We start from the raw sequence: 72,089 nt of genomic DNA on the forward strand, positions 1-72,089 counted from the left end.
CAGAATGAATTACATCTTACAGCTACAACTTTAGTATTGTCATAGTCTCTTTTGTGACCTCCCACGCTCAACCAGTGGGAAAACTTTTGGCCAATCTCTTCACCTTGATCTGGGATTGTGAAGGCTCTTTTGTGGTTTTGGTAGTGTAGAGTTTAGAGAACTAAAGAAAGAAGTGGAAATGTTTGTCACACACACACGCACACACACACACACACACACACACACACACACACACACAGGTTTTCCATGTTTTATGGGGACTTTCAATAGAGATAATGATTTTTATTCTATACAAACTGTATATTCTGTTTCCTAATCCTAAACCTACCCGTCACAAGTCAAGCCACCTTTATTTATATAGTGCTTTTTACAATTGTTTTAAAGCAGCTTTACAGTGATAACAGGAAAGTAATGGGCTGTTTTTGGGCTGTACAGCAGCTCTAGAAGATGTGCTCTAGAAAGGTGGCATTTTCAAGCTTAAGAAAATTCAGTGTTGATTTATTTCCACTTGATGCAAAAACTTAAGGCAATGAGATCCAGGCAGTCCAGCAATGATTATGTCAGAGATCAAATTTGAATAAGGAATAACAAATTTATTAATTAAAAATTATAGAGACAAGGGAGTCACGTGATGCAGGCTGTGAGGAAAGATGCGTTCTAGTGAGCTCCTCTGACTAGCTATATTATTAAGCAAGAATCCTACTATTAATCTCCCTAGTTTGTAGATTTTCGAGTCCATTAAGGAATTGGATAGGCAATATTACCTGGACTGTTTATCCCTTGTTTGATGATCGTTTGCTGCCTGTCTTGACCATTGCCTGTGATTTGGATTATTCTTCTGCCTTGCCCTTATGTTTCTGTTTGCTGGTGTTTGACCTTTGCCTGTACAACTACACTCATTCTAATAAAGCCTGCGTTTGGACCTACTCCTTGTCGTCACGACTCCAAACGTTACAGATACAGTTGTGGCCAGAATTATTAGCCCCTTCATAAATATGATCAAAGATGACTCTAAAAATAAATCTGCATTGTTTATCCTTTTGATCTTTAATTCATAAAATTAGCAAAAATCTAACCTTTCATTGAAGGAAAAGAATTGAAAGTGGGGGGAAAATAACATTAAGAAATAAATGTTTTTCTCCAAAACACGTTTCCCAAAATTATTAGCACCCCTAGAATTTTTTATGAGTAAAATATCTCTGAAGTATATTCCCTTTCATATTTACATTTTTTTTAGCTCACCAGAGTGATCATGAACATGAAATTGTCCAGCCATGACTTCCTGTTCCACAGGAATATAAACATGAGGAAACACAAAGGCCAAATTCCCTTAATCATTCATCACAATGAGAAAAAACAAATAATATAGTTCTGATGTGTAACAAATGATTGTCGAGCTTCACAAAATAGAAAGTGGCTGTAAGAAAATAGCTGAAGCATTGAAAATATCCATTTCCACTATCAGGGCAATAATTGAGAAGTTCCAATCAACTAAAGATGTTACAAATCTGACTGAAAGAGGACATGTGTCTAAATCATCCTAATGCGCAGTGAGGAGGAATGTTTAAGTGGCCAAAGACTCTCCAAGGATCACAGCTGGAGAATTGCAGAGATTAGTTGAGTCTTGAATCTCAGAAAGCCAAAAAAAATTATCAAAAGCACCTACATCACCACAAGTTGTTCAGGAGGGTTTCAAGAAAAATCCTCCTCACTCATCCAGAAACAATCTCCAGCATATTCAGTTGTCAGACATGATTGGAACTTCAAACGGGACCAGCTTCTATGGTCAGATGAAACTAAAAAAATAGCTTTTTGGTAGCAAACCCACCAGATGGGTTTGGTGCACACATGGATAAAAAGTGCCCCATGCCCACAGTTAAATATACTGCTGGATCTTTAATGTTGTGGGCCTATTTTTGTGCTGGAGGTCCTGGACAACTTGTTCAGATATATTGTATCATGGATTCTATCAAATACCAACAGATAAAAAATCAAAACCTGACCACTTCTGCTAGAAATCTTATAATGGGCTGTGGTTGGATCATCCGTCGGGACAATGATCCAAAACAAACATCAAAACCAGCACAAAAATGTGTCACTGAGCACAAAATGAAGCTTCTGACATGGCCATCCCAGTCCCCTGACCTGAACTCTAAAGACAATGAGTGGAGTGAACTGAAGAGAAGAAGCACCAACATGGAGCTGGAATCTGAAGGATCTGGAGAGATTCTGTATGGAGGAATTGTCTCTGATCTCTTCTCGGGTGTTCTCCAAACTCATCAGGCATTATAGAAGAAGACTCAGAGCTGTTCTTTTGGCAAAAGGAGGTTGCAAAAAGTATTGAATAAAAGGGTGCTAATAATTTTGGGCAACGTGTTTTGGAGAAAAACATTTACTTCATAATGTTATCCCCCCCCCCCACTCTCAATTCTTTTCCTTCAATGAAAGGTTAGATTTTTGCTAATTTTATAAATTAAAGATCAAAAGGATAAACAGTGCAGATTTATTTTTAGAGTCATCTTTGATCATATTTATGAAGGGGGCTAATAATTCTGGACACAACTGTATGTTCTCTCTAAATTGCTCCCAAACATAAGATTGTTGTCTATCATAACAGTATAAAAGTACTTCTTAGTTCTAAAATACTTACATTATAAATAATTAAGTTGGCTTAAAAAAGCCAACATATTGTTATGCTATTTTTTTCTGAGACTAAAATTTCTGACTCTAAGTCCTCCTAGAGCTTTAACTCTACAAACTCCAAACTCAGGTCAGACCTTCAGACTGTTCTGACTAGGGTTGCTATATCTTTTCTAACTGATCCGACTTACGGTTTTCCTAAGAATGACTATTAAAGGTCCCATTCTTCGTGATCCCATGTTTCAAACTTTAGTTAGTGTGTAATGTTGTTGTTAGAGTATAAATAAAATCTGTAAAATTTTAAAGCTCAAAGTTCAATGCCAAGCAAGATATTTTATTTAACAGAAGTCGCCTACATCGAACGGCCAATTTGGACTACATCCCTCTACTTCCTTCTTTAATGACGTCACTAAAACAGTTTTTTGACTAACCTCCGCCCACAGGAATACACAAGAGTTGCGTTTGTAGAGTGTGTTTGTCGCCATGTCGTCGAAACGCTGTTATTTTCATCCCGCAGTCCAATCACCGGGTCTGATTCCGGCTCAAATTGATAGGGTAAAATTAAAGACATGTTTACAATAACACTGAGCGCATGCATCTCCAAGTTATGGTAAGAGGCGTGACTTTTCCGGGCACGGTGCGCTCAGAGCTGTCGAATCACAACACAGGAGCCGCTGGCACAATCAGAACTCGTTACGTATTTCTGAAGGAGGGACTTCATAGAACAAGGAAGTCATCAGCCCGTTTTTATGACAGTGGAAACAGCGGTATACAGATAAGTAAAGTATACTTATCTGTATGCCGCTTAATACTTATACTTAAACACAAAAATACTGTGTTTTTTTACACGCGAAACATGAACACATGTTATATTGCACACTATAAACACAATCAAAGCTTAAAAAAAAACACAAAAAACGGGACCTTTAAAGCTCGGAAAAATCCCATTGACTTTCATTGACGGAATGTTCAAATGAGCCAAGAGCTGTGTCCGAAACCGCTCACTCGTTCACTGAGTCACTAATCCCTATATAGTGTATGGCATTTGAGTGCACTATATCTGTATGGAGTGAACGAAATGAAGTAAGTGAATTCGGACGCTGACGTATACACTATGCATCGGAGATATCTATCTCAGAAACGGCTCGACGCGCGATAAAACTATTTTATCCTACATGTTATTTACATTATGAAACAATGTTAATAACGATAACAATCATAATGACTTCATTTTGTAATCATACATGCCTCTGTGCCAGCTTTGTAGTTTAATCGATTGTATAATTTTTGTCATGCTTAATGTGTTCATAATTATTTAATACTATAAAATACTGCAAACAAAAATAAACACATTAACAAGTGTACACAATTTTAATAATAAAAATAATATTTTTATTAATGTAATTAAATTTTTTAATTCATCTATATAATAATGTCCCCCTACATTTTAGTAGGTTTTATTCAAGTAGTGATAAAAAAAAAAAAAAAGGTTAAAAAAATTGGATTTTGGGAAATAGTGCTTCAGCAAGTGTACATGGAATGTACACTCGAAATCAGAGAGAATTGTGGGTATAAAGTAGTGAACGAATGTAGGGAATGAAGACGTTCACTCAGAATTCGGACACCACTACAAAATGGCCGACACCCGATATAGTGGACTATATAGTGGATAGGGAGCGGTTTCAGACACAGCTAAGGCTGCGTCCGAAATCGCATACTTCCCTACTATACAGTATATAGTATGCTACTATATAGTATGCGAAAAACAGTATGCGAGGCAAGTAGTATGTCCGAATTCATAGTATTCGAAAAACAGTAGGCGAGAAGTACCCGGATGACCTACTGCTTCCGCCCGAATTCTGTAGTAGGCATTTGATGGACGCTGCGCTATCCCGTGATGCCACAGGAGAGGATTCTTCATATTCAAAAATGGCGGAAAGCGGCGATATGCAGCTCATTCAAGTCCTTAAGTACCTCAGGGAAAAACGGTGTTTACTGTGGTTAAATTGCACTTGTTTAACATAATGTAAGTAAACGGTTGACTTATTGAAAGTTTAAACAATGTAATGAGAAGATTAAGAGTTGGCTGTAAAAAGATGTTTAATCATTATTACTGACAGCACATCAAGCTAACGAACAGGTCGAGATAACGTTACATCAGCTTGTTAACACTGTTTTATTTAACGGAGACGTTCGTTGTTAAGCAGTTTAATGAGATTAGAAAACTTAATGGACAGCAACATTCAGGCGGCAGTAGTTTAACTTTATAGAGCTCACAGTTTGTAGTTTGTTCTTTTTAGAATATGTATATTATTATCATTGTATTTATTTGTATATATTGTATATAATATTTAGGCTATGTTGTGTATTTCTCTCGCCCTCTCTTTCTATCTACACATTATTTATTTTTATATAATGTTTTCAAGTTTGTTTACTGATTCATGTCTTTTGTTTCTCGTGTATTTTTATATGCATTCATTTTTAACAATAAATTACTTAATTTCGTTGCTTCAAATCAGCCTCTGTCGTGATATTAACAGATGTATTTTTTTTCTGAGGTAAAATTTGCTAGCTAAATAGGTGATTATACTTTGACATATTTAACAAGCTGTTGAAGAAAGCGTGATCTGCGAGCAGCGGACCGATGCCTCCTTTGAGCTGTTGATTGAATCGACATTAAAATGATGAAAGCAGTAAGCATTAATAAAAAACATTGCTGATGAAAGCGGAGTAGAGCAGGCCCTTTAAATTTTCGCGCTGTTGTGACGACGCATGACACGTGACAACATTAACATGGCGGATGTAGTATGTCTGAATTCCATTCATACTACCCATATTCATACTATATAGAACGTACTGTTTTAACGGTCGGGTAGTACGTTCAAATTCAAATGTTGTACCTACTCGTGTAGTATGCGATTTCGGACGCATCCTAAGACTTTCAAATTCCAACTGTCAAAATTCAAATTAAACTACGGAAGCCCATTAGACTCAAAAACTCAATTAGACTCAAGTGCCATTCTATGTACTATTTCTAATCTATTGAAACTCAATGAAACTCATTAAACTCTATCTATCTATCTATCTATCTATCTATCTATCTATCTATCTATCTATCTATCTATCAAACAAAATCTATCTATCTATCTATCTATCAAACTAAATTTATCTATCTATCTATCTATCTATCTATCAAACTAAATATATCTATCAATCAAACTAAATCTATCTGTCTATCTATCAATCTATCTATCTATTTATCTATCTATCTGTCATATATAGAATATCCTAGCAACCTCATAGCAATACCCTAGCAACCCAAAGCATAGAGGGATATCTTCAAATCTGCATATCATAGAGGCATGGGAGTTGGTTTATATCATTCATACTGGCAAGAAGCCTTTGAAGTATCATCATTGGTAGCTGCCAAGCCACTCCTTAGCAACCAAATAGAGTGCACTAGCAACCGTTTTGCAAGATCTATATCTCTGCATCAGAACATCATAGAGACATGGCGGTTGGCTCTTTTGACTCATGCTAGCAATCTGGACTTCCAACATGCTACACATGCTAGCAGTGAATAGCTACATGCTAATAGTGATTAGCTAAGTGCTAAATTGGGTTAAGAACATGCTAATAACTCTATAAAAACTCCATAGTAACAATGTGTGACAACTACCAACCACCTAGCAACATCATAGCAAACACCCAGGTTACCATAGCAACCGCCTAGCAACCACCCAGAACACCCTAGCAACTGCCTAGCAACACCTTAGCAACCACTCCGTGTACCCTAGCAACCGTATAGCAACCATATAGCAACACCTAGCAACCACCCTGAGTACCCTAGCAACCACATAGCAACAGCCTAGCAACCATCCTAAGTACCTTAGCAACCGCATAGTAAAATCCTAGAAACCACCTATCTATCTATCTATCTATCTATCTATCTATCTATTTATCTATCTATCTATCTATCTATCTACTAAACTAAAACTTAAACTGAAAACTTTTAAAACTACTTCAAACTTTCTGGACCGGCTTTTTCAAGCCAACTTAAAGTTTGTCTTGACAAACTTTTTAATCTAGTTTATTTTTATTCTATCTTTTAAGAACTCTAGTACTGAACCAATAGGGCAGTTGACTGGATCTAACTGTTGCTCTTGACACCAAGAAGTGAAAAGCTTCCACTTCAGGGCATATATTTTCCTTGTGGCCAAACCCACAGGTTGCATATTTCTGGGCGGGGGTGAAATATCATGCCCTCCACCTGAGATAGAAGGTCTCTCCTGATCGGAATCTTCCAAGGTGAGCCATTGAGGAGAGATACAAGGTCCTAGAACCATATCCGAGTCGGCCAGAAAGGCGCTGCTAGCAGTAGACTTATCCCCTCCCGGCAATTTTTCTCCAAAACTGGAGGAAACTCTGGAGGAAATGCGTACAGATGTAGCCTCTGCCACATCTGTACCATGGCATCCAATCCCAGAGGTGCTTGATGTGTGAGGGAGAATCAAAGTGGACAGTGCGTCGTATCCTGAGACGCAAACAGATCCACTTCCGCTTGGCCATAAATCTGCCATATGAGCTTCACCGCCACAGGGTTAAGTCTCCATTCCCCTGGCCTCAGTCCCTGTCTCGACAGGATATCTGCTCCTATATTCTGGGTCCCCGGAATATACATTGCTCTCAAGGAAAGCATCTTCCCCAGGGACCACAAGAGGATCTGGTGCGCCAGTTTGCATAGTGGATGCAAACGCAGGCCCCCCTGTCGATTTATGTAACAGACCACTGATGTGTTGTCTGTGCGGACAAGCACATGATGGCCCCTCAGGTCTGGGAGGAAATACTTCAACGCATTGAAGACTGCCATCATCTCCAGGCAATTTATATGCCATGAGAGATGATAACTCCTCCAAAGACCTTGAGCTGAGCGGCCTTCCATTACCGCTTCCCAGCATGTGAGAGAAGCGTCCGTCGTGAGTATGACTCAACAACATTGAGCTCCCAACAAAGGACCCTGGGGCAGGAATCAGTTTTTCTTCCATATAACCAAGGGGCGGAGACACCGCGGCATGATCTTGATCATACGAAGTGGGTTCCCCCTTGGGGAAAACCCTTTGGTCCTGAGCCACCACTGTAAGGGTCTGATGTACAGCAGGCCAAAAGGTATCACGTTGGACGCTGCTGCCATCAGACCCAATAGTTTCTGAAACTGTTTTACAGTGAGTGACTGGCCTAGTCTCATTTCTTTCATGATTGATAGAATAACAGCGCTATGAGTGGGCGAGAGAATGGCCCGCCTCGTCACTGAATCCCATACCACCCCAAGAAAAGTGGTCCTCTGTACTGGAGAAAGCACACTCTTCTTGGCGTTCAGCCTCAACCCCAGTTTCCGTATGTGTGCGAGAACGACATCTCGATGCCGAACTGCCATCTGTTCTGACTGTGCTAAAATCAACCAGTCGTCGATGTACTTCAGAATGCGTATGCCCTGCAGCCTGAGCGGGGCCAGCGCTGCATCTACGCACTTCGTGAATGTGCAGGATGAAAGACCTAGGCCAAACAGAAGGACCTGAAATTGGTAAGCTTCGCCCCTAAATGCGAACATCAGGAACGGAAGTATGCGTCTTTTAGGTCTATTGTGACAAGCCAGTCCTTGGACCTGATTTGAGTCACGATTTGACTCAACATGTCAACATCTTGAACTTCAATTTTCTGACCAAACGATTTAGATGACGTAGATCTAATATGGGACGCAACCCTCCATCCTTTTTCGGAACTATGAAGTATCGGCTGTATAAACCTGACTGTCTGTTGGTTACAGGGACTCTATAGCCTCCTTTGCAAACAGGGTCTTTACTTCTTGTTCCATAACTGCCCGGGATGCACTAAAGTTAGTCGCACCCCGTTGTATAGAGGTGGAGAAACCGCAAACTGGATTTTGTTCCCTTTTTCTATAACATGCAGGACCCATAGCGACACATTTGGTAGACGTTTCCACTCTGCCAGATAATCTACTAAGGGAACCAGCCTCTTGAGGCTGGCCTCTGGTGTATTGAGAGCAGCCATCTCTGTGACCTGAGACATACTGGCAGGAACCAACCGATTTGACTGCATTTTTAACCTCCTCAGAGGCTGCAAGTGTGATGCAGTGTCTAGTGACACAGTGTCTTATGAGCGCTGAATCGCTGGATACTGCTGGCAGAACGGTCCCCTGAGGGCAACGAGATGGAACGGGCACCGTATCATGAGGTGTTCTCCGCAAGCCGAAGCCTTCTTAGCCTGAAGAATGACCCTCAGATCAGTCTTCGGCTTCGAAGGCTTTGGTTGAGAGTGTCGTTCAGGTCCACTGTATCATTGAGGTGGAGCATGAGATGCAACACTCTCTTTTTGCTGCGCTTGATATGAGGAGCTCTACGGCTGGGGTTGCTCATGCCCAGCAGCCCCAGAGGATGGATGGTGGCGTGGTAGAAATTTTTTAAAAGCCTCCGCTTGCTTCTTGGTCTCTTGAAACCTCTTGACGACTGTATTAACGGAGTCGCCAAAGAGGCCAGAGTGTTCAAGCGGGGCGTTGAGGAGAAAAGGTGTCTTTATCTTTTATATCTGATAAATTGAGCCACAGATGTCTCTCCGTTGCCACCAAGGCTGCCATAGACTGCCCTATTGCTCTGGCAGTCTCCTTGGTGGCCCTAAAAGATAAATCTGTGGCTCAACACAGTTCTCGAACTGCGTCAGGGCCAATCCCCTCCTCGCCATCCAGATCCCTCAGCAGATCGTCTTGATAAGCCTGCAGTAATGACATAGTGTGCAGACATGCACCAGCCTGAACTTCTGCTGTATACGCTTTTCCCACTAACCCAGATGTAGTTTTTAATGATTTTGTGGGAAGCACCAGTGCCTTAAGGCCGCATGGTGAAGGTGTTGTGCTTGGTGTTAAAATGTCTAGTTTGCTTTTTGGACAACTGACAGTTTTCTTGGCTGGCCAATCGATGTTTAACTTTGACACAGTGCGAGTCATCACCTCCACCAGCTCCTCATATGCTGAGGAAAGAGATGGCGAATCATCTTCCCCCATTCTGATGCTCAACACATCCAATTCCTCAGTACTGGAGTGTTGAAACGACAGGCTCTCTCCCTGGGCAGAAGAAGCCGCGACGTGGGCTTCCGCCAGAGATTGAGCCATGGATCCGCCGGGTGAAGGCAAAGAACGCTTGCGCCCATCTCAAACCCCTCCGACAGATCCATTTGTGATCCCCATGATTTCTTTCTCCGTGCTGCCTCAGCAGCAGCAGGTCCAGAAACATGGGGAACGCTAGCCTGATCACTTTTCTCAAAGTGTCAGTCGGGGGCGGAGCGAAGGCTGACAGAGCATGCTCCACTTCACATAACTCGTGTGTATCCCCACCTGTAAGAAAACGAGGGCAGGGAGGAGCACACTGCTTAAATGTTTGTGTCGCCATAATACTGTAAATATTGAGCTGTGCTAAATTGGGACAGACAACAATAAATAGACAAGGACACTTTCACATAGAGCGCTTTGCTGAGGCACAAAAGCTAAAGCCGGTCTTACTGGATGTGTATTTATCCTTTCCTGGTCGTGGCATCACCCGCCCATGACGTTCACTCTCGCCACTGGACTAGTTGACATACATGCATCAGACACTTTCATGCTAAGGGTGTTCCCTATGCGTTCCTGCCAGACGCAGCGTGAGTTCCCTCAAAAGGGAACTGTCATAAAAATTTGAAGCCTGGGAGCACAGACTTAAGTTTGGTCTCATTTTAATGAAGAGCATTGGCAGATTATTGTTGAAATAAAAAAAGTTTAAAAAGTGAAACATAAAGGCCTGGTTTCACAGACAGGGCTTATAATAAGCCAGGATTAGGCCTTAGTTCAATTAGGACATTTAAGTATATTTTATAAATGTACCCTATAAAGTGGTGTGCATCTTGAAACAAAACAATGGCACTAGGGCTGGGTAAAAAAATATTGATTTCTCGATTTTAATCGATTCTCATTTTTACGAAACGATATCGACTCTTAAATCCCAAGAATCGATTAGTCTAGTCTGTTTTCAGTTGATGAATGAACAGAACATGTAGCGCCTCCCATCCAATAAATTGCAATAATCTTTGTACTTTGTTACTTTTGATATAAAGCAAAGTCTCAGATTTCAAATGACGTCCATCTTATTATGAGATTCAAAAAATAAATACCGTTTTGGCGGTGTTTAATGTGATGTGACAGATCTCTTTAACTGAGGCGCTAAAGAGAAGAGGCAGCACGAGCACATGTGAACATCCTCTCCTCCGCTGTAATACCAGTTACAGCGTGAAATAAACATGAATGAACATCTGAAGGTATGTTAAAATATACAGTACAATTTACCGAAATCCGTATCATGTCTTGTGTAATCGCTCAATCAGTGCTTCAACCTCAGAAAGACGTCAATAAAACAGCTTGTACTAAACAATGTCACGTAACGTCACATTACCTCAGAAAAACATATTCAGTGACCATAAACTCATTAGTCAGCTAGAAAAATGAACTCTAGAAAGCATTCTGATAAATATAGCTATGCACCGTTACATATTCATTATATTTTTTAATATTCTTCAATATTTAATGCATGTTTGAATAAATCAGTCGCGAATTAAATGATTTTTTTTAAAAAAACGAATTAAAGTAGAAATATGACTATGTAATTATAAACTTTATTTATAATAAAAACATCATTGAGTGTAATTTAAGTGTTTGTATATAAATAAGTTAATTTAACCTTCAATATTATTATAGTAGTACCAGCTGACTCCCATGTGTAGTTTACAGCATTAGTTGAGAGAATTTTTAGCATTAGTTGAGAGAATTTGCCATGTACTGTAACTGAAATACTACAAACAAATTAATCGATATTGAATCGAATCGAATTGTAATCGAAACGAAAGCATGTGAATAGTAATCGAATCGAATTGTGAAAATTGTGGCAATACCCAGCCCTAAATGGCACTGACAGATTTTAAGATCTGTCAGTACACATTGCTTTCAGTTAAAACAGCTCAAACGTGCATTTTAGTCTGGGACTATCTTATGTCTTGTCTGTGAAACTAGGTGAAAAGTTATAGTGGTTTAAGATTATTAAAATGATTTATGAACATTTTATTTTAAAATACATATTTTATGAAACATGCTGAACTCTAAAAATGCTAGAAAGCCATAAATCTAAATAAGTTGTATTCCAAATTTGAGTTTTTTTTCCCCCCTTACTACTATTTTTTTGGTTGCTTAATGTGTTTTCCTTGTTATAAAAACTGAAAACACTACACTGGTTCCTGTTTCAAACTGATAAAGTCTTCCTTTTAAAGTCTTTCCTTTTTTTTTTTTTTTTTTTTTTTAAACATTGCAATAAATATCGTATCATGGACTTTATATGAATTGAATTTAAAATGTTATTGTTTATCTACAAAGCAATCTTGCTCCTCAATACCTGTCAGAGTTGTTTACTGAGCATAATTCAGTAAGATCACTCAGATCACAGACCAGTCATCTATTACGGGTATCCAGATCTAGACTGCCATGCAGGGGGGACAGAGCCTTGGTAGTCGCTGGCCCAAAGTTGTGGAACAAATTGCCTTTATCTATCAAAACAGAACCCACAGTGTATCTGCGTTTAACGTCTTGTGAATGTCTATTTTTAATTTTTGCTAATGGACATAGGTAACTTTGTACAGCACTTTGGTCAACCAAGGTTGTTTTAAATGTGCTTTATAATATAAATATAATATAAATATAATAAACTTGAAACTTAAACATGTTATTGTATACAGTACTGCACAGTATGAGAGCAAGTGGGGGTGTTAACATTTGTAATGGATGTGCCCTCATACTGATGACGTGTATATGTGCCTGGTTATCTATAAATGGACAGACAAATAAAAAGGTTCTGATTCGTGTGTATTATATATATAATATATATGGGTATTTCAGTTTTTCCCCATTCAAAAAGATATGAATCTACAGGCATGACTGGAAAGTGAGTGTGTTGTCTAAATTATATATGGTTGTGACAATGAGAACACTTTGACTATAATTGATGCTTGCCATGTGATACTTTTATTGAAAGAACATTCATGGAAGAATTCAAGAATAACATTTCTTCCTTCTTTAGTTTCCATGAAGTCACTATACATTTCCAGTTACTGTACGGATCCATTGAATATATGCTGAAATCTTAGTATACACATTAGGAAGTGCAGGTGAATTACAGTGCTGGGCACCGAAAGATGTGATACCAACAGTAGTGTTTCCACAAACCAAAGGACCTCCTGAATCCCCCTGTTAAGAAACACAGATCAACACATCAGTAGTGAAACCAGTTCATACATTACCATAAAGTCTGTGAATCATCTTTTGAACGTACAAAGCAGGATCCACCATGTCCATATACACAGATCATCTGTGAGACCGAGTATAACGCTCCCCATCTATTTCTACATTCTGTGTTATTCATTACGGACACTTTTGCCTCCATTAGAAGATCGCTCCTTGAGCCATCAGTCATCAGTCTTCCCCAGCCGGCAACGCTACAGGCAGTATCAGGTGTGACTTCTCCTTTCTTTGGTAATGGTATCACTCCAACCTTGTTGTTTAGATTGACTTTTTTCTCAAGCTGTAATTAAAAAAACAATTTTTAATAAACAATCTTTTATATGACTGAAATTTGTCAGGTTATACTATTGTTTTTGAGGTTATTACAGAAGCTGAAAAGGCAAAGTGGAGTTTTTTTTTTTCATTTTTTTTTAAATTTGCCTCTTTATTTTATGCTGTGTATAATTTTTCATGTTTTCTGCCTTTTTTGCCCATTTTTGTAATTTTTCAATTAATCAATAATGTAGAAAACAGACTCAAAGAGGCACTTGGCCATTTACAGAGAAATTATTTAAATCCCTTCAGTAATTTTTAAAGCAAGAAAAATTCAAACATAGTGGTTTGTGCTACTGTTTCCTAACTGGATATTATTTTGAAAAACTAAATATATTACAGGTTGTTACCTTCAAAAGCATGATGTCAGCATCATGATGATGAGGTTTATTTGTAGGACTATATTTTGGATGAGGGATGTAGGACTTCACTCTGATGTGATCTGAGCTCTTGCTGTCCCTTAAGTCATGAGCACCAACAACAACCATCAGAATATTACGTCTGTTGAAAGAGCGTATTGGAAATGATCATTTATGTCATAACTGATATGCATGGTACACTTCAGTCATTATCAGTCAAAAGTAATTTTAACTCAACATTGCAGTTCACACTAAACAATCTCTTACCCCTTCCAGCAATGTGCAGCAGTCAGGACAAACTGATCAGAAATGAGGAATCCTCCACAGATATGGTCCCCACACTCCTGAATAGAAACCATGTAAGGTCTGGAGTGGGGTCTGACTTCATTGCCATTCACTATACCCACATTCACATGAGCTGAGAGAGATAGTGCTGTTAGTCAACTTATTCATCACATACCAATTAAACACTTGTAAAAGTCATCGTAATATGCTGTTAAATAATCAGTCTCACCAGTGAAGGTCAGGTGTGGCAGCAGAGAGGCCAACAGGAGCAGAGAGATGATGATGGTCATGATGAAGACGATCAGTGAGCTCTCACTGGCTAAACATGGTATTAATATACTATACATATATAATATACAGAGGTGGGTGGAGTCCCTGAGCTGACTGTTACTTACTTCTTTTTTTTAATATTGTAGTATGATCAACACGATTAGAAATTATTGTTCTTGTTAATCCATGTGGTTTCATTGAAGCCACAGATGGTTTGGATGATAAGAATTAAGAATGTAAGCATATATCATTAACTTATATGTTAGTATACAAACTTATTTGAACTACAAAAAAAAAAAAAAGTGGTAAAATAGAATAAAAAATAGTTTATGCTGCTGTGAGGGTGTTTCTAATACACCATCTATGGGAGTGATGGTATAGTTGACATCTTTCTCTCTTCTGACGTTTGTTATCAGTCTCTCTCTACTTTTCTATTCAACTTCCATTTTTGAGAAACCCAGAAATATGAAAATGGTCTATTGGCTTTCATGAACCACAGCACATAGGCTACATTAAGACAACGTGCCTAATATCGTGTATCCTGACTTCAGCAGCAGATACTTTAACTCCTCCAAGTTATCAGCTGGGGCCTACATGGATTTTTTTTTTTTTTTTTTTTTGGTCCCGCACATTCCAGTTGGATCAAAATCTTGGTAATTTGGAGGCCATGGCAACACATTAATCTCTTTAGTTTCCTCAGACCATTCTTGAACTTTTTTTGCAGTATGGCATGATGCATTATGCTGCTGAAAGAGACCACTGCCATCAAGGAACACTATTGCCATGAAGGGGTGTATGTGGTCTGCAACTATATTTACGTAGTGGTACCTGTCAAAGTAACTGCCCAGAGCATAACACTTATTTTGTTGACTTTGAGTTTGAGCTAAAGAAGCTGAATTTACCATATGTGTCTAATTTTATTCCTAATCTTGACCAACCGTTTTGAAGTTTTCAGTCTTTCAACATTCATATAGATATGAGCCATACTTGCATGAATCAAAATTGGTGTAAAATTGGTGTATTTTGGCCATTTTGGTGTAACAAAAATGGCCAAAATAGTTCACTTGGCCAAAATGGAAATGACTTGTGTGCCCCCATGTATTATTGTAATACAGTGGCGTAACTTTGTTTTAAAAAGTGGGTGGGACAGGAATGCGTATTTGGGGTGTATTGTAATTGTATTATTACAATAATAATAATATGATATTAAAATTAATATGATAGTTTCTTCCTTACATCTGCTATAATACAATATGTCTCGAGAGTATGTATTTTAGTTAATAAATACGTGGATCCGCCAATGAAACTAGATTGTTCTGATGGACTGGAGGCATTATTTTCGTTTAGCATGCAAGAGATTCCGGGTTCGAATCCAACCATGTATGATTTTTTTTTTTCTCATTAAAACCAAAGATGTTCGTCAGTGATTGTATATCAAGAGCAGGGATCACGTTTATGTGTATTTTTTGTTGTTGTGTGATTTCAACGTAACGAATAGACAGTCTCCGCAACAGCGATAGATTGAAGCGCTCGTCCGCGTGAGGACTGCGCAGTGTGCACGAGCGCCAAGAGAACACTGTTGCGCCTCTGATAACAGCGACAACGAGCACTCAACATGATTTCAAAAACAACACATCCCAGCGCCAGATCGCCTATTATTAACACAAACTGATAATCAACTAGAGGTGTTTCTTTTGTATTAGATATCCGCGAGATGTTTCAAAAAGTGGTGGGGACAATATCGACCCTTTCAAAAAGTGGTGGGGACATGTCCCACCCGTCCCACCCGCAAATTACGCCTATGTTGTAATATGGTTTTGACAATGAAGACACTTTGAATGATTAATGCTTGCCATGTGATACTTTACTAAAGGTTATATACTGAAGAATTGAGGAACTTAACTCACTTAACATTTCTAATGCGAGAGAGAAAGAAAGCTTAGTGCTTAATTAAGATTAGTGGTGGGAGAAATTACGCTTTTTTAAAGCTTCGAATCAATTCGCAAAATGATTCAGTTTCGAACTAAGCGTTCCAAACCCAACACGCTGGTGACACCTGCTGGTCAGAACAGTGTAAATGCAACAAAAACTCAGGCCACAGATGGATAAAAACATCTTTTTTAAACTCATTGTAAATTTTATTGAAGGGAAATCTATCAAATGTAATTCACTAATCATCTGATAATATTAAATATCAAATGTCTGTATAATATGTGTTCTTTTATCAATTGTCAGGGTATATATATATATATATATATATATATATATATATATATATATATATATATATATATATATACACACACACACACACACACATACAGGTGCTGGTCATATAATTAGAATATCATGAAAAAGTTAATTTTTTATTGTAAATTATTCTTAAAAATGAAACTTTCATATATTCTAGATTCCCTACATGTAAAGTAAAACATTTCAAAAGTTTTTTTTTTTTTTTTTTTTTTAATTTTGATGATTAGAGTGTACAGCTCATGAAAGTCCAAAATCCAGTATCTCAAAATATTAGAATATTTCCTAAGATCAATCAAAAAATGGATTTTCAAAACAGAAAAGTTCAAGTTCTTTAAAGTATGTTCATTTGTACACTCAATACTTGGTCGGCAGCACATATTACAGCAAATGACTTGCTCCTAGCACAAATCACAGCATAAGTGAAGTGTGGCATGGAAGTGATCCTGTGGCACTGCTGAGGCACTATTGAGCCTTCAGATCATCTATATATTGTTGGATCGACTGTTTCTCATCTTTCTCTTGAAAATATTAGAGCCCTGCATTTCTGCCCGAGCCCTACGGGCCCCGACTTATTTACGGCCCGCGGGCCGGGCTTCGGGCCGATTTTCACGTCATAGCTCAGAGGCGGGCCGGGACTCGGGCCTGTTTTAGGCTTCTCCTCCTTTTAATACTTTGGACATCCATTAATTAAAATAAACCATGAGAAGCTGATGATGGTAAAACAAACACATGCATAGATATAGTGCTGTGCTGGCGGAAACATGATGAGACCATAGCTGCGCGTCTCATTTCTGAGGCTGCGTACGTGCGTCCTCATGTTTAGTTTAGCAGAGAGTGCACCTTCAGCGCAGCAGCTGGAAGAGTGAGAAGTGGATTATTAGAGATGTTCATTTCGGTGTGACCCATTAAAAATACCAAAATGTTATTTTCAAGGCTTTAGTTTTATGCATGTGCAAATACGGCATATAAAACAACAGAATATGAGTAGCTATTCACACGTCACGTACCCGCAGCGCTTGAATGGAGAAATCGCGCCGGCGCCTTGTGCACATACACAACATAGCCTAATCAGTTCTCACATTTTTAACTTGACATCTGTGACGAGCAGGGCGGGCGAGAGCCGTGAGGGAACGGCGCGAGGCCGGTGACGCGAGTGATAATGAGCGTCACCTGCGAGGTGGCCTCGAGTCTCTCACGGAGGAGCTCCGGAGGCATAAAAGGAGGAGCGACATCAGTGAAGGACGAGAGAGGACCAGGCCTGGACTTTACGTTATGTTTTATTATGTTTGTGTGGCCGGCAGACGTCCGCGAGGGTCTGCCGGCATTACTTTCGTTTTGTTCTTTGTTTATTTTGAATTAAACTTTTGTTGAACGTTCGCCGGTTCCCGCCTCCTTCTTCCCACATCTACTGACCTCGTTACATTGGTGCCGAAACCCGGGAGGAAGGAGGGACATGCTGTCGAAGAGCCCTCGCTGCTGAGGGGGATCGCGGTGCTGCGGAGTTCGGGCAGCGCGGGAGTGTGTGTAGACCGCGAGAGGCTGCCCGAGGCGGTGGTGCTGGAGCCTTGTGAAAGGTGGGACGGAGACCCGGATGCCGTGCTCCTGGGACGAGGTGGGGTGGCTGCTGTCCTGGACCTGGAGGGAGTGGAGGAGTCGCCGCCGTCTGCCGTGGGCCGGAGCCTGCTGCCGTCCGCCATGAAGGGGAGGAGCAGGGGACGGGGGACTCGCTGCCGGCTCCCCTCAGTCGGAGGAGCCATCGCCGGCCGCCAGGAGGCGGTCGAGGATCGGGCCGTCCACCGAGCGTCCAGTGCCACCGCATGGCACCGTGAGGAAGAGCCTCCCGGCTGGCTGAGGACCGGGCGGCAGTGTGTCTGGGAACCGGACCAAGAATTTTTTTTTTTCTTTCTTTTTCCTCTCTCCCCTCTCTCGTCCTGTCGCTCCCTTGCTTCCGTCTCCTTTCTCTCGTCTCGTCTGTCCTTACCCCCAGGTGCTGCGGCCGCCGAGACAGGCCCCGGGGGGGAGTAAGCGCAGTCGTGGGAGTACCCCCCGGCCTGCGAGGGCGTTGGGGGTATGTGACGAGCAGGGCGGGCGAGAGCCGTGAGGGAACGGCGCGAGGCCAGTGACGCGAGTGATAATGAGCGTCACCTGCGAGTCTCTCACGAAGGGCCCCGGAGGCATAAAAGGAGGAGCGACATCAGTGAAGGACGAGAGAGGACCAGGCCTGGACTTTACGCTTTACTTTCGTTTTGTTCTTTGTTTATTTTGAATTAAACTTTTGTTGAACGTTCGCCGGTTCCCGCCTCCTTCTTCCCACATCTACTGACCTCGTTACAACATCACAGCCTGTTTATTATCAAAATAAAATACAGTCAATCAAAGTTACATTGCTCAATGTATATATAGGCTAGTCTGTACAATCTGTGGCGTTCAGCCCTATACTATCGACGCACTTAAAAAGCACAAGGATGTATTGTTGGAACGCGAGCGAAGTACAAAGCCTATAATTTACATAATAAATAATAGATTAGCATTCAAATACTTCACGAATATGGAAACATTTGGATTTGTGCCGAATTGGAGAGGTAGGCGACATGTTCTTTTATTTTTCGTTATGGTTCTGTTCTGAATACCGTTTATAGGATATGTTGTCTATAGCTATATGTTTGGAGTTTGTTTTCTTTTTAAACCGTCTAACCGATAGTATTAATTGGTCAAACTTCTTGGTTAACAGTTAACTAGTCAATTATGAGCATCCCTAATTAAAACTTTCCAATGCGGATGCTGTGCTTTTTCTCTCACGATTCTGTAGCATTTGAAAATTTCTGCTATTTTTCCGCACGCTGTTACGAGCAGCAGAGCAGCCCGCCTCAGCTTGAAAAAAGTTGCTTTTTACTGCTAATAAACGTTTAAACTAACATTATGATATGTTTATATTAGTGTTTTATATCTATGGCTTTTATTGAACAAGTGCCGATTTGAGAGTCTAAATCGATCAAACATGCTCAACTCACTGTCGTCCGCCGCGGTCGTCACTTTAAAAACATAATCTTCAATTTAATAATCAAAGAAGTGCTCCAAACATTTTTCTAAATTAACTTAATAAAGAAACGAAAAGGATTACAACTACTTTGCAATTACAAACAAAACTGAACATTTTAATGGCTGCAACAAAGGCTGCGTTATGGAGAGGATTTAAAAAAAAAAAAAAAACGGGCTCCAGTCGGGCTCGGGCCGAAAATTCTGACAAGCTGACGGACACGGGCCGGGCTAAGGCCTGAGCATCTCGGGCCAGGGCCAGGCTAGGGCCAAGATTTGGGCTCTAGAAAATATCCCATAGATTCAGGTCAGGCATGTGGCTGGCCAATAAAGCACAGTAATATCATTGTCAGCAAACCACTTGGAAGTGGTTTTTGCACTGTGGGCAGGTGCTAAAGTCCTGCTGGAAAAGGAAATCAGCATCTCCATAAAGCTTGTCAGCAGATGGAAGCATAAAGTGCTCCAAAATCTCCTGGAAGATGGCTGCATTAACTTTGCACTTGATAAAACACAATGGACCAACACCAGCAGATGTCACGGCCCCCCAAATCATTACTAACTTCAGAAACTTCCCAGTAGACTTCAAGCAGCTTGGATTCTGTGCCTCTCCAGTCTTCCTTCAGACTCTGGGACCATGATTTCAACATGAAATGCAAAATGTACTTTTATCTGAAAAGAGGACTTTCGACCACTGTTCACTGTCCAGTTCTTTTTCTCCTTAGCCCAGGTAAGATGCTTCTGACGTTGTTTCTGTTTCAGAAGTGGCTTGGTAGTCCTTTTCCTGAAGATGTCTGAATGTGGTGACTCTTGATGCGCTGACTCCGGCTTCATTTGACTCATTGTGAAGCTCTCCCAAGTGTTTGAATCGGCTTTACTTGACAGTATTCTCAAGCTTGCAGTCATCCCTGTTGCTTGTGCACCTTTGCCTACCCAGTTTCTTCCTTCTAGTCAACTTTGCATTTAATATGCTTTGATACATACTTACACTCTAATCAACAAATTAAAAAAAAAAAAAAAAAAAAAAAAAAACTTTTGAAATCTTTTAATTTACATGTAGGGAATCTAGAATAAATGAAAGTTTCATTTTTTAAAATAATTTACAATAAAAAAATGAACTTTTTCACGATATTCTGATTATATGACCAGCACCTGTATATATTTGAGCCATGCCTCACCAAAAAGAGCTTTCAAAGGAGCTACGATCAAGAATTGTTGCTTTACATAAAGCTGGAAAGGGTTATAAAGTTATTTCAAAGACTTTAGAAATTCACCAGTCTACAGTTAGGCAAACAATCTACAAATGGAGACGCTTTGGGACTGTTGCTACTCTACCAAGAAGTGGGCTCCCAGTCAAAATGACACCAAGAGCACAACAAAGACTCATCAATGAGGTAAAGAAACAACCCCGAATGACAGCCAAAGATTTGAAGGCATCATTGGAACTTGCTAATCTCTGTTCATAAGTCTACAGTACGTAAAACACTGAACAAGCAGGGTATCCACGGCAGGACACCACAAAGGAAGCCACTGCTTACTAAAAAGACATTGCTGCATGCCTGAAGTTTGCAAAAGAGCACACTGATACTCCACAGCGGTACTGGCAAAATGTTTTGTGGGCTGATGAAACTAAGATTGAACTATTTGGAAAAAACACACAGCGCTACATCTGGCGTAGAAAGGGCACGGCATATCATCATGAAAACATCATCCCAACTGTAAAGTATGGTGGAGGAAACATCATGATTTGGGCTGCTTTGCTGCATCAGGGCCTGGCCAGCTTGCAGTCATTGAGGGGAAGATGAATTCCCAAGTATATCAGACAATTCTTCAGGATAATGTGAGAATGTCTGTACGTCAGCTGAAACTGTGTAGAAGGTGGGTGATGCAACAGGACAACGACCCAAAACACCGGAGCAAGTCCACAACAGAATGGCTTCAGAAAAACAAAATCCTCCTTTTGGAGTGGCCAAGTCAGAGCCCAGACCTCAACCCAATAGAGATGCTATGGATTGACTTGAAGAGGGCCATACACATCCAAAGAATATGACAGAGAGCTAAAGCAGTTCTGCCAGGAAGAATGGGCTAAAATTCCTCCTCAACGATGTGCAGGTCTGATCCACAGCTACAGGAAGCGCCTGGTTGAGGTTATTGCTGCCAAGGGGAGGTCAACCAGTTATTAATTCTAAGGGTTCACTTACTCCACTGCCATTTTGAATGTTGAATGAGTGTGTTCAATAAAGACATGAAAGATCAGAATTTTTTTGTATAATTGTTTTTAGACACATTATGTTTGTCAATACCCTTGACTTAAATGAAGATCAGATCACATTTTATGACAAATCTATTCAGAAAACCATGAGATTCCAAAAGGTTCACATACTTTTTCTTGCCACTGTATATATATTATACTTAATCTGCCCCATGTTGTAAATTCTGTGAGAAATCAGTTGAGAGCTTAGTAAAACTGACTATCTGTGGTTAGATCTTTACAAAGCTCTTTATTTTACAACTCAAATTCTGGAGGATTTACCAGAATTTTTTTTAAGCAGCACAGTTTGCACAATTTATGATGATATTTCTGTTTTGAAATGTTTTTTATATATATTAATGTTTTTTTATTATTATTGCTGTAATATTTCAGTTTTTCCCATTCAATGAGATATGAGTCTAAAGGCTTGACTGGATAGTGAGGGTGTTACCTAAATTACCTAAACAATGGTTGTGACAATGAGAACACTTTGACTATAATTGATGCTTGCCATGTGATACTTTTATTGAAAGAATCTTTATGGAAGAATTCAAGAATAACATTTCTTCCTTTTTTAGTTTCCATGAAGTCACTATACATTTCTAGTAACTATATCGATCCACTGAATATATGCTGAAATCTTAGTATACCCATTAGAATGATCAGATGAATTACAGCGTAGGGCACTGAAAGATGTGACACCAACAGCAGTGTTTCCACAAACCAAAGGACCTCCTGAATCCCCCTGTTAAGAAACACAGATCAACACATCAGTAGTGAAACCAGTTCATACATTACCATAAAGTCTGTGAATCATCTTTTGAACGTACTTGGCAGGATCCACCACGGCCATATACACAGATCATCTGTGAGACTGAGTATGATGGTCCCCATCTATTTCTACATTCGTTGTTATTCATTATGGACACTTTTGCCTCCATTAGAACATTGCTCACTAAGCCATCAGTCATCAGTCTTCCCCAGCCGGCAACACTACAGGCAGCCTCTGGTTTTACATCTTCTCCTTCATTTGGTAACGGCAACACTCCAACCTTTTTGTTTAGTTGGACTTTTTTCTCTAGCTGTAATTAAAAAATACAACAATTTACAAATACATCTTTTATATCACTGAAATTTGTTGATTATACTGTTGTTTTTGAGGTTATTACAGAAGCTGAAAAGGCAAAGTGGAGATTTTTTTAATTTTTTTATTTGCCTCTTTATTTTATGCTGTGTGTAATTTTTCATGTTTTCTGTCTTTTTTGTCCATTTTTTGTTGCTAAACAGAGCAATTAATCAATAATGTAGAAAACAGGCTTAAAGAGGCACTTGGCCAGTGTTAAATAATTTCTTATTTCTTGGGCTTCACTTTTTGACTTTCTCTGTGTCTTGGGATTTTTCCATTGTGCACATCATGCACCTACCTAGACAAAGCAAGAAGTAGTAGTCCTTGGACACACTGACACTCTCACACATAACCAGAAGTTGAAGACACACACACACATTAACGCACATACATTTCTTATTTGTTATTATATTTCTTGAAATGCTATACATGTTAAGGTTTGATTCATAAGTTGTATGATTGGATGCTCAAGACATCCTGGAGATTTTTAAAATAAGAAAAATTAAAACATAGTGGTTTGTGCTACTGTTTTCTGACTGGATATTATTTTGAAAAACTAAATTACAGCTTGCTACCTTCAAAAGCATGATGTCATCATAAGGTTGATAAGGAATTTTTTCTTCATATTTTGGATGAGGGATGTAGGACTTCACTCTGATGTGATCTGAACTCTTGCTGTCCCTTAAGTCATGAGCACCAACAACAACCATCAGAATATTAAGTCTGTTGAAAGAGCGTATTGGAAATGGTCATTTATGTCATAACTGATAAACAGGTTGCACTTCAGACATTATAAATCATTTTTACTCAACATTTCAGTTCACGCTAAACAATCTCTTACCCGTTCCAGCAATGTGCAGCAGTCAGGACAAACTGATCAGAAATGAGGAATCCACCACAGATATGGTGCCCATATGCCTGAAGAGAAACCATGTTGAAACCATGTAAGGTCTGGAGTGGGGTCTGACTTCATTGCCATTCACTATACCCACATTCACATGAGCTGAGAGAGAGATAGTGCTGTTAGTCAACTTATTCAGCATATACCAATTAAACACTTGTAAAAGTCATTGTAATATGCTGTTAAATAATCAGTCTCACCAGTGAAGGTCAGGTGTGGCAGCAGAGAGGCCAACAGGAGCAGATCATCATGTAGGTCCCCCTCCTGACTTCAGCAGCAGATCCTTTAACTCCTCCAAGTTATCATGTGGGGCCTGGATCTTTTTTTTTTTTTTTTTGGCCCCGCACATTTCATGAATTTTCAATTGGATCAAAATCTTGGTAATTTGGAGGCCAAGGCAACACATTAATCTCTTTAGTTTCCTCAGACCATTCCTGAACTTTTTTTTTGCAGTATGGCATGATGCATTATGCTGCTGAAAGAGACCACTGCCATCAGGGAACACTATTGCCATGAAGGAGTGTATGTGGTCTGCAACAATCTTTAGGTAGTGGTACGTGTCAAAGTAACTGCCCAGAGCATAACACTTATTTTGTAGATTTTGAGTTTGAGCTAAAGAAGCTGAATTTACCATATGTGTCTAATTTTATTCCTAATCTTGACCAACAGTTTTGAAGTTTTCAGTCTTTCATCATTCAAATAGATATGAGCCATACTTGCATGAATCAAAATTGAGGGTGTAACCCAGTGGCGAGGCCAGAAATCTTTAAGTGGGTGGACCTTGGTGAAATAGGGTGGACCTCTATTTTTTTTCTAATATATATATATATATATATATATATATATATATATATATATATATATATATATATAGAGCTTGTTGTTTATTCACTTCATTTTATTATCACGGGAAATGACGTGGATGATATGTGAATCAGTGTCCACCATTTTGCGAGCAATAAAGAAAAGTGCCACGTCGCAATATTGAAAAATATTTCCATTTTAAACCAATGAAGACGAGCCAGGAAATCACACAACCAATGTGCAAACTTTGCGTGAGAGTTATGTGGGTGAAGAAGTCTCAAACTCCAGTCAATTATTCACTACAGAAACAAAGTAAAAACCTGACTTGAGTTTTTGGCATCCGACGCTGCAATAACGGCGCATATTCCCTTAGAGATGAGAGATGACTCTAATTTATTTTCTTAATATTTCTCTTGTGGCCCATAGTAAGAAAAAAGGTTTCGTTAATTTGAGAAGTATTTCGTGTTAAACAAGTTGTTCTTTAAATGAGGAGCTATCTAATTAATATTTTATTGTCCTCGCAGCGCGTCGGTTATGCGGTGATGCGCTATGATATCGCGGGGCAAATTAATTGCAATATTAATTTAATAATAAAAGTAGCATGATAATAATAATAAAAAAAATTAATAGCCCTGCATGCCCATCCACTATATGCCACTGTGAAGGAATAAACGGCATTCGGACGCGGCATCAAATCGATTAACTGTTTTATCCAAATTCACGCACAGACCGTTCAGTGTTTACTGCAATGTCCGAGTCTCTCTTGTCTCATGTCTTTTCAGTCGGCGCAAGCAAGAAACATTTACTAGACCGTGGACTAGCTTTGACTCCCTGAACAGTGTCCGCGCAGCCGAATTTTTATGACCATTAACCGCGTGTGCATGCGTCCGAACGCGTCTTTCCGAGCTCATGGGCAAAGTTGAAAGGCCCGCGCGCTCAAGGGCAAATGAGTATCTTAGAAAGATTTGCGCGCTCAACTGTGCGCGAGACGGAGGGGAACGTGGGAAAAGAAGTCCGCTTAGGCCTTAACCGCTCCAAATTAGTGGACTGGAGCTGACGGATCACATCGGGAATAACATGGGGGGGCATTTGCTTGTTTGGAGAGTTACCGTCATAATGGTGTGGGGGAAGGATACTGAACCAAAGCTCGATTTAATTTAATTGTCATTACTTCATTTTTAAATTGGTTACACACAGCTGACTACCACAGAATACATTGTTACTGTTGAATAAATAGGCTAATCAATCACGGTAAAAATTAAAACAAACCGGCACACGTAGGCTATTATAAACGCGACTCATGGACGGTGACGCACGCTGCATAGAAACAGCTGCCGCCGCGACTCTGGAAAGCTGAGTTTACCGGCGCAATATAAACATATCATGTTATATGTACTTTTAATAATACATTTTTCAAATCATATATAGGCCTTCGCAACAGATATGACTATTTCCAGACCCAAGTAGTGTCTGGAAATAAAATGAAATATTCTGGCACCTTTGATTGGGTGGGCCAGCCATCAATCTGGGTGGGCCAGTGCCGCCCTGGCCCTTCTGTAGCCTCGCCACAAAATGGCCAAAATAATTCACTTGGCCAAAATGGAAATTAATTTTGTGCCCCCCATGTAATATTGTAATATGGTTGGCAATGAAGACACTTTGAATGATTAATGCTTGCCATGTGATACTTTATTGAAAGTTATACTGAAGAATTGAGTAACTCACTTAACATTTCTAATGCGAGAGAGAAAGAAAGCCCGTTTTGACCTGCTATTAAAGGGGACCTATTATGCAAAATTCACTTTTGCATGGTGTTTGGACATAAATGTGTGTTGGCAGTGTGTGTACACAACCACCCTATTGTGATAAAAATCCACCCACTCCTTTTTTTTTAATCCCCATAAATCATAAGCAGTGTCTCAGAACAAGCCGTTTCCAGATCCCTGACAGTGTGACGTCACAAAAGCCACATGTCCCGCCCACAGTGTTGACTGACACTGAAGTTTGAACACAGACCCGCCCTGAGCGCGTTCATAGCGAGTCCGCCATTGCTGCACTGACGAGAACGCCTCCCAAGCGTTTTAGGTGTTCTATAGCTGGATGGATTAATCCACATAGCTCTCTCCATTTAATACCTAAATCTGAGTTGCTGAAAACGAGGTGGATTAACTTGGTTTTCCAGGAAAATGATCCCTCAGTTCTGCCGAAATTCGTTTATGTCTGCGCGATTTCACACCGGACTGCTTAGTGAACGAATATCAATACAAAGAGACAATACAAAACAGAGACTGTGCTAAAAATGTGCTACTCAAGGATATACAAGTAAAAACTGTTCGTGATCCAGCTTACAGTCTCCAGATTGATACTGGATACGGCAGTAATGAAGGTAAGGGCACTTTATTACAGTTCATCTGAGCTTATTTACGGGTATAAAGTTTATCAAGCACCACCCGAAAGGCATAAGGTGTTTATATATTTGTTTACTGTTAGCAAATAACACAGAAACACTCGTTAAAACTATGTTGGTGATGATAATACAAGGGAAAGAGAGAGAGAGTTTATGGATAATATTTTAATGCACACTTGCAGTGTTTTATTAAGCTCTTACAGTGATTTTCTAGAGTGAAAACAGACGCTTCATCTTTTGTGTGAAGCACAATAAACGTCATAAAACTCATGGGTAAAGTTTTGGCCATCATTCGGACGGTACAACAGGCCTGTACTAATATAGTAGATTAAAAACAAGAAGACAATCGTAATTGAACTAAACTATACCTGTTCTATCTCCATGCAGCATATATTTGCAGTTTCTTACATTATAGTGCGTCCTGACTGAATCCTGGCACTGGAGAATCAGCTCTTGAAGCCCCGCCCTCTTAGCACGATCGCAGCAGCTCATTTGCATTTAAAGGGACCGCACTGAAACGGCTCGTTTTTGCTCAACCACTAAAAGTAGCAATTTTAACATGCTATAAAAAATTATCTGTGGGGTATTTTGACATACACATACACACTCTGGGGACATCAGAGACTTATTTTACATCTTGTTAAATAGGGCATAATAGGTCACCTTTAAGATTAGTGGTGGGAGAAATTACGCTTTTCAAAGCTTCAAATCAATTCGCAAAATGATTCAGTTTCGAATCGTTCCAAACACTATACGCTGGTGACACCTGCTGGTCAGAACAGTGTAAATGCAACAAAAACTCAGGCCAAAGATGCATAAAAAATATATATATACACCTACCTGAATTTATGGTCAGGAGCCGCTACTGGTTAGAATGTTGGAAAAATACAGTACAACTTACCGAAATGTCAGTCTCATGTAATTGATCAATCACATCAACGTATTTGTATCTCAGGAAAGCCATTTAAAGGGTTAGTTCACCCAAAAATGAAAATTCTGTCATTTATTACTTACCCTTATGCCGTTCCACACCCGTAAGACCTTCATTAATCTTCGGAACACAAATTAAGATATTTTAGTTGAAATCCGATGGCTCCGTGAGGCCTGCATAGGGAGCAATGACATTTCCTCTCTTAAGATCCATAAAGGTACTAAAAACATATTTAAATCGATTAACGAAGGTCTTACGAGTGTGGAACGGCATGAGGGTAAGTAATAAATGACAGAATTTTCATTTTTGGGTGAACTAACCCTTTAATGACCATGTTAGCTAGAAAAATTAACCATTGGCTAAATTATGCACTATATTACATATTTATTATATTTTTACTCATATCATTAAAAATATTATAATGTTATTAGTATAAAAAAATGCGTTATATTCATTTGAGTTGTTAATTTAAACCTTTAACAATAGCCTATAGGTCTACCAGCTAACAGGGCTCCCTGTATGTTTACAACATTAGTTGACAGATTTTTCCCTTGAGAAAAATTAACATATACTGTTCCTGATGATAATCTGAATTAATCAATATTAAACAAGATCGGAATCAAATAGCAAGCTTATGAATTGAAATCGTGAAATGTGTGAATTAGTTATGGTGAAAGAAGTCTTATATTTATAAACCTCTCTTCACTTTCTATTACTTGTATGTGTAAGGCAAAATGCTTTAAATTATGTTTGTATCAAAAACATTTCGGTGACAATTAATGCTGTGTACAAGATTGTACGTAATTGAATAAATTGAATATGCTAAAAACAAGCACTAATGATAGAACAAATAAAAGCAAAATTAATCAACTGTACAAGACAAAATCATTTCAAGAAAACATGGTCCCAATGTATCTAGAGTATTTCATCATCATGAGTTCTTTGTACATCAGATTGAAATCAGTGTGGATTTAGTTGAAAAATGACATTGTTTAAATACTGCCAGATTGTGTTCAGTGAAGTTGATTTATCATCCATCGATCAAGAATTAAGTTCCAGCTGAGGAAATGAAAATGAGGTATATATTGAGTCATTTTGACATTTAACAAAATATTCCTCCTCCCCGATGGTAAAAAGCAGTGATGCTTTTCAAAAGCTTAAAAAAACCCCAAACATAAACCTAAAATTTAAAAAAGTAAAAAAACACGCATCATGGAGCCAGAAGGCACACAAACCAGTAGAATCTATGAACAAACTAAGCACCTGCACTATAAACATACAACAACCTTTGCAAAGTAGTTAGAAAAACAACTAGTAGACTCATTGAATTAAATAATAAATGACTTAAAACAAAGATGATCACAGGAGCAACTCCATCTTTCATCTTGACAAATCTATGCAGTGCATTCACTCTTGTTACTGTTAAACTAACGCTGGATGTCGTGCATGAGTTTGATGGAGCGAGGCTGGAGGTGTCTCACAGGATCAGGTCAGTCTTTCGGCCTCAGTTCACCAGCACAGTGACGTCTGCAAACGTCCACTCCAGGTGAGAAGATGAAGAACAGGGTGAAGCTCTACTTGAAGATCAGGAATAGTTTGTTGAGTGGGACGCTTTTCCTCATTGGTTTGCGACAGTGACGTGTTTAAAATATGTGGGGGCAAACTAGTCAGCTTTAGTCATCCAAGTCCTGAGAAGATGATTCTACTTTGCTTTTCTTTGTGGGTGGAGAACCATCTTCACTTTCCAAAAACACACAAAAAAACAGAACATTTTGTCAATTTCTCAAGTCATTTCCAGTCTCAATTATTTTCTTCTGAGTGAGAGAGAGAGAAAAAAATACACAGTCAAAAATCCACCAAAATATCTGACTTCCTATTGGTCGGAGCTAATGACTGTAAATGAGAAAGTTGTCCAGCTTAATGAGAACAATATGTGTACCGAGTTTGGTGACTGTAAACTGACCCCCTACTTTTGTCAAAAGGTGGCGTTATAGAGGCCCTCCTCGTCACCAGTTTCTTTGCCCATGTCTACTGGATGACAGTCCTGACGTGTGTGTCGAGTTTCATGCAATTTGAAGCATGCTGAGAGTCTCAAAAATCTGCCAAAACAAATATTAAAGTTTGATCTGTTGCTGTGGCAACAGTGTTTGATAATATCAAAAATCTTTTCACAGGTCTACATTCACTGTGTCTTGACATTTTTCCAACGAATTTTGAAGCAAATTGGGTAAAAAAAAGGAGGGTGATCTCAAAGTATTTTGATAGTGACACACTTCGTGCTGCCGGTTGGTGGTGCTATAACTTTGACTCACAATAGCCCCATCCATGTGATCGGCCTCCTACAACAAATACACAGCTGAGGTTTCATAAAAATCAATCAATGTATGCAGAAGTTATAACACACTTCCTGTTTCCCTTATCTCGCCATAAATTTGTTGCCTCGCCACAGCCAAACCGTTCAAGATATAAAAAATCCGCTCGCAATTTAGCATCTTCAATGACTTTATGCTGCCCGAGTTTGGTGGTGATCGAATTAATTGCATAGGCGGAGTATATCAAATTCCAGAGCATGCATTTTTTTAAACAACCCATAATAGCCGACTTCCTGTTGAGTCGGCGTATAACTTAGAGCATGAAAGTTGTTCGGCCCAATGAGGTCTATATGTGTACCGAGTTTCATACTAATACATGCAAGCGTGTTTGATAGTTTTCGGATCCCATTCATCCCATGCCTGGGTCCCAGCATCTGTGGCGTCCTAATGGCCGCAGATTTCAATATGTGTGCCCATTTTCAAAAGTTTTTGAGCACGTTAAGGCCCCCAAAATGCCCCGGATGGTTGAAAAATATAATAGTCCTTAGAAAAACAATAGGGCCTTCGCCCTTTCAGGGCTTTGGCACTAATTAAAGCTGCAAGCAGGGTTGAAAGGGTCCTCTCACCTGGGACCACCACCACCACCCCCTGGCCTTAGGAACACAGTGAACAATGGGCAAGACATACAATTGAGTGTGTAAATATAAGGGAAATATGGCATAATAAGTCATTTTGATGTGCCACGTTTCCTACTGCCAGCAGGTGGTGCTTTGACTAACTGAATATTTGCATGTAGATGTGTTCAGGCCAGAACTCTTATCACACAAGTATGGGGCAGATTGGACATTGTATGCCTGAGTTACAACAACCTCCTCTTTCATGGCAAAAATGTTTGCAATTTATCAAGGCCATAAGATTAGACTGACCAAATATGATGTTGTTCTGGTTAAATCTCAGAGTTAATCACAGTGTAAAACATGACATTTCCTGTTGCCCGCAGGTGGCGCTTTGACTGTAACTGAATATTGTCATGTAGACGTCTTCAGGCCAGGACTCTAATAAAACATGTGAAGTTTGGGGCAGATCGGACATTGTATGCCCAAGTTTCCTGTTTCATGATGAAACATCAAATTTTATCAGGCCGCTATGGTCGCGCTTTTCAGCAAAAACTCAAGATCTTCGCAATTTAACTTTGCAAAGGCCTTTAGATTAGACTGACCAAATATGATGTTGATCTGATTAAAGCTCTAGAAGGAGTTTCTTAAAATACAGCATCTGGAAATGGCAAAAACGGCAAAAGTTCTCATTTTCTGTTGGGTTTTCAGAGTTTGGATTGTTGGATTAAAACTACAAGTTCTGCTGAGTCTGGAAAATTCTGTACACCATAATCATCAGTGCAGTGGCAAGGAACCCAAACTCCATCAGGTGACAGAATGGGGGAAAAAAAACTTTGGGAGAATCCAGGCTCAGTCATAGGGCCAGTTCTTATCAACAAACGGATCTACAGTCAATTAAAAACAAATCTGCAAATGCATCCTATTGTTTGCCAGCGATGAAGATCTTTATATGTTGAACTTCGTATGCTGTCTGTGAAAAATTCAACAGGTATCGATTTCATTCAATTTCAATTCATACAGCCAATAGCCACACATTTCACATCTTAACAAGGCTACTTTTGTAAATTTGATGGAAGTAAGTCTTATTATATTTAATATATTAGGCTATATATTTCGTAATTTTTAATTTTTTGTCATAAATCAATGCAATTGGTCACCCTTTAAGTCTGTCAGTGTTTACAGTTTTGGACATATACAGCATGGGTCTAAAGTGACCTGAATGAGTTATTTTCTATATCGCATATATAACAATAAATTAATTTCATCATTCATTATTCCAGGTATTACTCAATAAACTTCATTTTAATTTTTCCTTTCTTTTTGAATGAAATTTTTTTGTGTCATTACCTTTCTAAAGGCCAAAGTATACTTAACTTTTTATGCGTACGTGAGATTTTTGTAACTTTTTATAATTTCCGCCTGATTTCTGTAACTGTGTATGTGCAACCTGCACATACACATTTAAATTGTGTTCGACTGTGCGAAAAGTATACTTTCAGCATTTTTTACAGTGATGTCATCATCCATCTCAGTTCTGTTGAGGACCAGCCACTAACACTCTAGATAAAGAAAATCAAAAGCACAATAATATTTTCAAATACACATCAAACCGTTGATCGATACACTTATTATATATTTTCACTGTTGGACAGAAACCTTGTTCAAAACTGTTACTTTTCAGGAACACTGATAGATGTAAAAGGTGACCAGTAGCATTGGTTTATGACAAAAAATAAAAATTCTGAAATATATTATATAGCCTATAATATGAAATATAATATGACTTTCATCCATCAAATATACAAAAGCAGCCATGTTGAGTCGTGAAATGTGTGGTGGATGAAGAGTTTTCTGCAATAAATATGTTCCTACTTGCGAAAATTTGCAAAGGTTTCTATATGGGTCATTTTTGACCCATGTGTGTAAAATTGATGTAGAAATACAAAAGCTGTGTTTATAAAAAAATAAAGAAAAAATAAACACGATTTGTGAAAATCAAAATCAAGATATTTAAGGAATACCTGGAATAAATAAATGACAAAAAACATTTCTTTCAAAGATTCAGCACAGAAACACTCAGTCATGATTGAAATAACATAGGAAATGAATACGGGTCATTTTTGACCCATGTGTGTAAAATTGATGTAGACATACAAAAACTGTGTTTGTTTATAAAGAAAGAAAGAAAAAAATGAACATAATGATTTTTGACAATCAAAAACAAGATATTTAAAGGGATAGTTCACCCAAAAATGAAAATTTGATCTTTATCTGCTTACCCCCAGAGCATCCAAGATGTAGGTGTCTTTGTTTCTTCAGTAGAACACAAATGATGATTTTTAACTCCAACTGTTGCTGTCTGTCAGTCAAATAATGCTAGTGGATGGGAACTTCTACTATAAGAGTAAATAAAACTAGAAACGATCGGTTTGTGCGAGAAACCGAACAGTATTTATATCATTTTTTACCTCTAATACACCACTATGTCCAACGGCATTCATCTGATCGCGCTCTGACAACGACAGTGATGGCTCGCTCTCATTGAAGTATATGCGCGAGACATCACTGCCGCTGTCAGAGCGCGATCAGACCAAACGAATCGAGTGATGAATGCAGTTGGACATAGTGGTGTATTAGAGGTAAAAAATGATATAAATACTGTTCGGTTTCTCACACAAACCGATCGTTTCGTGTCCTAAGACATCAATGTGTCGTCACGAGCCGCAGGATTTAATTTGGATTTGTCTGTCGTGTTTTATTTACTCTTATAGTCCAAGTTCCCGCTGACTTGCATTATACCACTGACAAACGGCAGCGGTCGCAGTTAAAAATCATCATTTGTGTTCTACTGAAGAAACAAAGACACCTACATCTTGGATGCACTGGGGGTAAGCAGATAAACATCAAATTTTAATTTTTGGGTGAACTATCCCTTTAAGGAATACCTGGAATAAATGAATGATAAAATGCATTTCTTTTTTAAGATTCAGCAAAGAAACACTCAACCATGATTGAAATTACACAGGAAATTAATACGGGTCATTTTTGATCCATGTTGTGCATTAGAAGGAGTTTTCATAGCTTATGCATCAAAGGGTTAAGTAAATTCAGTATTGATTCATTCCGATGTAAGAAACTAGTTATTAATTTAGTTAATTTATCTATATCAGGACTGGAGTAAACAGTGATGTGTGAACAGCTGAACATAAAAGAAGATATTTTGAAGTTGGTAACAGTTGATTGGCCACATTAACTTCCATAGTATTTTTTTTCCCTCTATACTATGGAAGTCTATTTGCCATATTCTTCAAAATATCTTCTTTTGTGTTCAGCAGAAGAAAGAAATTCTTACAGGTTTGGAACAACTTGAGGGTGAGTACATGATTGATCCTGAATGATTTTTGGGTGAACTATCCCTTTAAGGTTGATTTTTGGATAGTTTTACTTTTGCAAAAGTTGACATATCCTGTAGTGTGAAATGCTAAACCCCATCTAAAACTATTTTAAACAGCTAATCCCTTTATAGCCTAAATATCATGCATTTATGAGCTCATATTGAGAGACTTTGAAATATTAGTACACTGCAGGACGACTGTTAAGATGGTAAAATGGTTTTTAAAATGGTTAATTTATTAAATGGTGACCATTCGCAGGACCTGAGATAGCATACTTTCCCTATAGGCTATGTTCATAAAAACCTATAATCTTGGTGTTGATAAAAAAGGCCATTATGAATCAACTGGTACCATGAGAGGGCGCTGATGCCGTTTTTATTTTATACATATTTTTTAAATGAATTATTAAAATCTATCTGCATACAATCATAACATATTGAGAGTGTGCATTTGTGTGTTGTAAAGTCAAATTTGTGTATGTGCGTGCATGGGTGGGCGTGGGGGATTTGGGTGAAAAGAAATCTGACTGGCTAGTTTAGTTTTGTTGCTTTTTCCCACACATGAAAAATTACATTACAGATAGTTAATGTTTAAAAACAGGCTCAAAATGAGTAAACACTCTCTAAAACAGATACTTCAATTGAAAAATTTGTAAAAAAGGCTTAAAACTTTTGATTATGGATGGACAAATGAAGCCTCTTAAGATCCTTTTCACACCTAGGTTTATCTTTAGCTGGACCGTACAACCATATATATTCTCCAAAACATTCACATAACACAGTTTCCTCCAACAAACAGCCTGTTACACTTTAAACTGACAGCACTGCCTATTTTTCTGTTCTGCCTGTCTTTTTGTTGTGTGTTTGTCAATATGTAATTCGTTCTGCTTTTTGAGATTAGTCATGTCTCTGCTCTTATCACTCCTCTCTGACTGTTGATTGATATCATGTTTTCTAGCTTCAGTTCCTCTGTATCTTGCAAGTCTTGCTTTCGTAATGTTTTAGTCACTTTGACCAAAGACCTTTTAGACCAGATTCCATTATTCTGAAATTCTACTGTGTGCTGGTCAATTATTTATACTATTTTATCTTTTTTTGAGATTAAATCTTTAAATGTTTTGTTCTTTGGTCCATGTAATGCTTCACAATTCAGTTTTCAGACCATACAATTCAAATGCAAAAATGAAAAATTGAAACGAAGCATTAATTTTTCTTGTTTTTCAGTTACTTCATCAGTAAATATTTGCCTTTTGTCAATTTTACTTTTGCTAAATTATGACTTTGGAAACAATCATTTGAATAAATGAAATCTAACAGATTTTCTATTTTTCCATTTTTTGTCTTGTAATTTGTGCCGTGGGATGTACCATTAGCACGGTGGTGTGGCCGTGGACTACTATCATCTCATTGATGTAACTGCTTTATTTACACTACACGCATGCTGAGGAGTAGTTTAAAAGACTGAACACAGAGGATGACCCAAAGTGCATAATTTTTATTATTAATAGCCTAACTGTGCTAGGGCAGTCTCGGACTGGCCATCGCAAGCAGCCGGGAAAAGTGAAATCCCAGTGGCCTGGCTGATCAGTTCAGTTCAGCTGGTCAGTTTATTTTCAGTGGGATAGGCAACAGACGGAGGCACGCTTGCCAAGGCCTTCATGTCAAGCATGAAAGATAAAAAGACTACCAAGCGAAAATAATTCACTTCATTAAAAAAAATGGTTAGGTTTTTAGCTCTCGTTTGTAGAAGCCTACTATATATTTCATATAGCTACTCATGCTCCAAGTCAAGAGCACTCTACGATTTATTTCGGTTCATTATGTTGGATTCCCGCAGTAATCATTTGGGTACACCACATGGAATTAAATAAAGTAATGGAATAAGTCAATAAATAAACAAGATAGGCAATGTGCCAAATCAAAATAGGCCTATTTGTATTTATTTATTGTAATTAATAATTGAAAATAAATAAATCACGTGCTCTTGACTTGCAGCACTATAGCTATAACAGATTCGCCTCATCTTTGGCGAACCACCTCTACTGTAATGAACAGAGTTAACTGTGCTAGATTCAAGGGCATTTTAAGCTAATGAGAAGTGCGTGAAGTGCGGAAGCTCAAGCGGTTGTCGTGGTAACAAACAATAGGGACTTTAAGCAAAGAAACTAACAAGAATTAACAAGAACTAACAAGAAGCGACACCAAAGACTATAGAATAACACAAGACGTGTCACTCGTTGTCGACAAGTCGACTCGGTGTCAACGTTATTTTGAATGGAAGAAAGTGTAACGCGCAATATGGCGGAATAAGTCCCGACCTCCAAAATAAGAGCCAATCGCTGACTGGTAAAGTCATTGCATCACTGCAGCGGCCGTTAGAAGCACCGGTTTCTATAGAAACAGTCAGACGTGTGCCTCCGAAATGAGGCACAAGAGACGCGCATTTAGGACTGCGCGTGCGCATTAGGTTGATCCAGCCTGAAAAATACTTTTTTTTGTCATGTCAAGTCAAGTCAAGTCACCTTTATTTATATAGCGCTTTTTACAATGCAGATTGTGTCAAAGCAGCTTTACATTGATAACTGGTACAAAATTTTTGCTGCACAGCAGCTCTTAAAGAATAGTGTCAATGCAGGCAGATCAAAGCACTGTTGAATAAATGTCAAGAATACTGTTGAATATCAAATGTCAAGTCAAATGTCAAGTGTCCCCAACTAAGCAAGTCAAAGGCGACAGCGGCAAGGAACCCAAACTCCAACAGGTGACATCAGGTGGCAAACAGGTGTTAAAATGGAGAAAAAAAAAACCTTGGGAGAAACCAGGACTTAGTCGGGGGGCCAGTTCTCCTTCTGGCGAACAGTGCTTTGTTACGAATCAGGTTGCTATCATAAGTCTGATAGGATCACAACAATCAAAGTATTTATTTCAGTTCCATCCAGTTGATGATCGTATTCATCACGCCGGTATGGACGGTTTGTTGAGGAACTGTGGCTACTGGCTGTCGTGTCGATGAGGCCTTCACAGTGGATGATCTAGTTGACTCGATCTCTGCTGATACTTCAGGGCTGCGTTGTGGTCGTGTCCAGTTGAGGATCGTATTCATCACGCCGGTATGGTCGGTTTGTTGAGGAACTGTGGCACTGGACTGTCGTGTTGATGATGTCTTCACAATGGATGATCTAGTCGACTCGATCTCTGCTGATACTTCAGGGCTGTGTTGTGGTCGTGTCAAGGCACAGGTCCTTGGTCTCAGCTGGATACGGCCCAGATCCGGTTGACTACGGTAAACCTCAGGATAAACAGAAAGACTAATATTAGCATAGATGCCATTCTTTTTCTGATGTACCAAGTACATCTGGTGTTATAGGAAGTGTTCCTGGTTCCGGCTGACCTAATTTATGCAGCCTAATAATCCTTTAACGGATTTTAAAATATAAATTGATAATGTGTTATGTGTATGCCAGGTTAAAGAGATGTGTTTTTAGTCTAGATTTAAACTGACAGAGTGTGTCTGCATCCCGAACAATGCTAGGAAGATTGTTCTAGAGTTTGGGTGCCAAATAGGAGAAGGATCTACCGCCTGCGGTTGATTTTGATATTCTAGGTATTATCAGCTGGCCTGAATTCTGAGATTCGCAATAAACGTGAAGGATTATAATGATTTAAGAGCTCGCTTAGGTACTGGGGAGCTAAACCATTAAGTGCTTTGTAAGTAGTTAGCAAGATTTTAAAAGGAAGCCAATGCAGTGATGACAGAACTGGGCTAATATGGTCATACTTCCTAGTTCTAGTAAGAACTCTAGCTGCTGCATTTTGTACGAGCTGTAGTTTATTTATCAAGCGGGAGGAACAACCACCCAGTAGAGCGTTACAGTAATCTAGCCTTGAGGTCATGAACGCATGAACTAACTGTTCTGCATTTTTCTTTGAGAGCATATGTTCGTAGTTTAGATATATTTTTAAAGATGGAAGAATGCGGTTTTGCAGATGCTAGTCACATGGCCTTCAAATGAAAGATTGGTATCAAAGAGCACACCCAGGTTCCTAACTGAACGATGAAGACTTAACAGAGCAGCCATCAAGTGTTAGACAGTATTCTAGGTTATTGCGTGAAGTAGTTTTCGGTCCAAAAATTTAGAATCTCTGTTTTTTCTGAATTTAGTAGTAGGAAATTACTGGTCATCCAGTTTTTTATATCAGCTATACATTCTGTTAATTTAGCGAATTGGTAAGTTTCATCAGGGCGTGAAGAAATATAGAGCTGAGTATCATCAGCGTAACAATGAAAACTAACGCCATGCTTCCTAATGATATCTCCCAAGGGTAGCATGTACAGAGTGAAAAGCAATGGTCCTAGTACTGAGCCTTGCGGTACTCCATATTTAACTTGTGATTGATATGACATCTCATCGTTTACTACTACAAACTGATAACGGTCAGATAAGTATGATTTGAACCATGCCAATGCAATTCCACTAATGCCAACATAGTTTTCGAGTCTATTTAGAAGAATATTGTGATCAACAGTGTCAAATGCAGCACTAAGATCCAGTAACACTAATAGAGAGATAGAACCACGATCTGATGATAAGAGCAAATCATTAGTAACTCTAATGAGAGCAGTCTCAGTACTATGGTATGGTCTAAATCCTGACTGGAAATCCTCACAGATACTATTTCTTTCTAAAAAGGAACATAGTTGTGATGAAACTGCCTTTTTTCTAGTATTTTTGATAGAAAAGTGACTAATGATAGTAATTGACTAATTCTCTAGGATCAAAGTGGTTCTTTAATAAGAGGTTTAATAACAGCCAGCTTAAAAGTTTTTGGTACGTATCCTAGTGATAAAGATGAATTAACAATATTAAGAAGAGGATCTATGACCTCCGGAAGCATCTCTTTCAATAGCTTAGTCCGTATAGGGTCTAACATACATGTTGTTGATTTTGATGATTTAACAAGTTTAGACAATTCCTCCTCTCCTAAAGAAGAAAATGAATTGAATTTTTCTTCAGGGACACTACAATGCACTGTCTGACACAATACTGTAGTAGACGGTTGCATGGTTATAATTTTCTCTCTAATATTATCAATCTAAAGAAGTTCATAAAGTCATTACTGCTATGCTCTTTGGAAACATCAGAAGTTGAAGCTTTAATTTCTTGTTAATTTAGCCACTGTATCAAATAAATACCTAGGGTTGTGTTTATTTTCTTCAAAAAGTTTTGAAAAATAGGCAGATCTAGCAGTTTTTAAGGCTTTTCTGTACTCAATCATTTTCTCTCTCCACGAAATGCAAAATACTTCTAGTTTTGTTTTCTTCCAGCTGCGCTCCATTTTTCTAGCTGCTGTTTTTAGGGCCCGAGTGTGCTCACTGTACCATGGCGTTGGATTAATTTCCTTAATCTTTTTTTAAAAGCAAAGGAGCAACTGAGTCTAATGTGCTGGAAAAGACAGAGGCAATAGTTTCTGTTGCAACATCGAGGTCTTCTAAGCTGTCTGGTATGCTAAGGTGATGAAACTGATTAGGAAGATTATTTATAAAGCGATCTTTAGTGGTAGAAGTGATGGTTCTACCATATTTATGGCAGGGAGGCAGTTTAGCCTCTTTGACTAAATGTAGTATACACGAGACTAGATAATGATCTGAGATGTCGTCACTCTGCTGCAGAATTTCAACGGCATCAATATCGATTCCATGTGACAATATTAAGATCTAAAGTATGATTACGACAATGAGTGGGTCCCGACACATGTTGTCTAACACGTTAGAATGTCTGTAAATGCCAATCCCAATGAGTCTTTTTTATTATCTACATGGATATTAAAATCACCAACAACAAGGACTTTATCTGCAGCTAGTACTAATTCTGATAGAAAACCGGCAGAAAAAAGAAGCAAATGGATCACTGCAATTCACAGAAATGGCTGGACTGCAGGCAGAGAAAAATGGATTTGCAGTTATCATTTTGTCAAATTGTTGGATTTTGAGGTAAAGTCTATATATATATTGTATATATTGTATTGTTATATATTGTGTTGACAACTCATCAATTAAATATTTACCATCTTATATTCTGCATAATTGTGTGTTTTTAAATAAACACTGACAAAAACTATACAAGTTTTAGGGCAATATGACGATATATATAACATTGATATAAGTGATTACTCGGATTTAAACCTGCCAATATTGTAGTTATAAAATATTCACAGGCAGATTTGCTTTATGGCGTCAAAATCAGGCACATATAAATGTCAGGAAACATGATTCCTGGCTGCATGTCAATATCCATCAATTAGGTTTATTTGACAAGTTGTAAGAAAAACTTTCGAGTCCAACCTTTAGTGTAATCATTTTACTCGCGTTTTTGCAGTCATGCAGCAGGTTCTTTTGCGAATCAGTCCAGCTGAGAAAGCGCGTTCGACGGGAAAGTGACGTCGAAGCATACCCTCTATTAGCTCCCTAGGTCATTAATTAGTATATCGTGTACACCAGAAGTGCCCAATCCTGAAACATCACAACAACATCACTACAGTTTATGCTGAAATTATCATTAAACAACTGTTTTCTTTTTCAAAACATCTATTGGTGTTATTAGGCTGTTATTAGTATGAGTTGGCTCGTGCAATTTATGTTTTGTGCATCAGAACCATGATCACAACATCCATTAACCCTCTACTGCAACCATGTTGATGGCACATGAAAAAAAAAAAAATATTCCACATAATTTTTTGGTCCATTTGGGAACATTTTATTGATAAAAAAAAATAGAAAAATTTGTCAACCCCAAAATATTTTTTTTTTGTTGCCTCAGGGCAACATAGTCTATTTTAGTATGTTTTTAATAAAATAAGGCATCAATTGATTGATCAAACATATCTCAGGACAGAATAACTCAAATACTAATCAATAAAAGTGCAAAAAGACCAAAACATGACCAACAGGGGGCTGTTTCAGCACGTCACATGGCTCCATATTTTCTCCAATGAAAAGTGCTTTTTTCACTTGTTTGTATCCATTTAATCACCCACAAAAATACGAGTCACCTTTACTGGCAAGTAGAGAAGTATTTTCAAGAACTTTTCATTATATATCATCTAGTGTTTTAGAGAAAATAACAAAAAACTGTGCTGCCTCAAGGCAACATTGTACCATTGCATAAGGCCATACAGGCATAATAGGTTTCAGTATAAATGTATTATATTTGTAAGGAAAAGAGTAAGAATTATCTAAATATATTTGACTTTCACATGATTTTGTAATTCACGTTATAAGAATAGTAATTTACTTACTATATCTGCATTTATTATGATATTCACATTTTCTATAGCACTTAGAAAATTAAAACACAAGTGCACTGGCAGTTGATGAGGGTGATGATGAGGGGTCATACTGTGATGAGGAAGATAAAATCATAGTGACAATCCGTCACGGAGAGAGTGAGGGTGAGAGAGAAGATGGAGATGAGGATGAAGATGGATATGATAACTTGATATAGCCTAATAACATAATAATATGATGGTTTGGTAATACTTGTGTTATGGTACAATGTTGACTGAGAGCAACCGCTGCAATAAAATGTTACTTTTTATTAAATATGAAGCTTTTAATACATTAAAAACTGGATAAATTTGTTCAAGTGTCTAGTTAAGGAAATTGATGTTTTCAGTAAGTTTTTTTTTTTTAATTAACATGAAAATGGCAAATGTTTAAATTTTTCCATTTTATAAAAATAAAATAAAACTTATAAAAATAAATAAAATAAAAATAAAAATTATGAAAATGTTTATTGATATTGTTAAAGTGTCCAATTTTAAGCAGGAAAAACAACACAAATAATATTTTTCATCAATGATATTATATTGCGTACCATAGAGGGTTAAATTTTATTTTTTAAAAGAAATAACAAAGGCAAAATATTTTTGTCAAGGTACATTACAAGAGTATTTTGGTAAAGAAAATAATTCTGAGAATAATGCAGAAACATATATATATATTATGTATACATTAAATTGGGGATGATTTAAAAAGTTTTTTTGTTTTTTTTTTTCCCCCTTGAAAATAAATCATAAACCACAGTGGAGCTATAGCCTATACTATTTTTGGCAGCTGTTACAGAAACATTTTTACAGTAAATCATTTGCTGTGACTGGGTGGATCACGGCATTTGCATTCCTTCCTCAGAGAAAGCCCTTTCAAAAACACGTCTTAGAGAAAGTTTAACTTTGTTCTTAAAATCCTGCCCCATGAAGACATACAGAATGGGGTTCAGGCAGCTGTTGATATACGCCAAAGAGATGGCCAATGGATCCACTGCCAAAGCCATTAAAAAACTTGAATCCTCTCCGTACCATATTATTAAGTCCACCATGTGATACGGCAACCAGCACAGAAAAAATGCCACAATAACAGCCAACATGATGCGAAACGCTCTGCCAGAGTGAAAATGACTGCTGCCTAACTTGTGTGCGATGATTCCATAGCATGATGTGATGCATATGAGAGGTATCAAAAAGCCAAACACAAATCTGATGATACTCAACAATCCAGATGTTGACGCATCTTCTTCATCAGCAAGAAACGTGCAATATGTGTTGTTCAAATGCTCATTAGTGAAAGTATGTCTTAATATCATAAAGGGCAAGCTGAGCACCAAAGCCAGAACCCAGGCCACTACACAGGACAGCCGTGCAAAGAACAAATTGCGATGATTTTGAGCCCAAACCGGTGTAATCACCTGGGTGAACCTATCTAGACTAATCAAGCTCAAGGTGAAAACACTGGCAAACATGTTAATAACTATAACAGAGGGGAGAATCTTGCACATGACGGATCCATACGGCCAGTGATGGTCAAGAAGGATCTCCGCCTACACTGAACGGTATGGAAAGGCAAGCACAGGAGGTCAGCTGTCGCTAGATTGAGAAACCATATTGTATTAACAGTCCTCTTCATCTTCATTCCAGCAATGTACACAACAAAGATGTTTCCAGGAACTCCGAGGAGAAACGTCAGGCTGTAGACGACCAGAGAAATCACCCTCATAGAATTCCTCAATCTGGAGACACTGAGTATGTCTCGTTGAAATCAAATCCACTTGAGTTCATGTCTTTATTGTAATAAGACTCATTCATTTTGCTTGAGTTGATGTTGTCCAAAGTGCTCTATATATCCTGTAAATATCATATATTATTAGTCAAACATTCATTCATTTAGCAGATGCTTCTATCCAAACTAATTTATAAATGAGGAAAATAAGACAATATTCAGTATTATTAAACAATAATATTTATATTTTATTAAATATAGTACTCAATATATTTAATACAAATCATACTTATATGCTCATTTAGATTAGAGTTTTACAGATCAGATATTACTGACTTACAAAACCGTACTCACCTCACCAGCTGCTCTGTACTTGCTAGTGATTCTTCACCCCTTTCACCACAGGAAATGGAAGGAAGTCCTAATGATTTGATGAAAAAACTACAGAAGAACTATCTAGAATATTCTTGTGGCACAAACTAAAGGAGTTCTAAGAAAAACAAAAATTATGCAAAATAGCTCAACATTGTTGGTAGTTTGAGTTTAAATGGCTTTTAATAATGTGAGTCACTAGAAGATTTTCAAACATTATTATTTTTAAATACTTTTATCCAAATCTCTTCTGCCATTTTCAAAACAAATAAAAAATCCTGTGATGTCATTGTGGGAAAAGAGATGACATGGTGAGAAAGCTACCTGTGTGAGGGATGAAATGTTTTAAGCGACAGAGAAACACATCCAGTGACTATAGAAGTCTCAATCAGCTCCCTACAGGGACGTGCACAGACATTTTGGGGGGCAGGGGCTCAAGTGGAAAAAAAGGGCACTTCTCATAATTATTTATTTAACAAATAATAAACCCTTAAATATATTAATAACTCTGACTCCCTTATCAATTTATTTTAATTCCCTCACTCACGGTTTCAATCCACAGATTTCTACAAAATAATCAGTTCACACAGAACCATGGTCTTCTTTAGTATTCACTGGGTTTATCACAAGAGCAGAAAACAGCAAAGGAAACTATACAGAGGCATGTTTTCCACACTACTATTTTCAAGTAGCTATAGGAGCGGACATAGTTTCACTAATAATTTGTTTATTTTGCACAAATCAATAAATGTTTTAATTCTTTTGGGTTATTGGAATTCTTCTTTCATGTAGACAATTTTAAGATTTTGGCTATTTTTCTTTAAGTCTTCTTTTACTCTAATGAAAGAAAACTTAAACCTAACCCTACACATTTAATGGTGTTTGTTTTAAGCCTATCTGTCTGTTTGCATCTGTAGATTTCTTCTAAATTAACCAAAACAAGCTAATCTGCATATTTAAACACACAAGAGTTTTTTCCCCCTGAAATGTTATAATTCATAATTAACAAATGCCTGCAGAGGGCGCCAAAAGCCTGCTATTTTTTTTGTTACACTGCACAGCACGACAAATCCACGATCAAAGCCAACCCATAATTAAAAATATATTATTAGTTAAATAATAATATTCGGGCACTTTTTTTAATAGAAATGCTACAGCCATTAATTTCTTAAACAACTATGTGGATATCAAACTCCAAAGACAGACGGGGGGTTTAAACTTGTATTCATGTATTATCCTGTGTAAGCGTAGATTTAAGAATAGCATTATGTAATGCTGAAGCGTGTCGTAAGTGCGCAGAGAAACTCGCGCGAAAAGTCACGCAGATGTCGGATGCCATCCGTTTTTTTTCTTTAATTAATGCTCACAACAAAATACACAGAATAACAGATAATAATAATAATGAGAAACAAACAAGACAGAAGAACAGAGATGGCAGATCTCGTGCGAGTTTCACATGAAACTCCCACAAGAACGTCATGAAAGCTTGAAGCTTCACGTTGACTCTCATACACACGCTGGTGACAGTTGGTTAGAAGCGAAAAGATGAGTAAACCATGAGAACATTTCTGGGTGTAACCTACTGTATTTTCTTTTAACACATACAGAATAAACATAATAGCAAAAGACATGGGATTCCTTCTTAAGATTCATCAGTGGAAATAGAAGAGGAACAAGAGGAGGAGGAAGCCAAGCAAGAGAAATGAATAAGAAGTGTTGTAAACCTGTTCTGAATGAAGTTTGTTTATTCATATAAAGGTTTCGGTGTCAGTGATATCAAATTGTGTGTTTTTATTGTACTTACCCTGTAACTACATGAAACAAGAGGGTAACAAGCACCACTTTAATTACCAGAAAGACCATACAATTTTGGTTGGACCTTATTGAGATTTTATCAAATATTTTGATATCTTGAGATGTATCCTTCTATATATTGTTTTGGTCACAGTTTTTATTCTTGGGCTTTATTGTTAATAGTTATAAATTAAAAATGTTTAATAAGTAAAGAATCAGCACTTTAAGAGCACCACTTTAATTTACAACAGTTTGGGGTATTTCAGTTTTTCCCCATTCAAAGAGATATGAGTCTACAGGCATGACTGGAAAGTGAGGGTGTTGTCTAAATTATATATGGTTGTGACAATGAGAACACTTTATAACTGATGCTTGCCATGTGATACTTTTATTGAAAGAACGTTTATGGAAGAATTCAAGAATAACATTTCTTCCTTCTTTAGTTTGAAGTCACTTAACATTTCTGACTACTTTCTGGATCCACTGAATATATTGTGAAATCTTAATATACACATTAGGATGCTTAGGTGAATTACAGTGACGACGTGAACCAAAAGATGTGATACCAACAGCAGCGTTTCCACAAACCAAAGGACCTCCTGAATCCCCCTGTTAAGAAACACAGATCAACACATCAGTAGTGAAACCAGTTCATACATTACCATAAAGTCTGTGAGTCATCTTTTTTGCATACTTTGCAGGTTCCACCACGGCCATATACACAGATCATTTTTGAGACTGAGTATAATTCTCCCCATCTATTTCTACATTCGTTGTTATTTATTATGGACACTTTTGCCTCCATTAGAACATTGCTCCTTGAACCATCAGTCATCAGACTTCCCCAGCCGGCAACACTACAGGCTGCTTTGACGTCTTCTCCTTTCTTTGGTAATGGTATCACTCCAACCTTGTTGGTTAGATTGACTTTTTTCTTTAGCTATAATTAAAAAATACAACCATTTTTAATAAACAATCTTTTATATGACTGACATTTGTTGATTATACTGTTGTTTTTGAGGTCATTACAGAAGCTGAGGTTTTTTATTTGTGCACTTGGTCATTTACACAGAAATTATTTAAATCCCTTCAGTAATTTTAAAAGCAAGAAATTGCAATAGAAATTCAAACATAGTGGTTTGTGCTACTGTTTCCTGACTGGATATTATTTTGAATAACTAAATATTTTACAGATTGTTACCTTCAAAAGCATGATGTCAGCATCATGATGATGAGGTTTATTTGTAGGCCTATAGTTTGGATGAGGGATGTAGGACTTCACTCTGATGTGATCTGAACTCTTGCTCTTCTTTAAGTCATGAGCACCAACAACAACCATCAGAATATTACGTCTGTTGAAAGAGCGTATTGGAAATGGTCATTTATGTCATAACTGATATAGAGGTTGCACTTCAGTCATTATTAGTCAAAAGTAATTTTAACTCAACATTGCAGTTCACTCTAAACAAGATCTTACCTTTTCCAGCAATGTGCGGCAGTCAGGACAAACTGATCAGAAATGAGGAATCCACCACAGAAATGTTTCCCACTCTTCTGAAGAGAAACCATGTAAGGTCTGGAGTGGGGTCTGACTTCTTTTCCATTCACTATACCCACATTCTCATGAGCTGAGAGAAACATTGCTGTTAGCAGGGCAGGGTAGGTTACTTTTACAAAATACATGCTTTAAAAAGTAATTTGTAACATATTTCGTTAGATTACCCAAGTTTTATTACTTAATCTAAATACTTTATAATACTTTGGAATACTAACAAGTATGTAACACAAAAACAAATTGTTTTTATTTTGTAAGAGTTTTTATCTTTCACATCTGACTTTTTTTTCCTCAGAATTGCAAGTCAGTGAGCAATAATCTCACAAAGTTCTCCAGAAAAAAATAATTGTGAAAAAAGTCAGAATTGTGAAATAAACTCACAATTTTCTAGAAAAAAGTCAGAATTATGAGATAAAAAGTCACAATTAACTTTTTTTTTTACAATTACAAGAAAAAATTAAGACAAGACAATTACAAAACATGAAAATAGTTGACAAACAGTTAAGATTCAAGGGTATGTACATTTTTGAATGGGGCAATTTTTTTTTTTATAAATTCTGTCATTTCTTCTTGTGTAAACATCTGTTGAAATAGCTTATTCAGTACTAAATAAAAATAACATGCAAAAAATAAAATAAATAAATAAAAATAACATGCATCTTATTTTGTTTAAACTATTAAAATATTGCATATTCTGCAAGGGGTATGAAACTTACGAGCAGAACTGTAGCTTAGGATGCTTTTGCAGTGTCAGAGCCAGAGAATCACCAATTCCTGTTAACATTAATTAAATTAAATACAAACCCAATTCCAAAAAAGTTGGGACACTGCACAAATTGTGAAAAAAAAAAAGGAATGCAATAATTTACAAATCTTATTAACTTATATTTTATTCACAATAGAATATAGATAACATATCAAATGTTGAAAGCGAGACATTTTGAAATGTCATGCCAAATATTGGCTCATTTTGGATTTCATGAGAGTTACACATTCCAAAAAAGTTGGGACAGGTAGCAATAAGAGGCCAGAAAAGTTAAATGTACATATAAGGAACAGCTGGAGGACCAATTTGCAACTTATTATGTCAATTGGCAACATGAATGGGTTTAAAAAGAGCCTCTCAGAGTGGCAGTGTCTCTCAGAAGTCAAGATGGGCAGAGGATCACCAATTCCCCCAATGCTGCGGCCAAAAATAGTGGAGCAATATCAGAAAGGAGTTTCTCAGAGAAAAATTGCAAAGAGTTATCATCATCTACACTGCATAATATCATCAAAAGATTCAGAGAATCTGGATCAATCTCTGTGCGTAAGGGTCAAGGCCGGAAAACCATACTGGATGCCTGTGATCTTTGGGCCCTTAGACGGCACTGCATCACATACAGGAATACTACTGTAAAGGAAATCACAACATGGGCTCAGGAATACTTCCAGAAAACATTGTCGGTGAACACAATCCACCGTGCCATTCGCCGTTGCTGGCTAAAACTCTATAGGTTAAAAAAGAAGCCATATCTAAACATGATCCAGAAGCGCAGGCATTTTCTCTGGGCCAAGGCTCATTTAAAATGTACTGTGGCAAAGTAGAAAACTGTTCTGTGGTCAGACGAATCAAAATTTGAAGTTCTTTTTGGAAAACTGGGACGCCATGTCATCCGGACTAAAGAGGACAAGGACAACCCAAGTTGTTATCAGCGCTCAGTTCAGAAGCCTGCATCTCTTTTGGTATGGGGTTGCATGAGTGCGTGTGGCATGGGCAGCTTACACATCTGGAAAGGCACCATCAATGCTGAAAGGTATATCCAAGTTCTAGAACAACATATGCTCCCATCCAGACGTCGTCTCTTTCAAGGAAGACCTTGCATTTTCCAACATGACAATGCCCGACCACATACTGCATCAATTACAACATCATGGCTGCGTAGAAGAAGGATCCAGGTACTGAAATGGCCAGCCTGCAGTCCAGATCTTTCACCCATAGAAAACATTTGGCGCATCATAAAGTGGAAGATGCGACAAAGAAGACCTAAGATAGTTGAGCAACTAGAAGCCTGTATTAGACAAGAATGGGACAACATTCCTATTCCTAAACTTGAGCAACTTGTCTCCTCAGTCCCCAGACGTTTGCAGACTGTTATAAAAAGAAGAGGGGATGCCACACAGTGGTAAACATGTCCTTGTCCCAACTTTTTTGAGATGTGTTGATGCCATGAAATTTAAAATTAACTTATTTTTCCCTTAAAATGATACATTTTCTCAGTTTAAACATTTGATATGTCATCTATGTTGTATTCTGAATAAAATATTGAAATTTGAAACTTCCACATCATTGCATTCTGTTTTTATTCAAAATTTGTGCAGTGTCCCAACTTTTTTGGAATTGGTTTTGTAAATGATATTAAAATTCAAAGTAATCACTCTGGTAATCTAAAATACTTTTTGGATCTAACTGTGATTTGATTACTACCCATTTAAAATGTAACTGTAATGAAATACAGTTACTCAAATTTTAACGCCCTGGGTTAATTCACTGTAACCCTGTTCCCTGAAAAGGCGGGAACGAGAAGCTGCACTTTATTCTGCTCTTTAGTCATGACCAGCTGTGAATATATGTGTAAAACAACGTCAATGAAATTGACCTATATTTTTAGCCTTGCATGACGTCATTGGAATGCGCCGTGAACGAGGCTATAATTAGATGTGCCACCTGTACATCAGCAGATATTTTGTCTGAAGAGAGTCCAGGGACAACTCAGTGTGGCAATGAAGTGCAGCTTCTCGTTCCCGCCTTTTCAGGGAACAGGGTTACAGTGAAGTAACCCAGGGCGTTCCCTTTCAAAGGCTACACTCTAAGCTGCGCTTTATTCAGCGCTGTGGGAACGAGAATACCCACGCTGCCGCACTGTGTGTCCGGGCCCCCTGGCTGTGAAGTGTGTCACAAAGCACAGAGAGTCTCAGACACTAGCTTGTGACGTCGATTCAAGGACATGAGAGCCCGGAGTAACATGAACATCCAAACTATAAAACCTTATGAATGTGTGCGGAGAGGACCATCCTGCCGCATCACAAACATGTTGCAAGGGAGCGCCCCCTGCCAAAGCTCTAGAAGAGGCAACTCCCCTGGTGGAATGAGCCCTAATACCCGTTGGCGAAGTGTGACCAGCACCTCATAGGCAAGGGCAATAGCATCTCTCACCCAATGTGACATGTTCTGTTTCGTGGCGGCTGCACTCCTGTTATGGCCGCCATAACAAACAAACAGTTGCTCTGACTTATGTCCACCGCACCAGCCAGTGGCGTAATTCTGAAGAGCACGGACTGGACACAGTCTGTGAAGTCTCTCCTGCTCCGGCGTACTGAACGGCGGAGGGCAGAAGGCTTCAGGAGTGACCGGATGCAAGTTCGAGAAAGTAACTTTAGGCAGATAGTCAGGATGAGGATGCAAAAGCCGAGAGAGCGGCCACATAAACCCTGAGATTGGCGGGGCATGTACCTGTCGATAACTTTTCCTGCAGGAAGTCCAGAACTGTTGCAATTTGGCAGTTTACTGGATCTGCATTGTGTGCAGTACACCATCTTTCAAAGACACCCCATTTATTGGTATAACTTGCTCTAGTAGAGGGAGCTCTAGCATTCAAAATAGTCTCGATAACTTCAGGTGAAAGCCCTGTGTCCCTCAGTTGGTTCCCCTCAGGGGCCAAACATGAAGATTCCACATCTCTGGCCGGGGATGAAATATTGTCCCCTGCGCCTGAGACAGAAGGTCCCTCCTGCTCGGTGTCGCCCAAGGCGAGCCGTCGCGGAGAGATATTATCTCCGAGAACCATATTCTGTTCGGCCAATGCGGCGCTATCAGTAAGAGGCAAGTCCCTTGTTGGCGAACTCCGGCGCGTAACCCTTATTTGCCTCAGGGGTTTGGCCCTTGGATGAAACCCCCTGGCTTTGAGCCACAACTGAAACGGTCTCATATACAGCAGGCCCATAGGAATTACCGAGGACGCTGATGCCATGAGACCTAACATTTTCTGAAACTGTAGAACAGTACAATCTTGGCCTAGCCTGACATTTTTCAGGGTGTGTAGAATGGTCTCGACTCGAGCGGGAGACAATTGTGCCCGCATCGTGGTCGAATCCCAAATGACCCCTAAATATGTCGTTCTCTGGGTTGGACAGAGAATGCTTTTCTTCTCGTTGAGTCTCAACCCTAGAGAAACTAGATGAACTAAAACGACATCTCTGTGTTTTAATGCCATCTCTCTTGACTGCACTAATATTAGCGAATTGTCTATGTAATTCAAAATGCGAATGCCCTGGAGTCGCAACGAAGCCAGTGCTGCATCCATGCATTTTGTGTATGTGCAAGGTGAGAGGGCTAGGCCAAATGGAAGAACCCGATACTGGTAAGCTTCGCCCCCGAAAGCGAACCTCAGGAACCTCCTGTGTTGTGGCAATATTTCGATATGAAAATATGCGTCCTTGAGATCGATCGTGACGAACCAATCGCACTGTTGGATTTGCGACACGATAATCTTTACTGTTAACATTTTGAACTTGAGAGCTTTTACTGAACGGTTCAAGCCTCGAAGATCTAAAATTGGACGCAGCCCCCCGTCCTTTTTGGGAACTACACAGTAAAATCAACAGTGTTAATCAAACAGTGTTAATCTGCATTTACTCTTAAGGAGTTAATTTAACAACAAATAGTGAAAAATACCCCCTAGTGTTGGTGAAAATAATCAGAGTTGAATTCTGCCTCGTTACATTTACTCTGTTAAGCTCCGACCCTTAAGCCAACTCCGAAGACCTGAGCAGAAGTTCTCTTGTCGCCATCTTCTTTTGCCTCGCACTAAAAGGTAAGTTCTTTTAATTAACTTATTAAAACTTAAGTTTAATATTTGATGTTCACGATTGTGCTAATAATAATGCAGTTGTAGTTTTTTGATCTGGTAATTTGGTTTAAACTCGGAAATATCGAATAACTTCGCTGCAAGTCACTAGGCCTATGTTGGAGAAATGTGCTTTTTCGTCACAATGTGGTAATGATAAAGTTTAAATTATGTCAGTAATCTTACTTAATTTGATTTTCAGCTGTAGTTGGGTGTATCCATTTAATGTGTTTATAGTTTTTGTTTTGTTTTTGTTTTTTTTAAACGTTTAATTATCTAACGTCACAATAGGTGGTAAGCTGACACATTTTTATGTATTTGGATGGTCGAAATCTTGCAGTTAGGGCTGTGGCTGGTGTTTTCAACATTTTATAATGTAAACGTAACGTGTAGCATGTAGCCAAATGTCGTTGTGGATTGAAATATTTTTAGCATGTCTTACTACGCTACATACAGAACATAAACATGTCAGAATATATATTATGTTATGTAAATCGTTCGAATGTTATATAAACTATATATTTGATACTGTTCAGCTCCCGACAAATTAAATGTGTCCAATGAAGGTAATTATAAATTCGATTTGTCAATATGCCACCATTGTATTTTTATTGAAGCCACGTAAGTTAGATGGCGCTGTGGGATAGCATTAACATGGCCCAACACTGTGCAACGAAGAAGGCGATGGGGAAGGCGGAAAGTCTCATTTAAAAATACCCGCTTTTTTTGTTTCTCGTCACTTTAACCTTCTGCAATGATCACGGCAGCACGAACAACTATTTTATATTATTGTTATTAGACATAAACAATCAGTTGACTTCAGCAGAGCATCGGTTAATACAAGTAACGCATTTTGAAATTCACTCTTTGTAAGCAGTGACTGTTATTGGCATGGCATAGCACATATTGCTGAACTAACGTATTTTGTTCTTTTTTTTTTAATTAACAGGCTTCTCCTGTGCACTCAAACAAGTCCCTGTCTTCATCCTTTGACTCCACTGACTCACAGGACACACTCATTATTGAAGAAAGGTTTTCAAGTACACGAATGAGGCTCGATGATGAAGCTAAAAAAGGTGGGCAACACGTTATTACTTATGTATTTGAGGGGGAAAGAAACAAAATTACTGTTGAAATTAATAAATCAATTTAAAAATCCAACATTGATCTTTATATGATTAAACATTTAGAAGAATATGTATAAATCTTGTTTTAAGTAGTATATTAGATATATAGATAGATGTATACATTTTATTTATTTTGCAGTACATCACAACCAAGGAAGGTGAATGAGAAATATGCCAGAGTAATTGTGGTGTTCCTGTATCTCAGTGACCCCTCCTTCAAAAATGGCTACGTAAGTATCACACATTTTCTTTTTCTTTTTTTTTTTTTTTTAGTTTTAATTTTTTTTTTAATGGTTTTAAATGGTGTATTTTGCTCTTGGATTTTCAAACTTTTTTTTTTTCTTCTGTGCTTTTGTCTTTCTAAGGAGCATTGCTATGTTGGTGAAAGTGCCACCAGTTACTTGCCATGGAGAATCAAAACTATACAGAGAGGCATTGCTAAAGAACAAGCAGTATCATTTGAAGGTACAAAATGAAATGAGAATTTCATTGTGTCATCTTTCACGGCAGTTTTATTGCCATGGAGTTGCATTAAAGCGTTAGTTCACCTAAAACGAAAAGGTCTGTCATTAATTACTCACCCTCATGTCGTTCTAAGACTTTTGTTGATCTTCAGATCACAAATGAAGATCTTTTTGATGACAGAATGCTGTCAGATTTCTTTCCATAGACAGTCTTTGCAACTGACACTTTGATGTTTTAAAAAGTTCATGAAGAGATTGTAAAACTAATCCATATGAATTGAGTGGTTTAGATCAAATTGTCTGATGAGAATCGGTCGCTTGTTATGATGAACAGATTTAATTTTTGCTTTTTCTTGCATGTAAACATTGATCAGCGAACATAAGCAGAAGCTCAACCGAAACTGAATAATGCACAAGAACCGTGCTGGTTACGTGCTGCATAACCAGCGTTTGAGCTTCCGGATGAGGTTTGGCTTTGTGTGTTATTAAGGTTTGGTTGAACTTCTGCTTATGTTTGCTGATCAATGTTTACATGCGAGTAAAAACCTAAATTAAATCTGTTTTTCATAAGCGATTAAGTCTCTTCAGACAATTTGATCTAAACCCCAATTCATATGGATTAGTTTTCCGATGTCTTTATGAACTTTTTGAAGCGTCAAAAGTGTCAGTTGGAAAGGCAGTCTATGGAAGGAAATCTGACAGCATTCCTGTCATCAAAAATATCATAATTCCAAACAAGAACAAAAGTCTTATGGGTTTGGAACGACATGAGGGTGAGAATTTAAATGTCCCTTTAAATGTGACTAAAGATTAACTTAATATAGCATTCTTTAAGCAGTGTTGATCTTAAAATGCTTTTGTTGTTCATCAGGAAAAGGATCATCTTGTCAAGGCCAGAAAAGGCGTCTACATCTCAAGTAGGGATATCTTGTCTTCTAGAAGGTCTGTTTTTATTTATCATCATTTTTATCATTATTTTCTTGTAGTTTTCTTTATTTAACATTAGTCCTCTGCAATTTGCTTGGCTTTCTCAGAGTGAAACGAGCATTGAGGAGCATCTTCAAGACATCGCTGGAAGTGCTCAGCCCTATCACCTGGCTGTTGAAACCAAGAATTCAGTTCACCAGTTCTTCATTCTTGATCAACATGTCATTCCATGCAAGTCAGTCTTCTTTTGATGCCTTTTGATGACATTTTTAATGGGATTAATTCACCCAAAAATGAAAATTCTGTCATTAACTCTCCCTCATGCCATTCCAAACCCGTAAGACCTTCGTTCATCTTCGAAACAACAATGAAGATATTTGTATGAAATCTGAAAGTTTTCTGTGCCTCTGTTGACAGTTTACACAACTAGCACATTCAAGGCCCCGACAGGTAATAATGAGACATTAAAGTAATCCATGTTACTCTGTTGGTTTAACCTCAACTTTATGCATGCATTCACACAACGACTGCTTTCATTTCAACAAATCACTCATGCGTCATTGTGCTCTCATGTACTCAAGTCCGGTATTATGTTGCTTCATAAAACTGATGTTAAATCAACAGAGTCACATGGGTTACTTTAATGATGTCTTTACTGCCTTTCTGGGCCTTGAAAGTGGTAGTTGTGTAGGCTGTTAATGAAGTGACAGAAGTCTCTCAGATTTCATCAAAAATATCTTCATTTGTGTTCTGAAAATGAACAAAAGCCTTACAGGTTTAGAATGACATGAGGGTGAGTTAAGGAGAGAATTTATTTTTTGGTGAACTAACATTTTAAGGCACACTTTGTTTTTGGCACCATTTATAAAACTATTCTACACAAGATGTACACTTTCATTCAGACCACAGTGTACAACAAAGATGTTGACAAAGTGGAAGTCCTTGTATTGCTGAGGTTAGAGCAAGGCTGCTTAGCTAGGTGGTTCAACAGATTCTGTACTGCATATAGTGATGTATTGTCATTTCATGCAGATGTGATGTATTTTTGTGCATATACGTGTATGTTTCTTGAGCCTGATAACGTTTAGATAAATATTTTAAATGTGATGTCGTTGAACTTGTTTTCTTTTCTGTTTTGAAAACACCAATAGGGTTTTAAAATTTGAGAATTTTTCACTATTACAAATGTAAATAAACTCTACATAAGTGAAATATTAACACTAATCTGAGTTAATTTTCCCCTAGTGTTAAACTCTAGTAACACCAAACAGAGTTAATTTTTCCCTAATTTTTGGGCGCAAGACCGTCAGGATTTCTTCTTTTTTTGGAGAATAGTCCTGAGGTCCTGCCTGGGAGGTTGTGCAGGGCAGCGAGACGGTCCCCAGTCTTTACGAGGGGGAGCTCGGCTCGCCACACTCTATTTCTGAACTTCTCTTTTAGAAGGACCGGGTTGGGGTTGGGTGGCTGACGGCCCCTCCCCCTGAGTACGGTGAGGAAGGAACTTCACAAACCGCTTCTTCTGATTTTTTCACCTCCTGAAACCTGCTCACGACTGTGTTGACCGAGTCTCCGAACAGGCCAGAAGGTGATACTGGGGCATCAAGAAGGAATACACGATCTTTATCTTTGATGCCCATAAGGTTTAGCCACAGGTGCCTCTCCGTGCTAACCATAGCAGCCATAGAACGGCCGATGGCGTGTGCCGTCTGCTTGGTGGCACGGAGAGACAGATCTGTGGCTCGACGAAGCTCTGTGAACGCTTCCTCTGTGATGGTAGTGCCAGCACTCAGATCCTTCAACAGGTCAGCTTGGTACGCCTGTAACACTGCCATAGTGTGCAGCGCAGCACCAGCCTGACCTGCAGCTTGGAAAGCTTTTCCCACAAGCGCTGAGGTGGTTCTACAGGGCTTTGTGGGGAGGGTAGGTTTCTTTAACGATGATGCTGACACAGGCGAGAGATAGCTCGCCAGCGTCTCTTCAACCTGTGGCATCATCGTATACCCCCGTGCTTCAGCACCCTCGATAGTCGAATAAATCAACGTCGAGGGCACAAAAACACGGGAAGTATATGGCTTTTTCCATGACTTAGATAACTCGTCATGGAGGTCCTCAAAGAAGGGGAGAGACTGGCATTGTGGCCCCTCCCCTCTGCCACGACAAAAACCTATCCTCAAGCTTAGATGGTTTCGGGGTCTCTTTTTCCTGTGGCCAGTCTAGCTGTAATCTAGCCACAGCTCGAGTTACTACCTCGAGTAATTCCTCAACGGCTTTATCATCATGTGAGGAACGCTCAGAGGCAGAAAACTCGAGACGAGAATCATTGCCCCCCGCGTGAGCTGAAGAAGCACAGGAGTGCGCGAGGAGATACATGGATCAGGTGACAAATCGGGCAAAAGGGCAGGACCCGTCTCCCGTTCGTCAGCGAGATCCATTTGCGAGCCCCACGATCGTAATGCGGAGTGCTGATCCCTGGAAGAAAGAGAGACGAGCACGAAGCATCTTAACTGTGAACATTTCACAATGCTCGCACTCGCCGCCTTCCAACGCAAGGACAGCGTGCTCTTCCCCCAAACAAACAAAACAGTACGGATGTGTGTCCGTTTCAGCGATCGGACGCGAACACGGAGGAACACACCGTCTGCCTTGTTCAGTCATACTTTCTCTCTATATATAATAATAAAATATAATATAATATAATAATATAAAATATATATATATATATATATATATATATATATATATATATATATATATATATATATATATGTGATATATGCAACGTTCACTTTCACTTGCACTGCAGAGTGAAAGGAGGAACAGATGAGAGAAAGTTTTCTGCACTCTGCCTATCAAATCTAACTCCTGACAAGAGGGAAAGAGAGAAATGATAGATGCTTTGAGACAATAGTTCACACACAACTTCACAGAGTGGCCTCTGAAGACAAAAGACCTGCTGATGTACAGGTGGCACATCTAATTATAGCCTCGCTCACGCCGCATTCCAATGACGTCACGTAAGGCTATAAATATAGGTCAATTTCATTGACGTTGTTTTACACATATATTCACAGCTGGTCACGACTAAAGACGTTCCCACAGCGCTGGATAAAACGCAGCTTAGTGTGTAGCCTTTGAAAGGGAACTCACGTAACTAAGTTACATGTATTTTGTTACTCCCCAACCCTGGCTGTTAGTCAACTTATTCAGCACATACCAATTAAACACTTGTAAAAGTCATCATAATATGCTGTTAAATAATCAGTCTCACCAGTGAAGGTCAGGTGTGGCAGCAGAGAGGCCAACAGGAGCAGAGAGATGATGATGGTCATGATGAAGACGATCAGTGAGCTCTCACTGGCTAAACATGGTGTAATACTGCTGGGTGGAGTCACTGAGCAGACTGTTACTTACGTCTTAAAAAAAATTGTAGATCAACATGATAAGAAAGTATTGTTCTTGTTAAACTTTGTGGTTTCATTGAAGCCACAGATGGTTTGGATGATAAGAATTAAGAATGTAAACATGCATTTTGAATATTTTAAAGATCATAACTGTATATATCATTAACTGATATAATGTTGGTATACAAACTTATTTTGAACTACAAAATGTGCTTTGCACCTTTAAAAAAAAAAAAAAAAAAAAAACATAAAAGTGGTAAAATAGAAGGCAACATGAAAATGTGAAGTTCATCAAAATTGGCTTTCATGAACCACAGCAAACACTTATGTACAGTTATATACTCTAATCAGCCACACAACATTAAGACAACCTGTCTAATATCATGTAGGTCCCCCTCGTGACTTTACCAGCAGATCCTTTAACTCCTGCAAGCTGTAAGGTTGGGCCTCTATGGGTCAGATTTGTTGGTTCTACACATCCCATAAATTTTCAATTGGATTGAGATCTGGGGAATTTGGAGGCCAAGGCAACACCTTGAACTCTTTATGTTCCTCAAACCATTCCTGAACAATTTTTTTGCAGTATGGCATGGTGCAAAGAAGAGGCCACTGCTATCAGGGAACACTATTGCCATGAAGGGGTGTATGTGGTCTGTAACAATCTAACATTGCCCAGAACATAACACTGCCTCTGCCAGCCTTCTTCCCATTGTGCATCCGGCTGCCATCTCTTCCTAAATGACACACACACACACACACACACACACGGCCATCCACATGATCAAAAAGAAAACATAAATCATTAGACAAGGCAACCTTCTTCCATCACACTATAGTCTGATGCTGACATGCCCGTCGTAGGCACTTTTGGCTATTGACACTTACTAGTTTAGATCTAACCAATCATTATCTAACACTTGGAGTATAAAAGATCAGTACTTACACATGTCTGAGTTCGCAGATGCTGACGCCAACCTTCACCTCCATCCTCCCCATCACCACCAGGATGGTCCCTGTCCATACCTCCCAGGGGGTCGGCTACACCCCTGCCTTCATCTTCAGTCAGGAAATGCAGAGTCCACAACAGTCAGGATGTGAGCTACGGATGGGCCCTACGCCAAAGAACTTTATCTTACCATATTTTGCTTGCTGATTGTTAATAAATATCATTGTTACGTTATCTTGCCTCCCGAGTCTTGACTGTTCAGTTTCTGCCTAATATATCCCTCCACCGGTGCCACTGTAATGATATGAATGAATGAATGAATGAATGAATGAGGCATTTATATAGCGCTTTCATATGATCAATGTTATTCACTTTGTCAGTTTTAATGTTGTGGCTGATCAGTGTATACTCATAGTGTAACCCTGTTTTGTACTTTTAGTGGAAAATTGTGTAGTAAAAATGTTGACTGAGAAAATACAATTACTACAATTGTTCCACTTCACATTCTCAGAAAAGTTTGAAATATTTCAAAGGATTAGCAGCTCTCAAAAAAACATTTTAAGGACAGGAGGTGGGCCACTCCTTTTACTTTGAGACAGTTTCGACCTGGTATTAAGGTGGGAGAAATTACTCCTTTCAAAGCTTCGAATCAATTCACAAAATGATTCAGTTTCGAACTAAGCGTTCCAAACCCAACACGCTGGTGACACCTGCTGGTCAAAACAGTGTAAATGCAACAAAAACTCAGGCCAAAGATGCATAATATTGCACATGACTATCTTTGCTTAATGTTATGAACAGCAGCTACGCTACTTATTCTCCATTTGCTTTTCTGTTTTAGACTAGAGAGGACATCAGCTTCAGTTTGGATCCAGCCTCTTAAGAAGACCTCAGATGACCAACACCTATGAAGAGATGGCGCCAACTCCTGCGAGGATTTCAGAAGACGCAATCATCTGGATCAACATGCACATTGCACAATTTCTATATCCTAATTATTGTTAATGTAATTCATTTTTACAGGAGCTCATTGCTTCTACGTTCAGTTAAACTGCTAACAGTGATTGTAAAATTAATTGCCTAAATTATTACATTTGCTAACTGCATTGTTTAAATTGTGATGTTGACATGCATTCTCTGAAAAGCTGCTTTGAAATTATATGTATTGTGAAAAGCGCTATACAAATAAATGTGAATTGAATTGAATTAAAAACATCTTTTATAAACCCATCGCAAATGTTTTATTGAAAGTGAAATCTATCAAATGTAATTAACTAATCATCTGATAATATTAAATATCAAGTGTCTGTATAATCTGTGTTCTTTTATCAAGTATCAGGGCTTGTTTTGTTTGTTTCATATTGCTCAGCTAAACAGGGCAATAAGAGACTATTTATCACTGCATCACACCACCCCCTACTGTCTCATCTAGTACAACAACCCCCCCCCTAAAGCAGCCAGATGAAAGAAAAAACAAAACATATAAACTATACCATATTCACATAGGAAAATCAAAACAAAACACATACATGAACTTTGAACACTGGGAAAAACAGTGGTCTAATAAACAATCAGCTCCCACACAATTACATGTTCAATACACCTACATTCATACACCATTAAAATATACAAATCACATTTAGACCATACATTACAATTAGTTAGCCTTATACATTAAAAATAAATAAATAAATAAAAACACCTTCCTAAGTTTACGGTCAGGAGCCGCTACTGGTTAGAATGTTGGAAAAAAATACAACTTACCAAAATGTCAGTCTCATGTAATTGATCAATCACGTCAATGTTACATCTACCTCAGGAAAGCCATTTAATGACCTTAGCATGTTAGCTAGAAAAATGAACTATTGGCTAAATATGCACTATATTACATAGTTATATTTTTAGTCATATCATTAACAATATTATAACTTTATTAGTATAAAACCCGAATTATATTCATTTGAGTTGTTAATTTTAACCTTTAATAATATGGGTCTACCAGGCAGCTAATATAAGGATTTCTGAAATGGAAACCGGGGACATTTCCTATTTGAGTGGTCAATTGCACCGAAATCTCATTTGTTATTATCTATTAATTAAAAAACAGGGACAATACATTTTTGAATTGTTTTGTTTAATTGTTCTGGGTTCCCTATATTATTAGCCAACATTAATACTTATTATGATTTAATTTATTATTAGGATTTTTGGTCTGGTTTTAATACAATTCACCAAAAAACTATTAAACTAATAGTAACCATTATAAAAACAATATGCCTATTATGTTATAGCAAAAGTACGACTTTACAAAATCACATTACAAAAATAAAACAACATAAATATAAGATAAATAAAACAGCATTTAACAAAGCTTTTTAACATGTATTATTGAATTTAATAGGCCTATTTTCACTTTCACAAGCTGTTTATAGCTGTTACAGCCACTGCCATAACACATTTACATTTATGCATTTGGCAGACGCTTTTATTCAAAGCGACTTACATTGCATTATACTATACATTTATATATCTGATTATATATCTGAGTACGTGCAATCCCTGGGATCGAACCCATGACCTTGGCCTTGCTAGTGCCACGCTCTAACCACTGAGCTACAGGAAAGCTCAAAAGAGGGATGACACAACGGCTCGGTCAAAAATGGGAATTTATTAATGAGACAAAATATAACAACAAGTGGGAGAAATTAGACAGGAAAATAAAGGGATAAACACAAAAGAGAGCGCAGCTCCATCTCGGGACGGCCGCTCAAGTTCCGCTGCCAAAGTGTGGCAACTTGGCTTCCTTTAAGCACGGGAAAATAGTCCACAGGTGTAAAGGATCTGCTGAATTAGGACAAAGGTAAATCACGCTTTTCCTACCCCTAGAGGGCAGGCAAATACATAATGCATGCATGTAACAATAGCCTACAGAACTTTTTGGGCACTTTGGGGTTTGTGGGAATTTGTTTATGCACAGCTCTCGCCACAGCATTTCATTTGGCTTGAGGTCTGGATTTCGACTGAACAATTGCAACACCTTGATTTTTTTCTTTTTCAGCCATTCTTGTTGTAGATTTGCTTGTGATCTTCAGATCATTGTCCAGTTGCATGTTCCAGTTCCAGTTCAATCTCTCATTTTAAAACAGTTATCACTCTCAAATCTTTGAAGTGTGTACTATGCAGAATGAAAAATAAACCTTTATTCAAATTATGAATGGGCTATATACAGAAAGCGAAGTAAAGAGCGCTGGCTTTATAATCAATGAAGCTGATATCACTTCAGTTCAGCTGCAGCGCAAGCTCACTGACTGAGTGAAAACTCCTGTTACAATGAAACTCTTATTTACTTTGTCATTATACTTTGTTGGTTATGAATAAGAGATTGGCCATTGCATTCACGTGCTCAACAAACATATTGGCTACAATGCTGCAAAAACATGTTGTAAACAGATCCGTTTGAGGGTCTTCACAGCACGCTCACACAAATACGCACTTGAGCATTTGAAAGCAGCGCCTATCAACGGGTACCGGATTGACCCGATATTCAATACTACTGTAGAAAGACTGGTCCTGTTACATTTTTAAAGGGAACCCCGGGTATTAAGACTTGTATGGCTTAATAAAATGTAAATGATTTCTCTTACTGAAATATGTAGTAGAAAACCCATGAAAGATTTACATTATTTAAAAAATCCATGACATATTTTGGACAATGGAGCGCCATTTTGTTTAGGTGCACCAGTGCATTCTATGTCGATGAGGTCAAATGGTTACACTCGGTGAGCTACTGACGCTACCCTGTTGCTATTTTTACTGAAACACAACTCGGAATATAATATACAAATGCCTCATTGTGCAGTTTTGGTTGTAATTTTCAGTCAAAGGGCAACAAGAGAAGAGATGTAAGTCTTCACTGCTTTACTAGCGATAAGAGGAGACAAAAATGGGAAGTTGTGAAGAATGTGGAATTAAAAATTAAGTATTGACTTTCTTTTGACAACCCTACAGTAATGTGTTAGCTAAAAGATGAATTGTATTGGCTTGAATTGTATTAAAAGCACCAAAAAAAACAACATAATTCTTACAGAATGAAGTACACCTTACAGCTACAATTTTAGTCATAGTCTCTTTTGTGACCAAAATTGTCAGTGTTTCCCACGATCAACCGGTGGGAAAACCTTTGGCCAATCTCTTCCCCTTGATCTGGGATTGTGAAGACTCTTTTGTGGTTTTGGTGGTGTAGAGTTTAGAGAACTGAAGAAAAAAGTGGAAATGTCTGTCTCTCTCTCACACACACACACACACACACACACACACACACACACACACACACACACTGGTTTGTTTTGCTATCTGAGGACATTCCATAGGCGTAATGGTTTTTATACTGTACAAACTGTGTTTTTTTATCCCCCTACACTACCCCTACTCCTAAACCTACTCATCACAGAAAACTTTCTGCATTTTTACATTTTCAGAAAAAAACTCATTCTGTATGATTTATAAGTTTGTTTCCCCATGGAGGCCAAACCCACAGGTTCCACATTTCTGGGCGGAGGTGAAATATCATGCCCTCCGCCTGAGATAGAAGGTCTCTCCTGATCAGAATCTTCCAAGGTGAGCCTTCGGGGAGAGATACAAGGTCCAAGAACCATATCCGAGTCTGCCAGTAAGACGCTACTAGCAGTAGACTTATCCCCTCCCGGCGAATTTTCTCCAGAACTCCTGCGAGCAGAACAATTGGGGGAAACACGTACAGACGTAGCCTCTGCCACATCTGTATCATGGACATCCAATCCCAGAGGAGCTGGATGTGTTAGGGAGAACCAAAGTAGAAAGTGCATCGTATCCTGAGACGCAAACAGATCCACTTCCGATTGGCCATAAATCTCCCAGATGAGGTTCACCGCCTCGGGTTGAAGTCTCCATTCCCCTTCCTCAGCCCCTGTCTCGACAGGATATCTGCTCCTATATTCTGGGTCCCCGGAATATAGATTGCTCTCAAGGAGAGCATCTTCCCAGGGGACCACAGGAGGATCTTGTGTGGCAGTTTACATATTGGACACGAACGCAGACCCCCCTGTCGATTTATGTAAGAAACCACTGATGTGTTGTCTGTGCGGACAAGCACATGATGGCCCCTCAGGTCTTGGAGGAAATACTTCAACGCATTGAAGACCGCCATCATCTCCAGGCAATTTATGTGCCACGAGAGATGATGACTCTTCCAAAGACCTTGAGCTGAGCGGCCTTCCATTACCCCTTCCCAGCCTGTGAGAGAAGCGTCCGTTCGTGAGTGTGATTCGACGTCATTGAGCTCCAAACACAGGACCCTGGGACAGGAACCAGTTTTTCTTCCATATAACCAAGGCGCGGAGACATCGCTGTGTGATCTTGATCATATGAAGTGGGTTCCCCCTTGGGGAAAACCCTTTGGTCCTGAGTCTCATGTACAGCAGGCCAAAAGGTATCACGTTGGACGCTGCTACCGTCAGAACCAATAGTCTGAGAAACTGTTTTACAGTGAGTGACTGGCCTAGTCTCATGGGTGAGAGAACGGCCCGCCTCTCACTGAATCGCATACCACCCCAAGAAAAGTGGTCCTCTGTACTGAAGAAAGCACACTCTTCTTGGCGTTCAGCCTCAACCCCATTTTCCGTATGTGTGCGAGAATGACATCTCGATGCCGAACCGGCATCTGTTCTGACTGTGCTAAAATCAACCAGTCGTCGATGTAATTCAGAATGTGTATGCCCTGCAGCCTGTGCGGGGCAAGTGCTGCATCAACGCACTTCGTGAATGTGTGGGGTGAAAGACCTAGGCCAAACAGAAGGACCTGAAATTGGTAAGCTTCGCCCCCAAAAGCGAACCTCAGGAACTTCCTGTGTTGTGGAAGGATGGAGACATGGAAGTGTGCACCTTTTAGATCTATCGTGACAAACCAGTCCTCAGACCTGATTTGAGTCACGATTTGACTCAATCTTGTATCTTGAACTTCAGTTTTCTGACCGAACGATTTAGATGACGTGCACTAAAGTTAGTCGCACCCCGTTGTATAGAGAAACCGCAAACTGGATTTTGTTCCCTTTTTCTTTTTCATATGCAGCACCCATAGCGCCACATTTGGTAGACGTTTCCACTCTGCCAGATAATCTACTAAGGGAACCAGCCTCTCGAGGCTGGCCTCTGGTGTATTGAGAGCAGCCATCTCTGTGACCTGAGACATACTGGCAGGAACCAACCGATTTGACTGCATTTTTAACCTCCTCAGAGGCTGCGAGTGTGATGCAGTGTCTAGTGACACAGTGTCTTGTGAGCGCTAAATCCCGAACTCGCTGGAGACCGCTGCGCCCCGAAGCACCAAGGGTGGCGGGGTTGGCAGAACGGTCCCCTGAAGGCAACGAGACGGAACGGTCCCCATATGATGAGGTGTACACCGTTCCGCCCTGCGGGGGGCTGCCCTCAGAGGTCTAACACCACTGGCGTCAGGACCTCTTTTGACCCGAAGCCTTCTTAGCTTGAAGAATGACCCTCAGATCAGTCTTTGGCTTCGAAGGCTTTGGTTGAGAGTGTCGTCCCGGATCCACCATATCTTTGAGGTGGAGCACGAGATGCGACACTCTCTTTTTGCTGCGCTCGATATGAGGAGCTATACGGCTGGGGCTGCTCATACCCATCAGCCCCAGAGGATGGATGGCGGCGTGGTAGAAATTTTTTAAAAGGCTCCACTTGCTTTTTGGTCTCTTGAAACCTCTCGACGACTGTATTAATGGAGTCGCCGAAGAGGCCAGAGGGTCCAAGCGGGACGTCAAAGGAGAAAAGCCCTGTCTTTATCTTTTATATCTGATAAATTGAGCCACAGATGTCTCTTCGTTGCCACCGAGGCTGCCATAGACCACCCTCTTGCTCTGGCAGTCTCCTTGGTGGCCCTAAGAAATAAATCTGTGGCTCGAACTGCGTCAGGGCCAATCCCCTCCTTGCCATCCAGATCCCACAGCAGATCGGCTTGAAAAGCCTGCAGTAATGACATATTGTGCAGACATGCACCAGCCTGTCCTGCTGCCGTATACGCTTTTCCCACTAACCCAGATGTAGTTTTTAATGTTTTTTGTAACACATTATGCAGATCGGAAAAGAAAGGAAGGCCCCGTGGTGAAGGTGTTGTGCTTGGTGTTAAAAAGCGCTCATCTAGTTTGCTTTTTGGACGAGCGCCAGTTCTCTTGGCTGGTCAGTCGATGTTTAACTTTGACACAGCATGAGTCATCACCTTCACCAGCTCCTCATATTCTGGGGAAAGAGATGGCGAATCATCTTCCCCCATTCTGACGCTCAGCACATTCAATTTCTCAGAACTGGAGTGTTGAAACGACGGTCTTTCTCCCTGGGCGGGAGAGCGAGATTGAGCCATGGATCCGCTGGGTGAAGGCAGAGAAAGAGCGCTCCCGCCCATCTCAAACCCCTCCAACAGATCCATTTGCGATCCCCATGATTTCTTTCTCCGTGCTGCCTCAGCAGCGGCGGGTCCAGAACCATGGGGAATGCTAGCCTGATCACTTTTCTCGAAAAGTGTCAGGCGGGAGCAGAGTGGAGCGTGCGAAGCGGCAGCCTCTCACAATGCTTGCAGTCAGCCCCCTCGACGGCTGACAGAGCATGCTCCACTCCCAAACACATAACACATACGTCATGTGTATCCCCACCTATTAGAAAACGAGGGTAGGGAGGAACACACTGCTTAAATGTTTGTGTCGCCATAATACTGTAAATATTGAGCTGTGCTAAATCGGGACAGACAACAATAAATAGACAAGGACAGTTTCACATAGAGCGCTTTGCTGAGGCACAAAAGCTAAAGCCTGTCTTATCGGATGTGTATTTATCCTTTCCTGGTCGTGACGTTCAGTCTCGCCATTGGACTAGATGACATACGTGCATTAGACGCTTTCACGCTGAGGGCGTTCCCAATGCATTCTTACCGGACGCAGTGTGCTTGGCGTCATTTGAAGCTTGGGAGCACAGACTTAAGTTTGGTCTCATTTTAAAGAAGACCATTGGCAGATTATTGTTGAAATAAAAAAAGTTTAAAAAGTGAAACATAAAGGCCTGGTTTCACAGACAGGGCTTAGACTAAGCCAGGATTAGGCCTTAGTTCAATTAGGACATTTAAGTATCTTTTATAAATGTACCCTATAAACTGGTGTGCATCTTGAGACAAAACAATGGCACTGACAGATTTTAAGATCTGTCAGTACACGTTGCTTTCAGTTAAAACATCTCAAACATACATTTTAGTCTGGGACTAGCTTAAGCCTTGTCTGTGAAACTGGATGAAAAGTTTTAGTGGTTTAAGATTATTAAAATGATTTATGAACATTATTTGATATTAAATTTATATATATTTTATGAAACATGTTGAACTCTAAAAATGCTAGAAAATCAAAGCCATAAATCTAAATAAGTTGTATTCCAAATTTGATTTTTTTTCCCCTTACTACTATTTTTTATTGGTTGTTTAATATGTTTTCCTTATTATGAAAACTGTTTCAAACAAAGTCTTTTTTTTTTTTTTATATTGCAATAAATCATATCATATCATATCATATCATGGACTTTATATGAATTGAATTAAAAAAAAAATTTGTTTGTCTACAAAGCCTTAAACAATATCGCTCCTCAATTCCTGTCAGAGTTGTTTACTGAGCATAATCCAGTCAGATCACAGACCAGTCATCTATTACGGGTATCCAGATCTAGACTGCGATTCAGGGGGGACAGAGCCTTGGTAGTAGCTGGCCCAAAGTTGTGGAACAAATTGCCTTTATCTATCAAATCAGAACCCACAGTGTCTGAGTTCAAAAGTAAAATCTGTTTTCTTGTGCGTTTAACGTCTTGTGAATGTCTATTTTTAATTTTTGGTGATGGACATGGGTAACTTTATACAGCACTAGTCAACCAAGGTTGTTTTAAATGTGCTTTATAAATATAATAAACTTGAAACTTAAACATGTTATTGTATACAGTACTGTACAGTATGAGAGCAAGTGGGGGTGTTAACATTTGTAATGGGTGTGCCCTCATACTGATGACGTGTATATGTGCCTGGTTATCTATAAATGGACAAATAAAGATGTTCTGATTCGACAGAGAAACCGAGTGGTGTGCATATATGTGCATAAATGTGTGTGTGTGTGTATATATATATATATATATATATATATATTACACTTAATCTGCCCCATGTGTGATGCAATCCATGTTTAATTATAAATTCTGTTAGATGTGAGAAATCAGTTGAGAGCTTACCAGAATTTTTTTTTAAACAGCACAGTTTAAGATGATATTTCTGTTTTAAAATGTTTTTTTTTATTACTGTAACTTTGACCAACAGTTTTGGATATTTCATTTTTTTCCCATTCAATGAGGGTGTTGCCTAAATTATATATGGTTGTGACAATGAGAACACTTTGACTATAATTGATGCTTGCCATTTGATACTTTTATTGAAAGAAGGTTTATGGAAGAATTCAAGAATAACATTTCTTCCTTCTTTAGTTTCCATGAAGTCATTATACATTTCCAATTACTGTACGGATCCATTGAATATATGCTGAAATCTTAGTATACACATTAGGACGCTCAGGTGAATTACATTGACCAGGTTGACCGAAAGATGTGATACCAACAGCAGTGTTTCCACAAACCAAAGGACCTCCTGAATCCCCCTGTTAAGAAACACAGATCAACACATCAGTAGTGAAACCATTTCATACATTACCATAAAGTCTGTGAATCATCTTTTGAACGTACAAAGCAGGTTCCACCACGTCCATATACACAGATCATCTGTGAGACTGAGAATGATGGTCCCCATCTATTTCTACATTCTGTGTTATTAATTACAGACACTTTTGCCTCCATTAGAACATTGCTCACTGAGCCATCAGTCATCAGTCTTCCCCAGCCGGTGACACTACAGGCAGCCTCTGGTTTGACGTCTTTTCCTTCATTTGGTAATGGTATCACTCCAACCTTGTTGTTTAGATTGACTTTTTTCTCTAGCTGTAATTAAAAAATACAACCATTTTTAATAAATAATCTTTTATATGACTGAAATTTATTAGGTTATACTATTGCTGAAAAGGCATTTTTTGTTGCTAAACAGAGAAATTAATCAATAATGTAGAAAACAGACATAAAGAGGCACTTGGCCATTTACACAGAAATGATTTAAATCCCTTCAGTAATTTTTAAATCAAGAAATTGCGATAGAAATCCAAACATAGTGGTTTGTGCTACTGTTTCCTAACTGGATAGTATTTCGAAAGACTAAATGTATTACAGATTGCTACCTTCAAAAGCATGATGTCAGCATCAATTCGATAAGGATTGGATTTATAGTTTGGATGAGGGATGTAGGACTTCACTCTGATGTGATCTGAACTCTTGCTGTCCCTTAAGTCATGAGCACCAACAACAACCATCAGAATATCATATCTGTTGAAAGAGCGTATTGGAAATGGTCATTTATGTCATAACTGATATACAGGTTGCACTTCAGTCCTTATCAGTCAAAACATTGCAGTTCACGCTAAACAATCTCTTACCCGTTCCAGCAATGTGCGGCAGTCAGGACAAACTGATCAGAAATGAGGAATCCACCACAGATATGGTGCCCATATGTCTGAAGAGAAACCATGTAAGGTCTGGAGTGGGGTCTGGCTTCACTGCCATTCACTATACCCACATTCACATGAGCTGAGAGAGAGATAGTGCTGTTAGTCAACTTATTCAATTAAACACTTGTAAAAGTCATCGTAATATGCTGTTAAATACAGAAAAATCAGTCTCACCAGTGAAGGTCAGGTGTGGCAGCAGAGAGGCCAACAGGAGCAGAGAGATGATGATGGTCATGATGAAGACGATCAGTGAGCTCTCACTGGCTAAACATGGTATAAATATACTTCAAAGGTGGGTGGAGTCACTGAGCTGACTGTTACTTACTTCTTTTTTTAATATTGTAGTATGATCAACACGATTAGAAGTATTGTTCTTGTTAATCATTGTGGTTTCATTGAAGCTACAGACGGTTTGAATGATAAGAATTAAGAATGTAAGCATATATCATTAACTTAGTGTACAAACTTATTTGAACTACAAAATATGTTTTGCACCTAAAAAAAAGAAAAGAAAAAAAAACAGGTGGTAAAATAGAAGGACAATATGAAAATGTGACCCTTTTCACAGACTGTGATGACGCGTTTTAACGGTCATCAGCATAGTAAATCTTGCAACGTTTTTTATATTTTCAATTTTTTTTATGCATGTACATTTATAACTCTATACTTAATATTACCTTTGCATCAAATTACAAAACAATAGTTTATGCTGCTGTGAGGGTGTTTCTAATACAGCGGCTATGGGAGTGACGGTAAAGTTGATATCTTTCTCTCTTCTGACTGTCGTTATCAATTGATCTCTATTTTTTTTTTTTTTTCACCTTTTTGAAAGTTGTGAAAACATTGTTGTTGACTCTTTTTTTTTTTGCTATTTGAGAAAATGGGAACACACAAAATATATTTAATCTATTCTCCCATTCACCGCTATGGAACTTTAACCAGGTGGGGCCTGGATCTTTTTTTTTTTTGGTCCCGCACATTTCACAAACTTTCGATTGGATCAAAATCTTGGTAATTTGGAGGCCAAGGCAACACATTAATCTCTTTAGTTTCCTCAGACCATTCCTGAACTTTTTTTGCAGTATGGCATGATGCATTATGCTGCTGAAAGAGACCACTGCCATCAGGGAACACTATTGCCATGAAGCAGTGTATGTGGTCTGCAACAATCTTTAGGTAGTGGTACGTGTCAAAGTAACTGCCCAGAGCATAAGACTTATTTTGTAGACTTTGAGTTTGAGCTAAAGAAGCTGAATTTACCATATGTGTCCAACAGTCTTTCAACATTCAAATAGATATGAGCCATACTTGCATAAATCAAAATTGATGGTGTAATAAAAATGGAAATGACTTTTGTGCCCCCCATGTAATATTGTAATATAGTTTTGACAATGAAGACACTTTGAATGATTAATGCTTGCCATGTGATACTTTATTGAAAGTTATACTGAAGAATTGAGGAACTTAACTCAATTAACATTTCATATGCGAGAGAGAAAGAAAGCCCGTTTCGACGATTAGTGGTGGGAGAAAATTACTCCTTTCAAAGCTTCGAATCAATTCGCAAAATGATTCAGTTTCGAACTAAGCGTTCCAAACACCACACGCTGGTGACACCTGCTGGTCAGAATAGTGTAAATGCAACAAAAAACTCAGGCCAAAGATGCAAAAAAACATCTTTTTTTAAACTCATTGCAAATATTATATTGAAAGTGAAATCTATCAAATGTAATTAACTGATAATATTAAATATCAAATGTATGTATAACATGTGTTCTTTTATCAGTTTTCAGGGCTTCAAGGCTTCAGGGCATTATACAAATCACATTTAGACCATACATTACATTTAGTTAGCCTTATACATTTATATATATATATATATATATATATATATATATATATATATATATATATATAGTTATCAGGTGGGGCCTGGATCTTTAAATACATTTTCAGTTGGATCAAAATCTTGGTAATTTGGAGGCCAAGGCAACACATTAATCTCTTTAGTTTCCTCAGACCATTCCTGAACTATATATATATATATATATATATATATATATATATATATATATATATATATATATATACCTAAATTTATGGTCAGGAGCCGCTACTGGTTATAATGTTGAAAAATACAGTACAACTTACCAAAATGTAATTATGTAATTGATCAGTCACGTCAATGTTACATCTACCTCAGGAAAGCCATTTAATGACCATAGCATGTTAGCTAGAAAAATTAACCATTGGCTAAATATGCAATATATTACTCGTATCATTACAAATATTATAACGTTATCGTGCACACATAGACAAAAAAGGGGCTTGAGCACCTGCCCCTTTTCTTCCTCGATAGAAAGTGCCCTTTTTTTTTTTAAATAAATGAATATATATTCCTGTTTGCACACAGCTTTCCTGTGAAACAAATATATATTTACTTAATAAAACAAATTAAAAAATACTATCAGGTCGGCTTTGTCGTGTTCAGCAGCCCTCCCTCCGTGACACGCCATTCATTCCCGCACGCGCGCGCGCCCCACCCCAACTCATGTTTGCTGCTGGCTGAAAGCTTGTGACAACTATTCCCGGGAAAATACAACTGCTGTCTGG

General features: G+C 38.6%; 4 protein-coding genes and 1 pseudogene across 5 annotated transcripts; all 5 read right to left on the reverse strand.

Moving 5' to 3' along the window:
- Nucleotides 1-12,711: 12,711 nt before the first annotated feature.
- LOC125262550 (mast cell protease 4-like) lies at nucleotides 12,712-14,309 on the reverse strand. The gene is made up of 5 exons (XM_048181368.1): nucleotides 14,210-14,309; nucleotides 13,963-14,113; nucleotides 13,687-13,837; nucleotides 13,056-13,304; nucleotides 12,712-12,970 (listed from the first exon to the last, which is right to left on the reverse strand). The coding sequence occupies exons 1-5, from the start codon at nucleotides 14,268-14,270 to the stop codon at nucleotides 12,818-12,820; spliced, it is 765 nt and encodes a 254-aa protein (XP_048037325.1). The 5' UTR covers nucleotides 14,271-14,309; the 3' UTR covers nucleotides 12,712-12,817.
- A 7,944-nt stretch (nucleotides 14,310-22,253) lies between these two features.
- On the reverse strand, nucleotides 22,254-28,290 carry LOC125250584 (annotated as a pseudogene).
- A 13,902-nt stretch (nucleotides 28,291-42,192) lies between these two features.
- On the reverse strand, nucleotides 42,193-44,000 carry LOC125262536 (C3a anaphylatoxin chemotactic receptor-like). Its single transcript, XM_048181341.1, is given in 4 exon segments — nucleotides 42,193-43,152; nucleotides 43,154-43,177; nucleotides 43,179-43,456; nucleotides 43,686-44,000. Coding segments are annotated over 3 exon segments (885 nt in total). The 5' UTR covers nucleotides 43,329-43,456; nucleotides 43,686-44,000; the 3' UTR covers nucleotides 42,193-42,441.
- A 1,869-nt stretch (nucleotides 44,001-45,869) lies between these two features.
- Nucleotides 45,870-59,057, reverse strand: LOC125262544 (mast cell protease 4-like). The gene is made up of 5 exons (XM_048181354.1): nucleotides 57,725-59,057; nucleotides 46,975-47,125; nucleotides 46,699-46,849; nucleotides 46,192-46,437; nucleotides 45,870-46,106 (listed from the first exon to the last, which is right to left on the reverse strand). Exons 1-5 carry the CDS (start codon nucleotides 57,783-57,785, stop codon nucleotides 45,948-45,950), a joined length of 768 nt encoding a protein of 255 aa, XP_048037311.1. The 5' UTR covers nucleotides 57,786-59,057; the 3' UTR covers nucleotides 45,870-45,947.
- A 9,196-nt stretch (nucleotides 59,058-68,253) lies between these two features.
- LOC125262556 (chymase-like) lies at nucleotides 68,254-69,854 on the reverse strand. Of its 2 annotated transcripts, none has more exons than XM_048181388.1 (5): nucleotides 69,651-69,854; nucleotides 69,405-69,555; nucleotides 69,150-69,294; nucleotides 68,734-68,859; nucleotides 68,254-68,522 (listed from the first exon to the last, which is right to left on the reverse strand). In XM_048181388.1, the coding sequence occupies exons 1-5, from the start codon at nucleotides 69,709-69,711 to the stop codon at nucleotides 68,367-68,369; spliced, it is 639 nt and encodes a 212-aa protein (XP_048037345.1). In that variant the 5' UTR covers nucleotides 69,712-69,854; the 3' UTR covers nucleotides 68,254-68,366. The 2 variants fall into 2 exon arrangements, with proteins under 2 accessions (XP_048037345.1, XP_048037336.1); XM_048181379.1 differs by having other exon boundaries at nucleotides 68,608-68,859.
- Nucleotides 69,855-72,089: the final 2,235 nt, after the last annotated feature.

This window comes from Megalobrama amblycephala, linkage group LG1, assembly GCF_018812025.1.
Source record: "Megalobrama amblycephala isolate DHTTF-2021 linkage group LG1, ASM1881202v1, whole genome shotgun sequence".
In the NCBI taxonomy this organism is placed as follows: domain Eukaryota; kingdom Metazoa; phylum Chordata; class Actinopteri; order Cypriniformes; family Xenocyprididae; genus Megalobrama; species Megalobrama amblycephala.

Coding starts and splice junctions, on each gene's coding strand:
- LOC125262550 (XM_048181368.1), bottom strand. CDS start 14,270: ATGACCATCATCATCTCTCTGCTCCTGTTGGCCTCTCTGCTGCCACAC. Junction 13,838..13,962: donor GCTGCACATTGCTGGAAGGG/GTAAGAGATTGT, acceptor CTCTTTCAACAG/ACGTAATATTCTGATGGTTG. Junction 13,305..13,686: donor CTGACATCATGCTTTTGAAG/GTAACAACCTGT, acceptor TTTTAATTACAG/CTTGAGAAAAAAGTCAATCT.
- LOC125262544 (XM_048181354.1), bottom strand. CDS start 57,785: ATGACCATCATCATCTCTCTGCTCCTGTTGGCCTCTCTGCTGCCACAC. Junction 46,438..46,698: donor CTGACATCATGCTTTTGAAG/GTAACAATCTGT, acceptor TTTTAATTATAG/CTAAAGAAAAAAGTCAATCT. Junction 46,107..46,191: donor GCCGTGGTGGAACCTGCAAA/GTATGCAAAAAA, acceptor GTTTCTTAACAG/GGGGATTCAGGAGGTCCTTT.
- LOC125262556 (XM_048181379.1), bottom strand. CDS start 69,711: ATGACCATCATCATCTCTCTGCTCCTGTTGGCCTCTCTGCTGCCACAC. Junction 69,556..69,650: donor GCCACACCTGACCTTCACTG/GTGAGACTGATT, acceptor TCTCTCTCTCAG/CTCATGTGAATGTGGGTATA. Junction 68,523..68,607: donor GACGTGGTGGAACCTGCTTT/GTACGTTCAAAA, acceptor GTTTCTTAACAG/GGGGATTCAGGAGGTCCTTT.